Source organism: Manacus candei, unplaced genomic scaffold (genome assembly GCF_025592945.1).
Source record: "Manacus candei isolate 608988 ecotype Guabito, Panama unplaced genomic scaffold, ASM2559294v1 h1tg000061l, whole genome shotgun sequence".
Classification (NCBI taxonomy): Eukaryota; Metazoa; Chordata; class Aves; order Passeriformes; family Pipridae; genus Manacus; species Manacus candei.
The window spans coordinates 228957-294238 of record NW_026138109.1 but is presented as its reverse complement, the minus strand read 5'-3'; the positions used below and the strand labels follow the sequence as shown (position 1 = coordinate 294238).

The 65282-nt window shown below is 40.8% G+C and overlaps 1 protein-coding gene across 1 annotated transcript; it reads right to left on the bottom strand.

The window, feature by feature from the left end:
- Positions 1 to 9152: 9152 nt before the first annotated feature.
- ANKRD55 (ankyrin repeat domain 55) lies at positions 9153 to 62053 on the bottom strand. Its single transcript, XM_051804452.1, is given in 15 exon segments — positions 9153 to 9836; positions 9839 to 9916; positions 14749 to 14800; positions 14802 to 14851; positions 20221 to 20485; positions 20488 to 20781; positions 20784 to 20871; positions 22194 to 22361; positions 24019 to 24203; positions 43549 to 43677; positions 47335 to 47395; positions 50695 to 50804; positions 52893 to 53023; positions 54854 to 54976; positions 62014 to 62053. Coding segments are annotated over 15 exon segments (1947 nt in total). The 3' UTR covers positions 9153 to 9663.
- Between the last annotated feature and the right edge of the window lie 3229 nt (positions 62054 to 65282).

Below are 65282 nucleotides of genomic sequence, written 5' to 3'. Positions count from 1 at the left end.
GGCCCAGAGCCAGATTTGAGGTGCAGCTTCACCAGTACTGAGTACAGAGGGATGATCACAGCTGTGGTCCTTCTGGCCACACTGTTGCTGATCCGAGTCAGGATGCCCCTGACCTTGCCATCTGGGCATGCTGCTGGCTCATGTTCAGATGCTGTTGACTAGCACTCCCAGGTTCTTTTCCACTGGGCAGCTTTCCAGCCACTCTTCCCACAGCCTGTAGCACTCCCTGGGCTTGTTACGATCCAAGAGCAGGACCCAGCACTTGGTCTTGTTGAACCTCATAAAACTGGCCTCAGCCCTTCTATCCAGCCTGTCCTGATCCCTCTGCAGAACCTTCCTGTCCTCCAGCAGATCAACACTCTCACCCAACTTAGTATCATCTGTGAACTCAGTGAGGATGCCCTCGATCCCCTCATCCAGATAATTGATAAAGATATTAAACAGGACTGGCTCAAATACTGAGTCCTCTGGGACACCACTAGTGACCGGCTGCCAACTGCATGTAACTCCTCCATTCTCCATCAATCTCTGGGCCCAGCCATCCTGACAGTTTTTACCCAGTGAAGAGTGCACCTGTCAAAGCCACGTGCTGCCAGCTTCTTCAGGAGAGTGATGTGGTGTCAAAGACTTTACTGAAGTCCAGGTAGACAGCATTCACAACTTCTCCCTGAGGAGATCAGGTGGGTCAAGCAGGACGTGCCTTTCCTAAACCCGTGCTGGCCGGGCCTGATCTCCTTGTTGTCCTGCATGCGCTGAGTGATGGCACTCACACTGTTCCATGACCTTCCCAACACCAAGGTCAGGTTGGCAGGCCTGTAGTTCCCTGCATCCTCCTTTTGGCCTGTCTTATATGGGGACATACCTTATGCCATCCTCCAGTCAAACGGGGCCAGCCCGGTTAGCCAGGACTGCTGGTAAATGATGAAAGTGGCTTGGTGAGCTGTTGCACCAGCTCCCTCAGTACCTTTGGGTGGATCCTACCTGGCCCAATAGACCCGTGTGTGTCTAAGTGGTGTAGCAGGTAATTGACCGTCTCCCCTTGGATTACACAGTCTTCATTCTGCCCATCTCTGACTTCCACATCAGTGGGTTGGGTATCCAGAGAACAACTGGTATTAGTATTAAAGACTGAGGGAAATAAGGCATTAAGTTCCTCATCTGCTTCCTCATCCCTTGTCACAATATTTCCCTCTGCATCCAGTAAAGGATAGAGATTCTCCTTTTGTTGCTGATGTATTTATAGAAACACTTTTTCTTATCTTTTACAGCAGTAGGCATATTAAGTTCCTGTTGAGTTTTGGCCCTTCACTAGGATGTTTTTCTCTGTAAAAATTCTCTTTTGAGCTGAGACATGATTTCTGTTATGAAAATATATTTAAAAATAGCTTGAAAGGCAGTTTCTCAGACTAAGACTGAAATTGTTGGTAGATGTGCTTGAAAGGAAGTAGTTCACACCTGTGGCAACATTTTTTGTAGGACTCTTTATTTAGAGAAAATTTTGACACACATCTGACATCTCTCAACTTCAGGTAGCTGAGGGGATTAAATTTTTTCTTAAAAAATGTTTGGAAAAAAATAAATCAACTTGACTGTCAATGTAATATTTTTACATAGGTAAATAATACAATGTGATTATGTATAGCAACAAACAGAAAAAACCCAAACCCTAAATTGTTATGTGGAATGCAGAATTTATCACACTCTTAGAGACTGGAAACTTGCAGAATTGCATATGAATGTGAGAATTAGCTTGATGTCTGACAGCGTTGAGAAGATGGCCCAGGAGATGAGTAAAGCTTCGACTCATGTTAAAGCATGTAAACCATAAACAAGTGACATTTAGTGCAGAGACAAAAGTCTACAGGTTTTATTAATGTTTTAAATTGGCATATTTTAAGTCATCACTTGAAGCAATTTGTACTTGTTAGTTTGAACTGGCCCAGTTGTTGAACTTAGCCCAACATTTGGGTAACTAAACTTGTATTATGGAGTTTAGAACGTTAAACAAGGGAGTTATGCTAAGGTGGATTTTATTTTAATGGCTGTGTGTATTTGGTTGGCAAAACAAGAAACTTTTCAGACCAGTTTGTTGGCAGAAAAGAGTATGTCATTAAGAACTGAACTCATCCTATAGCTTTCCAGTGTCCTCTGTAGTTTGAGTTGACGATTTTGTTCAGCTCACAGAAGCCAGTTGTGTAAACACTGTAAGCACTGGCCTTTTAAATCTTGACATGCCAAGCCCATTGTGTCCTCATTACTTTGCTATGTTTAACCTGTAAATACAGGTCTGCATTCCCAAGTGCTGTTCACCCAGCATCCTGTTTGGGTGAAAATGATGTGCCGAGGTGCTTACCAAATGGTACTGCCCAAAAAAGGTTGTACTGACTGCATGTACCATGGCTGCTGTCCCTTCATGGGTGGTATTAGAGGGCAACAACATTTTGATTTGGATCAGCTAGAGGATGTGAAACAAAACTGTCCTCTATGATGATGAGTATTATGTGATGAATTCTCAAAAGCTGTCAGGAGAGCAACTGGAACGTGCTCTTTATGTATTAGCTTTTTTGATCTCTTTTCTGTAGTTTGGGATGTCAGAGTGGTACTGTGACTCCAAAATCTCTGCCTATTCTCTTCCATCATCTAAGAGAATTAAGGAGATGAAAGAACAAAGAGGATCAAGGAGACAAAAGTAGAGCTAATCTCAGCTGGCAGCTCTACTTTCCTAACCTGGAGAGTAATCACACAGAGTAACTGCCATGAAGAAGGTTGGCACTTCGTTTTCCTGAAGACAAAGGCTGGTTTGGATGGTTAACACCTGAGCACTGTAGTTAGTCTCTGTCAGCCCCAGTTCTAAGAAACCACTATTGGTAATTTAGTGTCTCATCTTTCTGCCATATGTGCCATCGGGATAATACTATTTACTAGCCTACTGGGAAAGTTTCAGTGATGGAATGATTACTTTTTGTTAAGTGCTAAATTTCATTAGAATGTATAAAAATATCCTCCAGTTTGCTACAAGATCTCTTGGATTTTAGGAAGCAGGTGCTATCCTCACATAAAAGCTGAGAGGAGAATAAAAGCCCTGTGAAAACAGACTATCTTCCTGTTTGCCACCTTACCAGAAAACACCAGAAGCAAGTAAAAACTGGTGCTTGCTTTTTTTCTCCCCCTCGTTTACATAAAGAACTTACCCTAGTTCCTGCCACAGTTTTACAGTATGCTTTTTACACTTGTCTGACATGTGCTGATCTTATATTTATAAAATGTTGAAAACTAGTGTTGATAGATCTGACAGTCAAATGCAATTTTCCTTGTGAAAAATAAGTTGGAAAAGTATTTCTTGCTGTTGTGTGTGACAATTATCAGAATTAAGAAGGTGGTGCTTGAATTATCAAAAACTACTCCAATAAAGGAGTAATATAGCTGAAAGTCCTGACATATTGATTTTTGCATTTCTGAAACTAAGTAGTATGAGCTCTGCATCAGTGTAGGAGAGGCTTGGCTTTTAAAATGCCTATAAATGCAGCATTTGATTCGCTATACAGTAGGTGTGTATATACGAGTGAAAACAATAAAATCCTGATGTGAATTCATCAGGCATAAAAAAACCCCAACATAATAGAAGGAAGTAGAAGGATGGAAGGACACAAATTGCTCCTCATGACCTATGCCACTGAGAAGTCACTACATCTGAGTGGAAGTTTCCGTGTATATTAACTATAATGAACCCTTTTAGTGGACATGATCTTGTTTTCGTGAAGAAACCTAAGCAGTGGCAAATCAGAGGCAGCTTTCATGTCTTGGAATCCACAATAAAAATAAGATGGGAAATATTTTTACAGGAAAATTAATCTTTTCAAACTGTTTAGCTGAGAGAGAAAGACTACAGAGACAATGACAAACTTCAAGTGGCTTCAGTCTGTAGTTTCTAGGACATTATGGAAAAATGACCCCAATCAATGATGGGAGGAAAATCTTTGCAAGGTCAACATACTGAGTTATGGAAAAAACACTAGACACTGTAACAGGAGATGTCAAAGCACAAAAAATATTTTTAATTTCAAGAATGAGAATTTTCAAAAACATTCAACTCCTTTCTGACAAACTCCCTACACAGAATGTCTCTTTGGGTCAACAGCTGGAGGGTGAATGAACCTTTAGGAAGCTCCAGACCTCCAGATCAGAAAAAAAAATCATATCTCTTGTGTGCTAGCAGTCGGACAGAATGGGAGGCAGAGCCTCCCCCTGGGATCACAGAATCATTTAATAATTTGGTTTAGCTGTTCTTACTAATAAATCTCTACTTATTTCCTAGAGTCCAAGAGTCACTTCAAAGCCAGGACAAGTCTGACAAATTTTAGAAACTGAAAATGTAGTCTTTACAACTGTATATTTAGTATAGCCTTTCTGGTTAGACTTTGTATTTCTTCCTTCCTCAGGTGATATTTACCCTCATCCGTTTTATATGAAAGATACAGCCCCATTTCTTTCAATTATTTAAGTGCACTGTGGGAAGGTCTCCCTTCATAGTTTCCAGAATATGTGCAAAGCTACTTTCGGCTAAGTTGGCAAGCTGAAAATATAGCTGAAGGTTTTGGCACTCTGTTTGAGCACGGGATCTGCTTCTCCTGCCCCTTCCCCTCACTTCCCATCTTACCAACCTAATCTTCCTGATGCAATCTTTCTAGAAAAGGCTGTGACTGTGGGGTAGTGATGATTGTGGCTACAGAGACATGTTGGGAGGGCTGGATCAAGCCTTTTCTTAGTGTGTTGATGTGTTCAGGGAGTTTCAGCCTGCTCCTGTGTGATGCATTCATCCACCATATTCTTCTTCCAGAGTACGGAATGCCACACACTGAGCGCAGAAACATGTGCAAAGGTGCAGGAAGGCACATGTGCATGGAGCCAAGTAATCCTCTTGGACAGGTATGGACATGCCCTTGACTCTGTGGGTTCTTCCTCATGTAGGCAGAGCAGCAGAAAGTCACACCATGATGCCAAGTACCATAAAGCACCACCAGGGAGATGGGGAATGGAAAGTTACTGCAGGAGGCTGTACCATGTAAGTGAGCAGGAAGGTTGAACCAGATGACCCAACGTGATCCCTTCCAATCGGACCCCGTCTGTGATTCTGTGCCCTTACTAGGCACAGCAGCACCTGCATCAGGTAAGGCCCTTGTCAGTATTGACTGTGTGGGTCAGAACTGTTAGACTTTAGGATCCCGACGGGAATGGAATTAATTTTTTGGCTCTTTGTCAAGAGCTTCACGTAAAGTACTACTCTCTGCCCTTGGTCAGAGGTGGCTTTGAGGCTGGACACCTGACAACCTCTGGTCTAAAGTGCCTCTGTCATAATGCTGAGCTTTTCCATCAATAGGGCCCGCACAGAAAAATCTCTAGATCTAAGGAACACAGGAAACCCTATGAAAATAATAAGAAAAAATTCCACTTTTAAAATACAAAGGCAAACAATGTATACATTCAGTACTTCTTCTAAATCATTATTATAATGCAGGTGCAGAGGAGGAGTGTTAGTCATGATGACAGTATCATCAGACGAGCTCTTATAGTCCTCTTACAATTGTTTGAAAAGTTGCTATGCTTTTATGTCTCAAAGGGACATATGATGCTTCTAGTGTTTTGCATTGGCAAAACATTTGGATTGTGCAGACATTTCTGTAGTGATGGTAACAGTATGCAGTGTATTAAGGAGTAAAGTGACAGAGATGTCTACTTTTAGCAGTGATAGGGGCATTTAAAATGCTTTATTAGGGCTGAATTTTAGAGGATATAGCTTCCTCTTTGGGTATTTATACAAGAAAATTAACCTGCTGATCAGATACTCTGCTCATCAATAGAAAAGCCTGTGAAGGATCCTAATACTGGATGGTCCTTTGTTTTACATATGAACATTTTTCTCTGTTTTATGGACTAATGCTAATCCCCTGCACAGTTTACTCAATTCAGTATCAATGTATAAGTGAACGGTCCGCTGGAATAAAAACTGCACCATTTTAAAAGCATTTTGAAATGACATTCATAATAATGATATAAGGAATATAGAGTGTATTCCAGTGAGGAAATATAGTTTGTTTTGGTCATAAAATATATCCTGTATGTGTATGTATTTTCTTAGCTCTCTGTGCTATGTGAAACTCCCCGAGTACCGCACAGTCTATGAGTAAACACTCCACTAGTGTCACAGAAGAATGTGCCAGGGATGTTTAATCGCTAGACAGAGGGGAAAAAAGTCTGTGTCATGACCTACTGACCAGGCATTTCTTGGCAATTGGTAATCAGCTGTGTTAGCCTTTTATTGTCTCTCCTGCCATTATCTTCCAGGAAAGGTCTGAGCAAAAGGTCAGAGTAGCATAAGTAGATATTGCTTCATTTGTTATCTTTCATGCAGTATGCTGCAGTCAACAGTGTGCTCTCCTCTGAAGGTGAAAGACTTCAGCTTAACTTACCTTGTTTATTTAGTGTAGAATTTGGCTACCAAACAATAACAATGGTTTCTGGTGATATGAATAGCTTCTCATTTCTGAGAATAGTTTTTAATCCTTTCTATGAGCATTAAATTTTAAAAGATCTATATTTGGTAAAACATGAACTCCTTCTTTATTGACAGCCTGCAGAAGAAACACATCAGAACAGTGACCTGGATCTTAGTTCATATTACCATTCATTTAAGATTCATTCTGTTTGTGTAAGATCTGTATTTTACGCATACCTCTGAACAGGCAATTGGATTTGCATTCCTTTCCCAGAAAAGTCTTTCCTGGTTGCAGGCCCACAGAAGAAAACACTCATTCCTAGAAAAAGATGAGGAAAAAAGGGGCAAATGATAGGAAAAAATCATCTAGCAGCTGTGTCCTCTCAATCAAATGTATTGCATGGAGAGGAGGCACTGGTAATGTGTTTTTCTAGCTTCAGGTGACTGCACCCAAAATTCTGCATTTTTGGAAGGAATTTCATTTGTAAGACAGTGTTATCTTTGGTCAAAAATTGTTCATTACTCATGTTTTTCCTCCCATGCTGCATTAACAAAGCACTGCTAAATAGGAAAAACAGACAGCTGATTACTTCCTTCCTGGGAGTGGAAGTGTGTAGCCTAAGGCATGGGGAAACTTCTCTTCCTTTCTCTCCTGCTGTACTACTGGAAACATTTGAAATTTTTTCAAGCCTCTGTGGGAAGCCAACACAGACTGCTCCAAATTTGTCTCCAGCATGGAACAGCAGCTGGCAAACAAATGGGTGCCACCACAGCTTTTATGATTGCCTAGGCAGCCCAGGACTCTCCTGGTCCCTGGATAGGCAGGGTACCCAAGAGAGAGGAGAGATTCATCTCCTTCCTCAAAGCCAGTAGCTGCAATGAGGATCCCCTTCTATTCAAGAAAAAATGGAGTTGCAACACGTGACTTGCCTGTTTTAATAGGTAAAAGTGTGGTTTCCTTACCCATTGAAAAGGGCTTTTGTGGCAATGGAGTCACAAATGTTTGTCCTCACTGGGATTTACTTAAGCCATTTGGTCTTCCCTTCCTTCCATATGCTGTACTCATTCCCAAGCAGTGTGTTGAACTAAAGATAATTAATCTTTGCCAGAGTGGTTACTTTGGGCTTTCACTCTGTGAAGACAAACCTCATTCTTGAGGCGTCTACAATGACACTTAGAGTTTACACAGAGGTTATTTGCTGCCAGCCAGAGCTGTATGAATTATTTTCCTTCTCCTCTGTTCAGTCTGCACCAAAACCATTGGCTTTGTACTAAGAGGTAGTGACATAAAGTCTGCACTGAAGCTTTAATATTTCTAGGAAATTACTTATGAACCACTTGTCCCTTGTGTGAGGCTACAGGGAGAGATACAAAGTGGCATGGGTCAGAATAGAGATTTTGGGATTTGGAATATATGGAGTTTCAAGCAGAGAAGTTCAGGGGCTCTGGAGAGCTCTGGTAGTGGCCTTGTAGAGCAAATACCAGCCTGCTACACTGTAGGAGAGACTCTGGGCTTTTCAGTGAGGCTGGACTGAGCAGGACTGGTCAGGTGCAAAGAGAGCGTGGCAGAATTGATTTTTCCTGTAACAGAGTATGCTTCTGTCATGCAGTGTTTTTTTCCATCTAGCCTCAGGGATTAGGCTGCCTGTGAGGTCCAAGCACACGAGCTTTTTACTCTCATGTTTTTCATTAAGAAGCTAGATGTTTACATCACTTGTTGAATTTGAGCTTTATACCCTGACATTTAGATTAGATGTTTAAAAATAAAACAATCTTTTATTTATGTGCAAAAGTTCCCTCTTTGGTGTGTTGCATGAGACCAGCTCTTGTTGTGCTCTGCTTTTTTCTTTCTGGGAGTGTCTGTGGCAACCACCAGCCATCCTTCTATTTACAGTCATTACCACAAGGAAATTGGAAACTGCAGCTATTGGGACATGATTATCTCCTTCTTCTTTGCGTCAGGTTTGTCTTTTACTGCGACACAGCAAAAAAACTGTTTGTACAGTTAATAGAACATTTATCTAGAGATAAACAGAAGTGCTGTGTTCTGGTTGAATGAGCTGCTGATATAGATGCTGATATAGAGCTAATTTTGGACAGTCTTACTAGCAGTGGTGATACAGAAGAGTGTCGAAAGGGGACTACCTCCCCCACCCCCCACCCCCAGTAATGCCCACAGCCCTTCTATAATCAGAAGTGGGGAAGCCTCTAAAGTAATGGCAGCAAGACTTAGATAAGAATCCTGAAGCAAGCAGAGGCTGGCATCCTTGTTGGCCTCTAGAAAAGGATAGTCTTGTGAAATGTTTAGTCAAAGGCTTATAGTACTCGCCAAGGTTCTTGATAGAACAGCAGTCAGGTTATATTTCCTTCAGTTCAGTGATCAAAGGGATGAAATAATGCCTAAAAAGTCAGGTCTGTGCAATCCTTATTTTATGAAGATAATACACAATTGCATTTTTGTCACTGCAGTGTATGAAGAATTAAATGAAAGAAACATAAATCTGTCAGTGAAATGAACAGTTTTGAACAGTGTATGCTGCAGCACTCTCTGTCCCACAGGGATTAGTGTTTCATTGTACTTTTTTACCTTGTTGAATTCATAAAACCCACAAACTTAATTTAGAAAATATGTGAAAAACAAAGAGACAAAAGACCTCAATTGCTAAAACTGCCTTTTATTTTCAGCTTATTGTTTTAATTTTAGAAAGATTTTTTTGATGGTACACAGCATCCGAATCAGCACCTTTGTATTTACAAACTACAGAGAAACCCTGTCAATTTATGTTTCCTAGTTCTGACTTTTAAATCATGCAGAAAATCTTACTCTTTGTGCCTGTTTTCTCTGAAAGGCTTAACAGCACATTACTGCAACAAAATCATGTGTTGAGGGTTCCATTCACAAAGTCAGTTTACAGAACATTAAATATTTAGTAATTTCATAATAAATGAAATCTATAATGAAAATGCACATATATACATATACATGTGTGTGTATATCTATATATAGTGCAGCTTTTGTGATGTGCTATGCTTTCTTCGGTTTTAGTCATTTACAGTCAAGTTCATAAGAGTATCATTAGTGCAAATTAATGAGATTTTGCTGTACAGTTATCTTGTAACAAGCACTTAGATTTGCACTTATTTCAACTGATTTAGGCCAGTGTGATGAGTTAATTTTTAGCATCTGGTTTGGTGAGAGATTTCTCAAGCTCTTCTGCAGGATTAGATTTCTTCTGGCTTGGGATAGCAGGTAGGACATGGCCTAGTTTGAGAGGCTCTCCTGATAGACCAGGCAAAAGAGAATAGAGGATATGACTCTGAGAATGTTCCCTTTTCTGGGAAAGGAGATTAGAGCTGGTAGGAGAATAACCGCACCAGTCCTTAGGGACTTAAACTTCTTAGCATCCTGAGGTGATAGCTGAACTAGAGATAAAAAAAAAAAAAAGGAGAAAGAGTCCACAAAGTCAAAAACATAGCATTTTTACAAATGAGTTTACTACTTTCTTTGGACTGTTGTTTCTTATTGTCTGTACTCAAACCTGTATTTGAAAAATGTGATCAAAATATTAATAAAAAATCGCATAAACCTGGCAGGGTTAATCTTCAGCTGAAGAAAACAACTGCAGTGTTAAGTGATTTATTTTGTATTTGGTGAAAAATAAGCCTTGACAAGTTCAAAGGTTTGCTTTTGATAAGCAGAGAATGTATAATTTGTCTGGAGGAAACTTGGTCTTTTGGAGAGATTTCCACAGCACATTTTTTCATCATAAACAACAGGGTGACTGAAACAGAAATGTTTCATGGGAATATATTGTTTTTACCAAAAATGCTTTATTACCTAGGATAAGTGCTGATAAATGCTGATAAAAACCTTAGGAAGATGAAATGGAAGAATGTGTCTGGGTTGATTTAGGCACAGTCATACAGGTCCACACATGCTCTGCTATTCACAGGCCACAAAAGTAGCCCACTACCCTGTGGCACAGTGAAATGCACACTGAAAGACCAAAGGTTGTATCTCTCTGTCGTAGTCTTGTAAGAATCTGTGGATTTAGATCATCTTTAATTTCCACCTCACGCTCAGCAGTGTAACATTGTTTGTGCTTTAATGTTAATATAGTTCTATATCTTCTCTAAAATTTATAGTTCTATGTCTTCTCTCTTACAAACAATAGAACTAAAATATAATTCTATATCTTCTCTCTAAACTGAAATCCTTAAGCTCCTTCATTTTGACAACTCATTAATTTTCTGATTTTTTAAAAGGAGAATTGAAAACCTGAAATTTAAGACCTATTTTTCTCTGCCTTGGAATTTATTGTGAATTGTATTAACTTCTTTTCATTTTATTCTCCATTTTATTCACAAGCTCATTGTATACAATATACAAACAGCTCAGGTTTTTCAGTTTAAGCATAAGAAGAGTTCCCTATTGGAGTTAACACCACCTCTGTTTCAGCTACAGAATCTTCCTTGCAACTTTTCACATTCATTTTGCCTTGACTGCATTCTCATTGCATCTGTGATCTCCTTTCATCTGCCTATTTGTGAGGAATATATGAGAGGCTATTAGCATTTTCCCGAGGTGTTCTAGCTTGAAATTTTGTGTTTTATTTATTTTGCCCTGTTGAAAACAAATGTTACCCCTCTAATGTCTGCAGTAGGCCCTGACTGCATATATATATATATTTTTTTTAATATATATTTTTCCAAGATTTACCGGGTATTGATTTAGGGCAAAGCAGAATCTTTACAGAGAGGATTTAGAAACCTAGTAGATTTTTTTTTATCTTTTTAAGCTAATTTCAGTTACTATTCAAGCTGTTATGACCTGAGCAGACGGTATTTAACAGAGCTGCCAGGCCTTTGGCAGTGTACTGCAATTTGTGAGTCATATTCAAGGTTAATTCGTGTTCAGAAAGTCAGGAAATCACTTAGTTCTCCCTTCCATGAAAAAAACCCAAGCCAAATTGTTAATACTTTGCTTTAGTTGGTATTCAATTTGTGTGAAACAGAGAGGGCTAAATACAATACACAAACCCGTTTGTTTTCTGGCACATGGCAGAGTGCTTTGTATTCACTGAAATTTTGGTGAGTAAACCAGACGCATGTTGTGAGGCTCATTTGTTTCCCTTTTCGGAACATAGTCACATGTTAATGTATTCAAAGTTCTCAACTGTGTGAAAAATATCCAGAACACTTTATGTACTAGATAAGCCCTTAATGAAGGGCTTAAGTAGGGCAAAAGCACTGTAGCTTAACCTCACGCCCATGACCAGGTAGCCGTGATAAACCCAGTGATAAAGCCATGACAAACACCAGTGCTTTCCACCTAGTCGCACATATTGTGCTCAGTTTAGAATATTTGATTTAGGATTCAGGACTGGTACATGGATGACTTTGAAACAATACATATAATGACTAGTATTAGTATGTGTATTGAAACCCATGAGCCTGGACCCTGAATGGGATCTGTGAGAGGCAGAGCCCTTAAGCCCTTAAGGCGGGTTGTCATACATCCAGGAGCTACATACAGCAAAAGCACCAGTAATTATTCACGTGCAAAGGGCACAGTCACTCGCTGAAGACCTAGTGGTACAATATGAGCTACTAATTCAGGGAGCCTTTTCCACTCACTAGTGACATTTGAGAGGCTGCTCTTACAAACTGCAGAGGTAAAAATAAGGCTATCGGAGAGGCATTACCCAAGGAGTATACTGTCCAGCAGAAGGAATGGCTCTCAGGCTCCCTTCCTTTGCAAACAGTGGACAATGGTGGCCTTCTGCAGAGATGTGGGTGCTTTGTGAAATGGTTTGCAGTTAACTTGGAAAAGAAGAAACTTCAAATCATGACCATTAACAGCAAAACTAACCACCAATCCCCCGAAAATATTGTTAAAAGACTTGTAGAAACAGATTTTTTTAATAGTTTTTTTTTGTTTGTTTGTGTTTGTTGTTGTTGTTGGTTTTTTGTTCAACAAGTACTAAAGTCACTTTCTCCAGAAACAATGAGGTGTCAGACCTTCTAAGCCATATGAAGAAGTGAGAGCAGCCAAGAGTTCTCTTTTTTATTGGAAAATTCTGGCATTCTGTGAGGGGTGTGTAATAGTTATAAGCCTGTTTTCTGGGGTTTGTTGGGAGTGTTGCATGATGAAATAGAAAGAGTGTGCTGGGGGTGAAGCACACGTGCTGAGGCTGCTCAAGAAGCCATGTGAGGAACCTCTTTGACCTTGGGAATATCTAGAGCGTGAGAATTTATAAACTGTGGTATAAAGTCATTCAAGTACTCTTTTCCTAGGTTACTATTTCATTTTCCATTTTCTAATGTGTGTTTTTGAATGTTTTTGCTTAGAGATTTAAGTATTTCTTCTTTTTTTTCATTGCCCTTCCTTTTTCTGGGGACATGTTTCTTCTTTCTGTTAATCTCTGAGTAGTTTCAGTTCTCTTTCTAGTTTATTCTTATTTTATTGTTCTAGCTTTTTGGTTTCTTTTCTTTTTTTTTTTATTTTTTTTCCTTGCATGTTTTTAACACATATCTTATGTAATAAAAATATTAGAGAAACACAAATGATGACATTCATCTTTGTTGCTGGAGCACTTTGCCAGGATAAAAGCTGTGTCCAGAATGGCAATATTTTTAGGGCTGGATGGAAGATGACTGAAATCTTGGCTCTGGTACAGCTATTTGGAAAGCTCCAGGAGCAAATGTGTCATTTGTGTTAAGAAACAAAAAATGTAATTTATTTTGCAAATAATTTTGCTTTTCTGTTACTGGCTTGAACTAATATTCAGGCAGTAATGGCACCTGGATGAATGTGCTCTGCTAGTTAATTATTATTAGTTGTGGTAATTTTATCTTATTTGTAAAAGACATTTTTTGGCGTGAGGCTAGAACTAAATTTTTGACTATTTATATGAACTTCTGCAAGAACAGCAATGATTTTGAAATATTCTTTTACAACTATTTTATAACTAGAAGACACAGAGAATGTTAGTCGAAAGCTTAAAAAATTGAACACTTGGAGCTGGGATTTTAAAAGCACTTAGATTATCTTCTTTCCTCAGAGCAGACAGAGAATACTCCCTCAGTAATTCACATATCTATACTTTTCTTTTTTCTCTCTTATTTGCAGAGAAGCAGCAGTGCAGGATTCTGTATATCCCTGCTCAATCTGATGTTCCCTATAAGGCTACCTCTGCTGTTTCATTTTTAGTAGTATTGTTATATCTTCAGAACTGCTTCTGAAACTCAGATTATAAAAGAGTCTTAAATTTAGCTCTGAAATGTGAGTGGTTTAGGGCCTGGCTGATCTTCAGGATGACAAACAATAAACTGCAAATCCCCATCCAGTATACACTGGGAGATTTGTCCTGTGTGGAACAGAAAAATGAGAGGGCAGGACACTGCTGGGGGTAGGGCCAGTGTTTGTATATGAAGAACACCCCAGCTGCTGACTTGATCCAGCCTGGAACAATCACTAAGTCTTGACACTCTGCCAGGGCTGTGGGAGTGAGGTGAAGCTTTCCTGCTCTTTGGGACTGTATTTCAACAAGGTGAGTGTGAGCCAGCAATGTGCTCTTGAGGCTACAAGAGCCAACAGCATCTGGGGCTGCATCAGGAAAAGCGTTACCAGCAAATTGTGGGAGGGGATTCTTCCCCTCTACTCAGCTTGGGTGAGACATCTGGAGAAGTGAGTCCAGTTCTGAGACCCAGTATAAGAGTGACATGGACATACTGAAGCAAGTCCAGTGAAGGGCAATGGAGATGATTAAAGGATTGGAGTGTCCAGCTTCAAAGGGGAGACCGAAAGAGCTGAGACTGTTCAGGCTTGAGAAAAGAAGGCAGCTCAGGGGATCTTATCAATATGTATAGATATTTGATTGGGGAGAGTAATGGAGAAGGAGACAGATTCCTCTCACTGGTGTCTTACACAGGGAAAAGAGTCAATGGCCAGAAAAAGTAAGAAGAAACCTTTTTACTCTGAAGGTGGTCAAACACTGGAACAGTTGGCCCAGAGAAACTGTGTTGTCTGAGTCTCCATTCACAGACATATTTGAAACATAACTGGATTGATCCTGCTGTAGGAGATTTCTCTGTGGACAGAGGGGTTTAGGCAGTCTCCAGAGGTGTCTTCCAACCTCAGCCATTCTATGATGCTTTGAAAAAGGAGCATGAAACTTCTCTCAAGTCTTCAGATGCCAGTGATGAAGGCACACAGTGTGATATTGTAACTGTACTTACTTGTCTGTACTTACTTTTGTGAGCACAGTGGTTGGGTATGGGAGCTAAGCTGTTACATACACGAATAAGATTTTTTTTTTTTGTGTTGGTCTATGGATATCTGTTGTAAATGTTTACCTGTGAAAGAAAAATAATTTAAATAATACACTGTGCACTGTAAATTTTGGGTTTCTAGGAAAAAAAAAAGAAAACTTACTTAGTAATTCTCAGAAGGGTGTAATAACAAGAAACCACTGACTGAGAAGAAAAGCCGTTGCTTAGTTTGCTTTATATTAAACTTATCACTTCTTTCCTCTCATATAATATAGTATTAGGTCTTAAAATAGGCACAGTCCAGTAGCTAGCTCTGCATAAGAATATTTGGACACTAAATTCATAGAATTATTCAACTAGATGGATTTGATTTCAGAATTGAAGCTTTAGTTTGCAAAATACTCTAGTAGGGTCTCATCCTTTCTAAGTAGTAGAACACAAATGGACTTCAACTGCTGGTTGGAAAAGGAGGCTGAAGCAGTAAAGATGAGCTTTGAGAGTGTTTTGCTGCAGATGAAAATGTATGAGAATTGATATAAACTGATACTGATCCTTATTAAACTATGTTTATGGCAATTTCATTTTTACAAAGAAGAATGGATACTGAAAAATGAAAGGTTGATTGGCTAATTGTGGCATGTCACTGGTTAAGATAAAGGTTAACTTTGGTCTAATACTATTAAAATAGACAGTATGTTAGAAGATGTTAGTCATTTATTTCACTAAATAAATGACATGACTAATATTGAAAAAGTAGAAACTCCAGCACCAAATCGGCATTTTTCCCAGATCCTTTTCCTGAGCTGATCTTATTCTGTGATGTTTGAGTCCCTCAAATTATTTTTCTTGTTATCACCAGATTTGCAATGAGCTTTGTTATGAGTTGTCCTACCAAACAGCTGCTCATCCATCAGGACACTGCAACATAGTTCACTGCAGAGTAAGCATGTGCTCTGTCAGCACACAGGGACAAGGGGAGACGCAGGATGAATGTAGCAGGACATCCTAAGCAATAGGAAGAGACAGAATGATATTCATTTCCTCTGAGGCTCTGTAGTTGGTACTTGAAAACACCTATGTATTGCTAAGCTGTGCAAGATAAAGCTACAGAAAAATAGTTGTATAGCTGTTTACTAGAGCTGCACTGAAGTAGTTGTCAAGACTGCTGTAATTACCTTATTATTTTACTACCACACTAAATGGATCCTGTGTGAAAGGAGCTAAAGTGGTGTTTATCAGACAAACCACCACGTTATAGTGCAGCCTTCAGCTCAGCATGCAAGAAGATTCTGGTCCAAAAACCACAGCAGTTATAGACATTGGGTCAGTCTGCTGGATCTTGTGAGTACAGATGATGTGTATTGAGCTAAAGCATGAAGAATCTTGTATAATGGAGCTGTGCCTAATAGAAACAGACTTTGGTTTCCTTTTCCTGTGTTTTACTCTTTATTTAGTCTTTAACACTTCAGTGTCTAGTTGGTAAATTTCTTCTACAGACATTGCATTCACTTTGCACAAAGAACTAAATATATCAATTTCAATATAGCAGAGGATCATCTGTTGCTCTCATTAGTGCAATTTGAGTTATATTGGTTTAAGTGATGCTTATGCTGAGAACTAATGGATTATTGTGTATGTACCATTATGGCTTTCATGATGGGAGGTTGCTGTTGCTATCAAGAGATATGTTTATTTCGTAAATGGGGATATCTGGTAGCAAAACAACAGTACAAAGCATAATCATGTTTGCAAGGCTCTGTGAATGCTTGGAAAAGCATACGTTTTTTAAAAATTCTGGCATCAAGTGGAAGTATTCTGCTCTTCCTTCCTGTTTGTTCCACATAACATGTGAAAAAATAGTTTTTCTTTCTTTGAGACATCATCTTTGCTGTCCCCAAGAGCACACTTTGGCATTTATTTTTCAGTGAGATGGAAAGGAAGCAATTTTATTATTATAAAATGCAGGACTGCATTTGGTTTTGTTTGCTGACATTTTTTTACAGGTTGTTCTTTTTGAACCATGTTGTGCTGTGTTTTAGGTAAAAATTGTTAATATTATGATGAATGTCCCACATTAAATTGGTTCTTCAGTTTGAGAAAGCAACAGCCACACTGATCAGCTCTGCTCTACTCTTTCTTGGCCAAGAAATACTTCCTGTTGGACTACACCATCCTGCTTATACCAATATAAACTTAATAATAACCTGCTTTTCACATTACCTATTGAAGCAAATAGAAGGTACTGGGCTGCTGTAATAAAATCTGTAATAAAGTATCATCTTAGACCTGGAAGTTTAGTAATGTAAAAGATGAGTGGGTGATATGGTCTCAGAGCTGCTTTATATTTGAGACAGGCTTCCTTTTTCACATGTCACTTGGAATTTCTCTAGTTACACCATTTTTCCCTGTGGAATGTAGCTGGCAGTACGTTTTGCAAAAAGAGAGAATTGCAAAGCTCCTAAATACAAAATGCTTTGGATTGCTGATGCCAGCTCAGTACTGCAGCTGGAAAACACTCTTGCAGTATTGACAGTAGTTTTTGGTATAGGCTATCTTTGCTCTTCTCTGTGGAGGGCAAGACAAAGCAGTAATTCTGAGAGAAACCAATAGCATAATAGTAAGGTAATTCTCACTGCTACCCATAGCAACCTCTCCCCTTTGTGTAAGTGCTAATGCTCAGCTAGTAAATTGACTCATCTTTCATTCCCAGGAGCACAGAAAATAGAACAAAAAACCTCTAAAAGGTTTGGTACATGTATGTGCCATCTCCCTTTGTAGCAGTGAGCACAAAAATTAGCTTTGACTTTAATAACAGACATGGTCATGCAAGACAATCAACACTGTGTGTCAACAGAGAAAATAATTTTCAAATTGAGTTCCTCTAGATTATTGATACCCATAATCCTGACCGAAGTATTTAGTGATTAGGAAATTATATGTAGCCCCCACAGTCATGAACTGAGAAATGACGTATTAACACTTCAATGCCTTCAAAACTCAGATGTTGTTTTTTCCACTCAACTAAGTCTTCTGCAGAAAAAAAACCCAAAACAAACCAACTGAAAAACTCCAACAAAAACCAACAAAAGATACTTTTCCTCAGAGAAAGCTGCCTGCACAGCACTGCTGGCTGGACTGGAGCCAGGCTTTCTTTGCTTCTGATCCCTCTAAGTCCTGCAGGCACGGTGCACTGGAGACCTGGAAGCCCTGGAGCTCATACAGTAAATGCAGTTCTAATTCACGGCAAGTCAAGTGGCTTTAATTACAGGGGCAGACAGATTTAAACCACACACATAGGCATGAAGAGGGATAAGCAGATCTTTTTATCATGAAGAAATGTTAGACAATATCTATGTTGTGCAATGTATTCCTGACAGACACTGTCTGCCTCTTTACAGGCTTTTAATTCATATGTTTCAGAGGAAGTCCTTCTTGTCAGCTACAGGAATCTTTTTTATTGTTGGAAAATTTTGCTAAAGGGAGCTGGTACAAAGAGAACTGGGCTTAAAGCAGACTTAGTCTTTTTATTCTCCGAGGGAGATAATAAAATTTCGGAAATAAAATTAATTACTTTTCCTTTAGACGTGCAAAGGTGGCTCCCAGTGCGACAATTAGAAGAATTCAAATAATTGATACAATTTTGCCCTTATTCATACATGTAGACTTCTGGTTCTATACCCAGTTCCTGTGCAGATCATGGAGCACTGAGTGGATGCAGCCTGTCCTGATTCAGCTGATTGCAGCTTTTTATCATAGAATGTTCATAGAAACATCTTTTTTAGGAAAACCACCTGTCCTTCTGTCCAGAGCAAACAAGGATTTAAAAATTTTCTTAAGACTGTAGTATATTACATTTGATAATACATCAAATGTTTTAATAGTCTAGCAGATTCCAAAACATTTCCCAGAAATAGTTGTCCTCCAGTTTGGTTTATCCAGTTTGAGTTCATTCCTCCTACTGCTGTCAACTCCAATATCTCAAATATATTAGCCTCACCATGCCCTGTTATACTGAGGCTGTAAAGAAGCCCTGCAGGTACTCTCGTGTTCCACATGTGAGCTGAACCTTGCAGAATTCCGTGTAGAATGAGTCATGCAGAAGCAATCCTTGGTAGGTGTGTGAGAGTAGGGTTCGTATGGTTGAGTGAATAGGGGAGGAGTGCATTGTAAAAAAGTAGTGACACCTATAGAGCAGTTCTATTAAGCTTTCAGGAATATGGCCTGACGTTTGGGAAGTGGAACTTTTTGAATAGGTCCTTTTTACCCGGAAAAGCTATTTTCAGCCTTTATTTCAGCCTGTCATTCTGAAGTTACTGTCCCTACTCTCGTCAGACATGTGCACAAAGATAGGCTTTTTTATAGTTCACTTAGATGTCAGTACAGTTTGCACTGTCATGCAGCAAATTGGGGGTTCTTCTCAGACAGGGTTTCTGCTCACTCCTCTCTTCACTGGAGGGTAATGGCTCATGTCTCTTGTGGTGAGCATAGATTAACTTATTGTATAATGTTTACTCCTTTTAATGGTGTACTGGTAAGTAAGTTTGGGGTTGCTTGTTTCATTTTCAGTTGGATATTGCAATAGTTGGAAGGCATGCTAGATGTGTTTAATTTTGGCATAGGACTAATCCCAAAGGAGATGAAGTTGGAGACATTAATACCTTGAAATAAACTCCTGCACGCAAGCCAGTCAGCCAGATTCATTTAAACATGGATGTGAGTCAAACAAAATAACAGATCCCAAATCCAGCCAAACCCTGGTTTCAAATTCACCTTAGAATTCTCAGGCTCTGCTTCATTACTGTTGCATTACAATTTCCAGACCACTGCATAAAAGCATTTACTCCACTTCTGTAAATTTAGCAACCTGAATTCAGCTTTGGAGAAACCATAAGAACAGTATGTTAGACCAAAGAGCTGGCATTAAGAGTGAGAGGAGTGAAAAGGGGTGCCACTACAGCCAGGAGTCAGAATACTCATATATAGGGAAAGTGGCATGGTGTAGAGCTGTCCAGCATGGCAGTGGACGTGACTGGATCCAGAAGCAGCTCTCAGCCCAGTTGCAGATTTGAGTGCAGTACTGTTCCCTTGCACATCTACTTCCAGGAGTAGATGAAGACACAAGCAGAAGGTGTGGTAGTAGGTGTTAGCGTGCAATTCACAAAGCATGTATATTATTGAGAGGCACTTATTGCTCAAGTACCTTACGTGCTTCCTAAATACCTGCATTTTTGCTTGCTCAACAGACCTACTCGAGTCTCTTATTTCCCACACCTTCAGCTTTCAACTGATGTCCCATCTATATGCTATCTGTAATGACTACTACATAATGGGAAAAGATACTGAAAAAATATTAAAGAAATAGAAATGTTATGGCTCCCTATTTTTTTCTGATTCAGCTTGCCACATCAGTCTATATAATAAGATTTGTGATAAAGAGAAGATAAAAAGATTACCTGATGGAGAACTAGGAAGTGAGGGAAGGCAGGGAGGGCACAAAAGCACATGGTGAGATCTATCAGAGTTTAAGTAATTTATCAAAGTCCTAGTACAGACTTTGTAGGAGAGTAGCTGGTTAGAGTCTGCATTCCAGGGATCATCCAGCAAAGCCTGGCAGCTGCTTCTGTAGTCCAGCAAGTTGTGTTCACTCCTACTCTTTTGAGACTTGTGTGGAAAATGGTGGGTACTGGTGCTGAAAGAGAAGCCTGACACTGTGTTCTGGGGGAAGCAGTTAGGAAGGAATTACCTGCAGTGATTGGGGGGAGGCTCTGCATGCTGATGGGCAGAAGTCCCTGACGTGCTGGTTGCTTCTTTTCTGGTATGAGATACTTTGTGTCTGTGCTCCTTCTTTTAAAGTCATGGGTGGTCATACAATGATATGGAATCTCTTTGCAACTTGTGTTCATAATGCAATCAAAACAGGTGATGATATCATCTACTTCTGAGGTCTCTTCTTTAGGGTGTTCTCTGCTTCTCTCCTTCTGACTGGCTTTCTGATCTTCTTTCTTCTTTTTTTGCAAGAGAAGATGTGGTTCAGCATACTGAATCGTCCTTTCTTTATACCTCTGTTGTCCAGAGAGGGAAACTGATGAACTGACTCAGATCTACTGGAAGTACAAATCAAAATGTGATGGCAGTATTACCAAACAATTTAAAAATACTAACTGTGTTAGACCATGAAATGTGTGATATACTGTTCAGATACATTTGCAGGGGTGGTTCAAGGGTGCAGAAAATTCAGACTCCAAATTTGTAATTAACAAAGACTGAAAATGTCACTGTGTTATTTCCTCCTTTCTTATCAGTTGATTGCCTTAGAGTCATCTTAACGTAACCCAATGCAGCTATCTGGGAAAAACGAACAAACTTTTCTGGCTTCAGCATGTATCAGCTGCAAAGATCCAATGACAACAGGAAGATGCTGGGTTCAAAACAAGTGGTCTTTGTATTATGATTGATTTGGAAAATGGTATTTACAACAGTACAGTCGTTGCTAACATTGTAACAGAGGCACTAGTTCACCATGACTTCCCTCCTCTTCTCCTTTCCTTTTCCCCCTTTGTCCTTTTCCCTTGCCTTGCCTTGCCTGTGTTTAAGGAGTCCAGCACAGTTTCGGACCGATGAAGATAACTACCTACAGTGGTATTGCTGTAATGGTTTTGAGATGAATGTCCTCTAACAGACAGAGTGCAGGAGAAGGAGGAGAGGTAATAATACCTATGTCTCACAAGTTGTAGCATAGGAAATAATACTAACTACTGACTGGAAAGGAGGGGAAAGCACAAAGAAATGTGATGATAAATATAAGTGCATCCTCATTTAGCAAAGTTGAAGAGTGGAAGTTAATTACATAACAGCTGCTGAAACATGAGAAATACAAAGAGAGAGGAAGATCATAAGCAATAACTCTTTTGTTATACTTTTTAACAAAGAAGAACTCAGAAGAGACAATCAAGGTAGAGAACTAAAGAAGGCTAGGAAAATAACTTCAAACCCTTACCTTGACGATGAAAAATTGAGATTTATTTTATTGTCTATCTGGCAAAGCTGCCTTTGTGTTCAGTCTATCTGTCTGTCTTATTATGCAAACGCACAGCTAGTGCATAGAGATTTCAAAAAAGTGGAAGAATATATCTGAGGGCTGAAACTATTCTGTAAGACAAATTTTCTGCATGAAGATGACTGGGCCAGAGCTACACTCACTACTTCAGAACCCTCTGCTGGTTGATAGGCTAGTACTGTAACCTCAGTAATGAGTAATGAGCAGATGACTAATTCTGATGTTGCTACATTGGTGGAAAGCTTGAACTGAGTATTGAATGGGAATCAAGAAGACATCACACAGGGCTCAAACTCTTCACTAGCATACAAAAAGCAATACATTTGTTTTTTAGTCCGTGGCAACATGTGAGCAAGGTGTGAACTTTACCTGCTCTCCTGAGACAGCAGCTTGATGCATGCTGTGTGCCCACAGTACATTGCATATGTCAGAGGAGTGTTTTCATTGATATCTCGAGGACTGCTGTCTATCCCCAGTTCTAGCAGTGTCTGCACACAGTCAGCTTTCCCTGCTGCTGCAGCCCAGTGCAAAGGAGTCCTACAGAAAAAAGTGGAGTATCATTAAAATAGCTGAACAGATTTACTACTAAAACTCTTAATGACATAATGAGGTGTGCATAGGATATGCTCCTTGTCCAGATTTATGACATATATATTAAGGAATTCTCCAGCAGCTTATCTCACATTGGTGTAGCTGCATTTATTTAGCTTTAGATAAAGTAGGTATGGGGCTATGCTATACATGCTGTGTAATAGCGTCTCCTCCACTGCTGGAATTGCAGAGTAGAAAGAGTGCCTAAAGTTTTCAGAGAAGAATTTGAAAAAAACTTTGTAGTGTCCACTGCATAGGGACAAACTCTTCTCATCTTTAGACCAAACACAATTAGCTTTGGTTGGCACAGGGTTGTCCATCAAGGTAATAAGAGAAGAATCCTCTCCTAGACTAATGAGAAAGACTGAACACATCTTCCAGACTACCACTTTGCCAATTTCTGTGTTCTATGATGGACACAGACCAAAGCACATACAATTTTTTTGAACCTGTGTAGGAGAATTAAACTGATGTTCTGCTTGGCAGAAAATTTGCATCTTGTATTTGGAAACTTTAGTCCAGTTTCCAAATTATAATATTCTGGTCTTGTGAAAAAATGGAAAGCATAAAAAACACAACAAGAAAATAGTTTAAGAATAAAAAATAAAATTGACATTTCTTTGTTTCTTTGTAATCCCAACAATTTCAGATGGGTGCAGTTAGAAACGCAATAGAATGGAAATCTATTATGTGTGTTTGTAGTGAACAGCTTATCTTTTCCCCTCTTCAAGTATAATATGTTTTGTGGAAATATCTGAGAACTTGTAACAGGTGGTCGTGTCTTAATGAACCCTGAAGTGTTATTAATCTCCTCCCTTTGCCCTTCTTTCCATAGAAACACAGCCTTCTCAACTACATTTTACTGGTGTTTAGAAATTTCTCCAGAACCCTGTTTTATTTCTGTTCTGTTTTACTGTACTTTTCCATGAAGAATGATATTATTTTAAGTACTTGAAGGCCTAAGCCAAGAAAACCTTGGCTTTTGCTTCAGTGAGCAAGCTAATCAATGTGAACAGCCAGTTGGTTCTGTTTGCATTAACTAAATTTATGAGCAAAGTTCCAAGGGAGGTAGGTGTGGGTGAAAAAGAGGAAAGATGACTCTTCTGTACTTATGACACAGAGATTTCAACCCAAAAGGAATCAAATGCTTTGTCAGAATGGAAAGTGAAGATCCCCTGGTCCCATTGGAATACTGTGTTATCATTGTAAATGCAACAAAGGAACACTGCCATTTCTTAAATACAAACAGCAGCAGGATCCTGGCTTCAAGTTGTAGGATCCTGTTCTATTGTTTTGAAAAGAATGTTCACTTTCGATTGAAAGAAGTCAAGTGGTGACAAAGTTCTTTCGCGAATAATCTTATCTTTTCCTACCAGAAATACAGAGCTTAATAGCATTCCTACTAGTCAGTTATTATACCAGGTATGATACAGGTAAGCTGGGCTGGTTTGCAGTGTTTCTGAGCAAGCAGTTCTCTGTGGAGTGCAGTTCATTAACTAGGCCATGGCCTGTGAAACAGGAACATGATTATATAATAAACAAAGCTGGTCTCAGGTTAATAGAATGGAAGAAGCAATTTCAATTTCAGAATTTCCATGGTTACCTGTCATCCACATCCAGGGCCTGCAGGTTGTGCTTTGGGACTTTGGCCAGCTCACTGATAATATCACTGCAGCCTGCAGCAGCAGCAATGTGCATACACGTTTTGCCATTCTCATTGTCATAGTTTATTATTGAGGGTCCCTGGCAGTGGTCCAGAATGATGGAACACAGAATCCTGTTGCCACTCTGGAAGAAAGTTCAGAGAAGAAAAGCATTTTACAATGGAGTTCACACCAAGCTGTATTTTCTCTTCTAGAGAATGCTAAATACAACAGTGGTTTTTTTTTTGTTTATACCAGACTCCCCGGGTATGAAGTCAAAAGCTTCCAATCTCCTGCTGGGAACTGTGTTTGCTTTATGAATTTCCTAGAACACTCTGAACACTGGAAAAATAATAAATAATGTACCACTGCAAATATCTCCAAAAGTTGCAGAGTGTAAGTTACTCAACAGAAATTACTTGGGATTTTGCTGTTTTGCTAAGCCAGACTCCAGAAAGACACAAGCTTGTATTTTCTTGTAGAAATTTAGGGCTAGAAAGAAATTTAGGGCTGAAGAGACCAACCCACAACTGTAAGTCTGTTCCAGTACACCTAGAAAAGCCATGTCAAATATTTGCTCAAGTGGTTCTTGAAAACTTTCTTGGCTAATTTGCTTCAGCGTCTTAATAGAAAGTTGACATTGTTCTCTAACTTGCAAATGAAATTGAATACTTTTTATCACAACTTGGTGGAAATAGAGAAAAAAATTAATGACTTTTTTATAACAACAGAAACATAGGGTTGGAAAGGTCTTTCTCTAACATCAAATTCAATCCCTGCAGTCACTTGTAGCTATGTTACATCATCCCTTTCATAAAATTCCTGGGTCCATTAAAGGCAATTAGGTTTTTTTTCCCCCTTTACTCCCAAAGGAATGTAGTTCAAGAACTTCTTTGTTCTACTGATTAATACCTCTAATTTCTATTCATACTCATGGCTGATTATATCCCTTTTTTTCTGTTCCAGAATTATTATTTAGATTAAATACTTCTTTCCTTTAACTGGTATTTGTTCTTCAGATGTATTTATAAGCAATCATCATATCTTTTCTGAGTTCTTCTTTTGCTGCTCTAATCAATCAAGGTCTTTTAAGTTTGCTTTGAAAAATGTGCTTTCTATTTCTCTCATCAACCTATTAACCCTTCTCCTTTTGTTTTAGTTGTGTTTCCTTGAAGAGGGGTGACTAAAATTGTACCTAGTCATACACAGACATTTTTTCCAGATCTTTGTACAGTGACACTAGCTGTTCCCTATTTGTGTTGGAGGTATTTGTGTTAGAAATAGCTCTTTTGGTATGTCATAGAACACCACTTGCCTCATTCACAGATGTGTCCCATTAGAAGCTCCTAGTCATTTTGGAATAACCCTTTTCACCTCAGTACTTGTTTTCCATAGTTGTTTCTTACCCTAAAGTTTCTAGTTTTGGAGAAGACCTTCTGTTACTAGCACCCAAATGCATGACTTAAACAGTTTATCCTGTTAAATTTTGTCCTGTTTGTATTATTCAAGACTTAAAGCTTCCCCTGTATGATATCCCCATTCTATTAATGTCTTCCAGTTTTTTATTATTTGTAGATTTCATCAGAAAGGCCCTGTATTTTGTGCCAAGTTATTATGAAAATATTAAGCAAGAATGATTTCAAGTTTTATCTCTGAAAGTAATTTCCTTCCAGTCTCTATTCAACATTTAATCAAACTCTTGACTTATTGATTTTAAGATAAAACACGTGTCACTCCTCTGTACTTTTTTATCTTATTTTGTAAGATAGCTGTTTATTCTAAACATATCTTTTAAAGATGGATAGACATCCATTATCTCAAGCCTCTTCTATACACTTTTCTTCTCCACTCTCGGTATGCATCTTCCTGCCAAAATTTGCACCATTGAGGGGATACATTCCAGGTCCCTGGAACATTCTGATCTCACAGCTACACAGTCCAGCTGAGAATTTCCTTTAATTTACCAAAACGTGTCCCTCTAAAAACAGGATTTTTGTTATGTACTTTGTTTACTCAGATGTTTAATTAAGAATCTACTCTTGATCATGTCAAGCTTATTTTCTACAACCGGGCATTTTATAATGTCCTCATTAACCATGTTAAAATTGTTGTTAATTTATAGCTGCCTGATCTTCGTGTTCAGGAACAGTGACATCCTATGAATAACAGTTGTTTTTATTCTCCAGTCCCTATGCCAAATACCAATATCCTCCATGCTAGTGTAATTCCCAGTTATAGTTTTTGGTCATTAGCTTCTTAGAAATCTCTAATCGCAGTCAGGCTAACTGAGTTTAGAAGTGCATTACATACTTCTAGCACTGCTAGAATCATCATCATGGCTAGGCTTCACGAGTGAAGATGTGAGAAGGATTCTATCCACGCTTGCTACAAGCGCGCTGGTGACTAAAAAGGCCAATGCAAAAGGCACAGCGGAAAGTCTCCTTAGGCGGTATTGGCAAGACATGGTTCTTCCTCAGTTGTCTTTTCTCCTCAAGAATGATTCTGCATGTGTTCTCAAAAGAAGCAGCAGTGTTATATACAGTGTGTCTCCAGGTCTCCCGATTGGAGGTCAGAGCAGACCAGTTATGTTGATCAATATGGCCAAGGCTGAGATGTTGTTTCAGGGAGTCCTTGTATCTCCTCTTCGGGGCTCCTCTCTTGCGGCAGCCGGTGGCAAGTTCACCATAAAGCAAGATCTTAGGGAGGCGGTGGTCCTACATCCTGGAGACGTGCCCTGCCCAACGCAGCTGTGTTCTCAGCAACATGGCCTCAATACTTGTGGCTGCTGCTTGTTCTAGAACAGATGCATTGGTCACATAATCTGACCAGTGGATGTTTAGGATTGTGCGGAGACAGCGTTGATGGAAGCGTTCTAAGAGTCACAGGTGGTGGTGGTAGATGGCCCATGATTCAGATCCATATAAGAGAGTAGACAGCACTATGGCTCTGTAAACACTGATCTTGGTACATTTTTCATGTGTTTATTTTGCCAAACTCTTTTATGGAGTTTTCCAAAAGCACTATATGCCTTTGCTAACCTGTTGTCTATCTCTCCATCAGTCTTACCATCCGAGGACATGATGCTTCCCAGATAATTAAACTGTTGGACTGACTTGAGTTCTGATTTGCCAATGGTGATATGGGGATGATGGAAGACTTCCTGAGGTGCAGGTTGGTAGAAAACTTCTGCCTTCTTCAGGCTGACTTCCAACCCAAAAAGCTCAGCAGCGTCTGCAAAGCAGGATGTTAAACGCTGCAGAGCTGCTTCTGTGTGGGCAACGAGGGCGGCATCGTCAGCATAAAGCAGCTCCCGGACAAGATGATTTAAAGTCTTAGGATGGACCTTCAGTCGCCTTAGGTTGAAAAGGCTTCCATCGATACAGCATCTGATGTAGATACCGTTTTCTTCATCAAGGTCTGCCGTGGCCCTTTGGAGCATCATGCTGAAGAAGATTGTGAATAGGGTTGGTGCAAGAACACAGCCTTGTTTCACACTATTGGTTATTAGAAAGGGCTCAGAAAGTGCATCACCATATCTGACTTGGCCATGCTGATCCTTGTGGAGTGAGATGATCATTTTGAGGAACTTGGAGGGACATCCCAATCGTTCCAAAATCTGCCACAGACCTCTTCTGCTCACAGTATCAAAAGCTTTGGCGAAATCAAAAAAGTTACACAGCGACCTTTGTTCTGTTCCCTACACTTCTCTTGCAGTTGTCTGAGAACAAATACCAGGTCTGTGGTGCTCCTATTGGCTCTGAAGCCACATTGGCTTTCAGGTAGAATTCCTTCTGCTATAGTGGGTATTAGTCTGTTCAAGAGTATTCTTGCCAGGATTTTGCCAGCAATGGAGAGCAGAGTAATACCACGGTAGTTTGAGCTGTCTGATTTAATTCCTTTCTTCTTATACAAAGTGATGATGACTGTATCACGAAGGTCTGATGGTAGTTTACCTAGTTCCCAACAGCGCACCACAAACTCGTGAAATTTAGCATGGAGTGCTTGGCCCCCGTGCTTCCAGATTTCAGGTGGAATTCCATCAACCCCAGCTGCCTTGCCAATTTTCACCTGCTGTATGGCCTTAAGAGTTTCTCCCATAGTAGGGGCAATATCCAATTCATTCTTCGCCGGTTGTTGTGTGATGGACTGCATTACTGAGCCTTGAACTACACGGTTGGTACTGAAAAGAGTCTGAAAATGTTCAGACCATCAATTCAGAATGGAAATTTTATCTGTCAGAAGTGTTTGACCATCTGCACTGAGTAAAAGGGCTTTGAACCTGGTATGTAGGTCCGTACACTGCTTTCAAAGCCTCATAGAATCCTCTGTAATCACCCAAATCTGCGCATAATTGAATCTTTTCTGCTAGATTGATCTACCACTTGTTCTGGATGTCTCGAAGTTTTTGTGGAGCTTGCTGCATGCAAGACAAAAGGCTGCTTTTCTTACATGACAAGATAGCTGAGCAAGGTGTGCTTAGTGGGCCGTTCTCTTCTTTACCAACAATTCCTGGATCTCTTGATTGTTTTCATCAAACCAGTCCTTGTTTTTCTTGAAGGAGAACCCTAAGGATTCTTCAGAGGACTGTAGGATGCTATTTTTAATATATTGCCAAAGCACTTCGGGAGAGGGAACTATGGAATGATCTTAGAGCCTAGTTTGAAGATTTGCCTGGAATTTGTCTCTCACTGTAGCTGTTTGAAGATTGTTAACTTGGAGTCTCCTCCTTGGAATACCTCCCCTATTAGGTTTGAACTTAAGGTGAAAGTTTAGTTTACTACACACAAGGCATTACCAGTATAAATATCTATCTATTATCATCCATCTCTAAGTCAGTTTTGATACAAAAAACGGTTAACATTAGCATCTTACTGTATCTGTATTCATATTATTGTGACACTGCTATTCCAAAGGTTTTATACTGTCTTGATAAGTCCAAATTTCACATCCTACACCTACAGTTTCAGTCCCTCAGTGTTCTTGCACAACTCTTAGCATTCACATAAGACAATTCTCACTGTTCCTACTGCAATTTAAACATTTACACACTGTTCTGCCTCCCACCAATCTTCCATTTTCTAGACTAAACAAACCATTTCAACCTCTCTGGGCAGGTCAATATTTCCAACCCACTTATCATACTTGGTCCATACTTTAGGCCTGTTTCCAGTTTGTCTACAGCTTTTTTCAATCATGGCACTCCAAACAATGTAATTTTCCAGCTGAGGCTCCTCTCCTGACACTGAAAACGACATCACTACTTCCTGTAGCCCACATGTACCATACTTCTGTTAATATGTTCCAGAACTATGTTAGATTTATATCAACACTATAACTAAACTCCTACTCACTTTTGTAATCTACTAATCTATTACTCTTAATTTTGTACAAACAGCTTTAATTTTTCACAGTTCTGTATACAGTGTTATTTTATTAATTTCAGGTAATTCCTAAAATTTATCAAAATAATTTTGAGTTTCATCCTGATCCATGAAGTGCTTGGTGTCCCAGTAATTTGCTTCTAACTGTGGGTTATATATGTGTTCTGTATTCCATCACCTTGTTATGGAACAAATAAAAACATTCATATGATAAATCCCTTGTTGGACTCTTTATGAGATACTCATCTCCAAAGATTATTTGAACTGCCCTGAATGTGGCTGATAGAGAGTATATGATGTGTGACAGAAGTCCCTGGTTGATTTTGATTGCATTATTCCTTATTCTTCCCTTCTGGCACACCTATCTTTGGACTGAATTCTGGTTCCATTATAGCAGGCTGTGCTTATAAAAATTGTGCTATTGATGTCATTCATTGGGATTAAACTTGCATGTACTGTTCAAACTGGAAAGGGACAAACAATTAGACTTTCAATGATCACTCTACTTGCCACATGCTAAACAAGGTTTCTCTACCATGGGATGAACTTTATCTTGCTGGTACATTTTCAGTATTTTTGTGTTGTACTGCATGGGATTAAACTGAGAAACTGACTTTCAAACATGTTATATCTAATAGCATCTTATCTGAGGAAGCAATAATTGTTTTGAATATGGCTATGAAATTTCTGACCCATTTTAACAATTCAATCAAACTGTTAATTCCATTTTCTAAGTAAACAAAGGATATCTGCTAATTTTTTAATCTTCTGCTGAACAAAATCTCTGGCCAACAGCTCTGTAGCTTTCCAGTTCTCTCTTCTTAGGAATGCCTTCTTATCTTTACATTCATCTTGGCTCTTTTAAATTGCACACAAAATTCTCCTAAAATGCTTACACTGCCCTTATTCTTAGATTGATAGCTTTGAGTTGTGGTCACCAAAAATGTGGTGTTCCAGTGGTAAATTTACCACAGTACTATTGTTAGACCAGGATGTTCAGTGGTAAATTTACCATAGGAAAATTACATGTTTTTGTAACCTTACAAAACCTTTCAAATTGTTTTCAACAATGTACTCAGAGATAATCAGTCCTTTTTGCTACCTATTTCTATACAGTTCTGCAGGGGCACCCCCCTCAGGTTTTGTTAAACTTCTGTCCCATTTCATACCTTTATCTGCTTCCACCCATTATTCATTCTGGTTGGTGAACTTTTCTTCCTTAGATCACTTACCTCAATTAAACTTACTTTATGAAGAAGAAATATCCTAAAGCTTTGATCTACAAGCCTTTGTAAGAAAAACTCTCTTTGTACCTTATGCAACCTTTTGTCTGAGATTTGTGTCATTTCCAGACAGGGACAAACAGCAAATTCACTAACAGGGTATTTAGTATTTAGTACTTGGTTATAACTCCATTTTCTATAGGTTGGTTAATAAAAAGTCAAACTTTGGACAGTCACATCTCTCACTGCTTTCTAAATAAGAAAATAATACCTCAGGAAGTATCTACTGCCTCAAGTACCATGAGGAGGACGCTTTTCTGGTTTTGGCACTTCTTTCACCTATGCCTGCTCAATTTATTTATCATCATTGTTACTACAGCTGTGGTTCTTATACTTCAGCCTTTTCTATGTCCAACTGATATACAGAAGAAAAATTTTAGTTGGAAAGTTTATTGTCACTTGTGTAATATTCTACCATAACATTGCATTTCATTCTATCAAGTCTTTGGTCGTAAGTATTACAATGTTTTCCTTGCTCATTGCACTGTATGGAGGGTGAATTTTTTCCCATTTTCAGAATACTCTAGTAAACTAGGTAATTTGATACCAAAGAGGAGAGTCACGTGAAAGGAGTCTGCTAAGCCGGCTACCAGTAATGTAGAGGTGGGAAGGGAAGAGGGACAAGCTGTGGACCACTTAACTGCTTTCAGGAAACCTGGCCAAAATGTTTTTCTTCCAAGAAAATGCCTCTGGAGATTATGTGGTTAGGTTGTATTAGTTCTCCCATATTTCCTGTCGCCTTGTATTAGTGTGCAGTTTAAAGCCTTCCTGTATCTGTAGCCAGCTTTGCTGGATAGAAATTCCCCACTAGCAGCTCTTCATGTTGTTTCTTATCATTAGCATTGCACTTCAGGCCTGCCTGTTTTTCCTGTTCTACATTCTTTCCTCTTTCAATTGCACACCCGCAAATTTGAAGCTTGACTTTCTCTTTGAGGTCCTCTGCTCTGACCCTGAATGGCTTGAGATTTTAACCATTATTTCACTCCTTTCTGCAGCAACAAACAAGTACCATTCCCATTGTATTACTCTGGGAGGTAACTCACTTTTATAAAAAAGTAAAATAAATTACTACAGGTAATTTATTGCTAACATTTGCATAAGTACTTCTGACTTCCTCCTGGAAACCATCTATGTGCATCATTGGGTGCTGTTTGAGTTTTATTATAGAATCCAAGCCCTTTTATCTTTCCTCTTATCCTTCACAGTCAGACACACATAGAGTATTTTAATATGAAATTGACTGTAATGCCAGTAGAGCCATTGGAAAATAAATCAGCCATACAAAATGAAGATATTTTTCTCCTTGGCTGAAATAAAGTAACAATTTCAAATATTGTTTGAGCAGCGCATAGCAAAATTTGAACAAATAACTTGTCTGTGGACTTTTTACTTTATAACTCCAGTTAAGGCTATGACACTGGTAAATACATATTTCCTTTCAAAGTAATTTTTTTTCCTTTTTTTTTTTTTTTTTTTTTTTTGTTTCTGAAATTCAGTATTCACCTAAAGCAAAAGCCATTCCACATTTTTATTATGTGGATCTGTTGGCTGGGTCTTGAAAAGTCTAGGTCTTTGACTAAAGGGTCTGCTGGCAGAAACCGTGTGTTTAGTTACAGCTACAGTGGCAAAACTGAACTATTCCTCCAAAATAATTGTTTTCTCTTATGTGATTAATTTCACTGAAGTGTCATTTTCCTCATGTTCATGTTTCAGAACACCAAAGCAGTGTATCATGTAATTACCTTATCTGTATCAGTTATTACCTTAATTGTAACATGAATTTAGAATTTTGTCTTAGAATCAGAGCAAGTCAAACAACGCATCAGCCATGAGGATATGTCAGGTTGGGATCAGATATTTTGGCTGTATCAGAACAACATGCCCCTATCTTGCTGTAGATGCAGTCCACTGTTTTAAACATGGAGAATGCCAAACTTAAAAGCAGAGGTATAATGTTGCTCTTAGTCTGCAGCTAACAGTGCAGTGAGAAATGTCCTTAAACTGGCAGCTGGGGTTGCTGAAGAGTTTTGAACGCGTGGGAGCTTTCTCCCATGTGTCAAGGACTTACAGCATCTCTCCCTCTGTACTCCAGACTAGAGAAAGCTAAGGAATGGAAACACACTTACTCTCCCTTGACTGCTGTCATTCCCTGGCTGCTGGATGGCTGCATTAGCAGTGGAGAAGTGTGCAAATGTTCAGAGCACCCTATGGTTTCTCTACCCCGAGAGAACAGAGACAACTGCGCCCTGTGCTGAGGAAAGAAACAATTCATGATACCATCTTCATCTTTCCTCCTGCCATGGAAACTGTGCCAAAGGTTCCCTGGATGCAGCCCAGGTACTTCCCAGGGTGTCTTTCTGATGGCAAACCAACATAAATTAACAACCCTATTGACGCCGCTGTAGTTATATTGGTGAGACTCAGTCAGCTCACAGAAGCTCATTTGTCTTCTCCTCCCCCTAATGCTCCAGTCTTACACACCCACTGAGACAGGTTCTGTTGCAGACTTAGAGTGTCACAGCTTGGCTTGACTCTGTGGTACTCTTGGAAAGAGAATCTATTATTTTTGTTGTACAGGATACTTTGTCCTGCGGTCCTCAGAGCACTGCTGCCTCTGGTACAGATAGAGGACAGTGGGTTTTTTTAAATATTTATCCTCTTAGCAGCTTTAGTGGGTGTTGGAAAAAGCTACCAAATGACAAAGGCAGTCATGGAGGCATGACTCTACCTACTGCTATCATATGTCCCTGTCTTTCTTACCTTCTGTTTGCTCAGAAAAATCACTGCCTGAAATACTAGCCAAGCCTCTCAGAATTTATTTCACTCGGACTCTTCTATTGTCATCATCATGGCTGGGCTTCGCAAACGAAGATTTGGGAAAGGCTCTACCCACGTTTGTTGCAAGCACATTGGTGGCTAAAAAGGCCAATATGAGACAGGCATGTCCGGTTGCAAAAGGCACAACAGAAAGACTCCTTAGATGGTATATTCTGCAAGACACGATTCTTTCTGCGTTGCCTTTTCTCCTCAAGGGTGATCCTGTGTGCATTCTCAAAGGCATCAGCAGCGTTATAGATGGTGTGTCTCCAGGCCTCCTGATTGGAGGCCAGAGTAGACCAGTTATGATGATCAATATGGCCAAGGCTGAGATGTTGTTTCAGGGAGTCCTTGTATCTTCTCTTCGGGGCTCCTCTCTTGCAGCAGCCAGTGGCAAGTTCACCATAGAGCATGAGCTTAGGGAGGCGGTGGTCCTTCATCCTGGAGACGTGCCCTGCCCAATGCAGCTGTGTTCTCAACAACATGGCCTCAATACTTGTGGCTGCTGCTTGTTCTAGAACAGATGTATTGGTCACATAATCTGACCAGTGGATGTTTAGGATTGTACGGAGACAGCGTTGATGGAAGCGTTCTAGGAGACGCAGGTGGTGGTGGTAGATGACCCATGATTCGGATCCATATAAGAGAGTAGACAGTGCTATGGCTCTGTAAACACTGATCTTGGTACTTTTCTTCAGGTGTTTGTTTCACCAAACTCTTATGAAGCTTTCCGAAGGCGCTATATGCCTTTGCTAACCTGTTGTCTATCTCTCCATCAATCTTACCATCCAAGGAGATGAGACTACCTAGGTAATTAAACTGCTGGACTGATTTGAGCTCTGATTGGCCAATGATGATATGGGGATGATGGAAGACTTCCTGAGGTGCAGGTTGATGGAGAACCTCTGTCTTCTTTAAGCTGACTTCCAGCCCAAAGAGCTCAGCAGCATCTGCAAAGCAGGATGTTAAACGCTGCAGAGCTGCTTCTGTGTGGGCAACAAGGGCAGCGTCATCAGCATAAAGCAGCTCCCAGACAAGATGGTTTAAGGTCTTGGTGTGGGCCTTCAGTCGCCTGAGGTTGAACAGGCTTCCATCAGTATGGTATCAAATGTAGATACCGTCCTGATCCTCGAGGTCTGCCGTGGCCCTTTGGAGCATCATGCTGAAAAAGACTGTGAATAGGGTAGAAGCGAGAACACAGCCTTATTTCACACCATTCTTTATTAGAAAGGGTTCAGAAAGTGTGTTGCCATATCTGACTTGGCCGTGCTGATCCTCGTGGAGTGAGATGATCATTTTGAGGAACTTGGGGGGACAACCTAAATGTTCCAAAATCTGCCACAGACCTCTTCTGCTTACAGTTTTGAAAGCCTTGGTGAGGTCAACAAAGGTTACATAAAGATATTTGTTCTGTTCCCTACACTTCTCTTGCAGTTGTCTGAGAACAAATACCATGTCTGTGGTACTTCTGTTGGCTCTGAAACCACACTGACTTTCAGTGAGAATTCCTTCTGCTATAGCAGGTATTAGTCTGTTCAAGAGTATTCTTGCCAGGATTTTGCCAGCAATGGGGAGCAGAGTAATACCATGGTAATTTGAACAGTCTGATTTAACTCCTTTCTTCTTATACAAAGTGATGATGACTGCATCACGAAGGTCTGATGGTAGTTCGCCGAGTTCCCAACAGCGCACCACAAACTCATGAAATTTGGTATGGAGTGCTTGGCCCCCATGCTTCCAAATTTCAGGTGGAATTCCATCAATCCCAGCTGCCTTGCCGACTTTCACCTGCTGTATGGCCTTGAGGGTTTCTCCTAAAGTTGTGGCAGTATCCAGTTCATACTCTACTGGTTGTTGTGTGATGGACTGAATTGTTGAGTCTTGGACTACACGGTTGGTACTGAAAAGAGTCTGAAAGTGTTCAGACCATTGATTCAGAATGGAGGTTTTATCTGTTAGAAGGGTTTGCCCATCAGCACTGAGTAGAGGGCTTGGACCTGGTATGTAGGCCCGTATGCTGTTTTCAGGGCCTCATAGAATCCTTTGTGCTCACCCGTATCTGCACATAATTGAGTTTTTACAACTAGATCGATCCACCACTTGTTCTGGATGTCACGGAGTTTCTGTTGGAGCTTGCTGCATGCAAGACAAAAGGCTGTTTTTCTTGCATGACAGGATGGCAGTGCAAGGTGTTCTTGATGGGCGGTTCTCTTCTTCCTCAACAATGATTGTTTTCATCAAACCAGTCCTTGTTCTTCTCGAGGGAGAACCCTAAGGATTCTTCAGAGGATTGCAGGATGCTGTTTTCAATATGGTGCCAAGTTGATTCAGGGGAGGAATCTGCAGAATCTGTGGAATGGTTTTCGAGCCTGGTTTGAAGATTAGACTGGAATTTCTCTCTTATTGTGGCTGATTGGAGATTGTTAACTTGGAGTCTTCTCCTTGGGATACTGCCCCTTTTAGGTTTGAATTTGAGATTGAAGTTGAGTTTACAGCGCACAAGCCGATGGTCTGTTTGGCATTCTGCGCTGGGCATCACGCGGGTATGGTGGACCTCGTGGACATCTCTCCGTCACACCAAGACATAATCAATGAGTTGCCAATGCTTAGATCTGTGGTACATCCAGGTTGTCTTCAGACTATTTTTCTGCTGAAAGATAGTATTAGTGACGGTGAGCTGTTGCTCTGCACAGAATTCTAGCAGAAGTCGACCATTATTGTTACAGTTTCCAACACCATGCTTGCCTGATATTCCTTTCCAGGCTTCAAAATTCTTACCTACTCTGGCATTGAAATCACCAAGGATAATGATCTTATCATCTGCAGGCACCTTTTGGGTAAGGCGGTGCAGGTCAGTGTAAAATTTGTCTTTTTCGGCAGGGTCAGCTTGGAGAGTTGGGGTATATATACTAAAGAGGACAACGTATTGCTTGTTGTTTAGTGGAAGGCATAGGGAGATAATGCGGTCAGAGTGACCTGTCGGCAGATTTTCGAGCTTGGGAAGAATAGAGTTTTTGATCATGAAGCCGACACCTGAGAGATGTTTTTCGGTTCTGGGCTTACCTGACCAAAAGAGGGTGTAACCGGCACCATGTTCTCTGAGGCTGCCTTCCTCGTGAAGGCGAACTTCACTGAGAGCTGCAATGTCAATGTTGAGACGAGCCAGTTCATGGGCAATTAGGGCAGAACGTTGCTCAGGACGTCTGCTATCCGCAGAATCGAGCATGGTTCTGATGTTCCAACATGCTAGAGTTAATTTAGGCACACCTTTGGAGGCAGGTGCTTGCCTTTGTCTTTTGATCTTTGTGTGACCGCATTGGAAGAAGATGCCCGTTGGCCTGCGGTTAACCAACCGGGTGAAATGTGGAGATGAGCTTTGTTTAGGTCACCTTTTCTAGGCCCCTCTCCGAGTGGAGCAAGCAGTACTGTCCTTGAAAAGGCTGCTTGGTCCTTCAGGGTGCTGCCCCAAGAGACTGTCATCTCCAGTCAGTCTCAAATGACCAAGATCCTGAACCACCTGCATGCAGGGTTGGGTCTGCGGCTTCCAGTGCACCTTTCACCTGCTGTTTCGACCCTCGCCCATCGCTACAGGACTTTTTCCATGTGGGTAAAGCCTTCAAGCCTGCACAGTGGATTTTTAGGTGAGATGCAGTATGCACGGAACTGAACCCACCCTTTAATCCTGAGGTTCATCTGCCAGGGCCGAGCGAGCTTGGATGGTGGCAGCGAAGTCCTCAGGACGTAGGTTTGATTAGAGTGTCCTTCTCTTAGATGGATGGCCTTACAGGGCTAAGCGAGCTCCATCTGCCCAGGTTGGGATTAGAGTTGTATTTCTCCTAGGATGACTGCCAGAAGGCTAACGAGTTCATCCTGCCCACAGATGTATTGTGTCTGACCCTGCTGTTTTGACCTGTCTGGCATGGGCGACTATACCAAAGGCATGTACCATTACCAGTGTAGCTCGCAACCACATAGGGGCACACAGGCTATGTTCCTGTTAGAACGGTTTGGGCAAGTCTTACATTTTCTACTTTACTATCACCTATCTATATACAATCTCAAGGAGATACCCAGGAACAACCCTTTGTCCTGCCCACCCTTTCAGGACATAACAGAGCAAAGCAAATATATCCAGAACATGCCGAACCTGGGCAGTAGCCGCAGGTGAGCCAAAAACAAACAGACAAACAAACCGTCCAACCGTTCTGATCCCCGTACATATCCAAGGCTGGGGTGCCTTTCAAGGCCCCAGCTTGGCTGGGACCCCCATCACTCTAAAGGAACCCCACTATCCACCCTGACCATATCCTTCCTCCACTGAGTTACCACGTATCTTCAGGCACACTGCTCACCTGTGACACTTCATACAGGAGTGCCCTGCTCTCCCTCCTGCCAATCAGAGGACCCCCATGGCCCACACGATACCCCTCCCCTCTCTTCCCTCACCCCCACTCCCCTGTACCCCCCTCCCATCCCCTGTGCCCCCCCTCCCCCTTCCCCCCCGAAACCTGGAACGGCAAACCTCTGTGTGCTCAGAAGCTGCTCTCTCCTCCTCCACGGGTGTGCAGCAGCTGCCGGCAAGGCTCCCCCACTCTCTCTCTCCACTCTCCTGTCGTGGCCATGCCTGGGGCCTGAACCGCCGGGGGGGACTCCTGGGGAGTCCAGCCAGCCCAGGACCCCACCAAACACACAGCCAGCCCAGGACCCACCACTCACCCGCGGCACCAGGGGGGGCTCCGGGGGACTCTTTCTATTGTAAGTGTGTAATGATTTACTATGTAAATGATGTGGTGGGTCTGGCTGAGCTGGAATTTATTTCCCCATAGTAGCTCTCACAGTGCTGTGCTCTGCACTGGTAGCTAGGGGAGTGTTGATAACACATCCATGTTTTGGCTACTGCTGAGCCCAGCACTGTAACATTCAATGGCAGGCGAGCTCCCGGGAGGGGACACAAGTAGGCCAGCTGACCCACACTGACCAAGGGGATGTTCCATACCATATGACATCAACCCAGATATAAAAGCTGAGGCAAGGAGCAGGACCGGAGGCACTCATTGTCTCTGATGGCTGCCTGCTGACAACCCTTACACGTGCTGGAGCCCTGCGTCTCAGAGAAATGGCCAACCATCGCTGCTTATGGGACGCAGAGATTAACTGCTGGCTCCTGCTTTGTGTGCACGCAGCTGCTTTTGCTTTCTTCTTCTTGCATCAATATAAACTGCCTTATCACAACCCACAATTTGTGTTGTTTCCTTTTCCCACCTTACTCTGTCCCCTGTCCGGCTGGGAAGGGGAGGGATAGAGCGGCTGGGTGGGTACCTGGTGTTCAGCCAAGGTGAACTCACCACAACAGACTATGACTAAAATTACTTGGCAACTTTCCCCTGCCATTACATTGTTGTGAGGACTGATTTCTCTGGATGAGATGTTTACAGGCTTTGAAAAAGACGTAATTTTAAAATTCTGCAGTAGAATAAGGATTAATTTTATCAGAGAAATGGAAGCATTTGTCTTCCAATGCCTTTTGTCAGGCACAGGAGATCAGACAAACAGTGTAGATATGCAAAAAGTGTAGTGCATGTGCATTACTCACATTCTGGCATTCACTTGTGGAGTTACACATGTACTGTGTGCTGGGAAGAGGTCTTGCAATTATACTGTACTTACATACAGGCTTTGCCTGAGACAAACTCCTGCTAAGCTCAGTGGGAGTTCTTCAGTTGATTACCTCAAAAATCTGATTGGTATGTATAATTACATCATCAATGGCACATTCATACTTGAAGAGTTTACTGTTTATCAGTCAATTATTTCAGTAAAGGCAGTTTTTCCATGATCTGGTTGTACTGGTGAGCTTTTATATCAATACTGCTGTACCATGCAGAAATCACAAAAGGACCTTTGCTTACAAACTGTCATAAAGTGAAGAAATAGGTTGCAGCTATATAAAAAGCTAAGTAGCACTAGGGAGCATCCCTCAGCATTGGAACTCAGTTGTCTGTACCATAAAATTCTTAAAATTCTCACTGGCATTGTTTTGTCTTGGGTCAATTAACACTTTCCCTACCAGTTCCTGGAGCTAGCATGGGCCACAGACCGTTTCCAGTAGGTGGTCTGCATATGACCATCCTGTTTTAGAGAAAAAAGAGTTTAGGAGTAGGGGCACAGGTCCCATGATGGTTGGCCTCAGTGCCAGAGCCAACACTCAGGCACATTTAATTCACTATTGCAGACACTGACACAAATATTTAGGGCACTTTATGGAAAAAGCTTCTGACGGTATTGAAACAAGTTTATTTCTTACTCAAAACTATTTCCAAACTCTCTTTCTTGTTTTACACTTGACAGCTCACTTTGTAGAGCCCTGCTGCTATGCAATGTTCCAGCCTCCATCAGCAACAGCTGTACCATTGCTGGAATGACAATATTTACACAAGAAAGAGGTTTCTTAAGGGTATGGTTAAAAAATGCAAATTGAATCTTTTTTTGACTTGTTTGTTAATATTCAAAATTGTTTTTAAAGCTTAGTGAACAAGGAAATCACTACTCTCCCTTTCAAGAAATCTCTAGAAAACTGCATGAAACAAGGAGAAAGCAAACATGATTTTGCAGTCAAAGAAATGCTTAGCAAACGCACCTTTTCTGGCCAATCTAAGTTTCAAGAGGTCTTTAGAAGTCTCTCTGAATTCTTCCACTGTATGCAGCCCACATTAAAGAATGGGGTGTTGGGCAGAGAGAAGGAGAGCAGTGATCCCTTGGGAGAGATCCTGAGCCACTGCTGCCTTCCCTGGCCCCTTCCTCTGCTCTGGATGTGTGGCCAGCTGTGTCTTCGAGATGCCCACCAGCAACAGAGAGATTTATTCCTAGAGACCCTGACACTTAAGTGTGCTCTCACTTTCCAAGTAATTACAGAGAAGCTGCAATGCTTGCTCAGCCAAACACAAATGAATAATTACCTATGCTTTTCTTTCACAGTGTGTTTAACGTCTACAGGTATTTCACTCTGTTCTCAGGTGGAGAACGAGATAATTGCATTGTTGCTATGGAGCAGATATGTAGGTTCCTAATTTTTTTAAACTTTGTACTACAAAGCAGCCAATTAAAAAATCAGAAGCACAGATCCACATGGTAGAATATTATTTTTAATGGCTTCTTTTTACTTGCTTTCTTTTTATCCCTAGAGGTTTGGATTTTTCACTTTAGAAGAAATCTTTGTTTATTCTTTATCTGAAAGCTGATATTTTTACATAATCATATGACTTTGGGAGCCAGAGTCTTCGAGAAAGAGACAAAGAAAATTCTGGTAAAAATAATGACAACTGTCAAGGCAATGTAGGAAGCTTCCAGATCTTCTAAGGCTTTCCAAGGTACTAATAATACTGTTATAGTAAAATAGCAAGTAGTATGACAGTATATGCGGTAGAGTATACACTATATTTTACTAGGATTTTAACTATATCGTTATCTAGAATGGTAAGAATGGCTTTAGACTTTGTTCCAGTATCAGTTAACAGTTTTTTGTTACAAAGGTGTGTTTCCTTTTCATTACAGTAATTAATGCTAGCTGCAGTGAAAGGAGAGAAATACCTCCAGAGACACTTCTAATAGCCATGTCAGCACCAGCTCTTAACATTACTGCATGTGTAAAAAATGTGGCACGAGATATTCTCACTTCAAACAGTCGTGATCAGTGGTTTTGACACTGATGTGACACATTTGCTCTGAAGATGTGAATCCGAGTGGCAGGAGGCTTGAGCTTTTCAAAAGAGCAGACCTTGCTGTAGACAAGGTCTGTCTGGTTGCACGGCTGGGACTGATCAGCCCATGATGTCTGACGGAAGACAAAGCCACAAACACATGGTCTTTGAAACAGCCAGCAAGGAACAATGACTTCATACGAAACATGCCCCATGCGCAAGAATTTGGTTTTGAATGGTGGGTAACGGTTTTTATGTGGCCCTGCTCTGTTTCGACCCAGTTTGCATAAACTGACTCTTTCCTGCAACATATGAAATAAGTTTCACTGCAGTGCCTGGTCTTCCCCTTACTGCATTTTTTAAAAAATGAAATTAAACACTGGGCCCTATTCAGCTGAAAATAACCACCACAGCTGGTACTGCCTGAGCTCTGTGAGTCTCTTGTTCTCTAAAGATACTCATACAACTCTTAAAGGAAAAATATCCCATTTCCAGCTGCCATAGAGGAGGCTATTAGACATAATGATGATCCCATCCAGCAGAGCTGTTGTTCTGTTCTCCATCACAGCAGAAAAAGTCGTACCTGTCCACAGTATTTAAGTCTCTAGAGTCTAACAGGGTAGCAGAGCGTGCTGGCTGAAAGTGTTTTTATTTCTTGGCCAAGCTTGAGTAAGAGAAATAGTAACAGATCTATTTCATGCTCTGGCATTTCAATTGCCCCTTCTGGACCTAGAATGTGGAGAAGTATGTGGATAGACGAGGCAATTTATAAGGTTTCATGGCAAGAATCTCTCAAGAAAAAAAAGTGGGGGGTCATCCTGCACATTTCCTCTTGATTTCTGTGAGCAGTTTAAAGGGAGAAAGAAGAGAGATTTGTGATTTGCCTCTACCTGAGGCCAAGTGGATTTTGTGCAGTTTCCATTTTCCTGTTTCTCAAGAGTTATTCTGTACATACTGTGAGAGAAAGACAGGGATGGGAGTTAATGGTGGAACTAAATAATAAAATGTACAAAATACAGAATCAGAGAAAGCTTAAGGAAGGAGGAGAACTCTAAGGGGATTGCCTTTTGTCTTTCTGTTAGAGGGACAGCTCGTACCCAGGACTGTGATACAGACCACTGTCTAGCATGAAGGAGCTCACATGAGTTTCAGAGATTTCCCACTGGAAGCAGCCGGAACTGGAATAAGCCTGGTAAAAATGCACAACGGATAGAGTAGATATCTTTAGTCTCCTAAGGCAAATAGCAATTCCAATTGATTGGATTAAAGAAGATTAGGATTGATTAGGATTAAAGAAGAATTGAAACAATACCTGTTGCAGAGGCCAAAATATACCTCTATTTCAGAAAAGCAGAAGTTGAGCCTATTGCATGTTAACCATCCGTGGGAGGCTGTGGTTGAAGGAAACAGATGGTTTGTTCTAAATGTCCTTATCCCTTTACAAATACAGCATGTGGCAGTTCAGAGCCTTTAAATTTCTTTGTTGACACTTTTTTTAAGAAGAGCAAACTTAGACCAAAAGGTGAGGATACACATATTTATTCACTGTATGAAAATGTTACTGAATTTCTGTGCAAGTTCTATTTCTGCTTATCTGTTGTGCAGGTATTTTGGACACTGATACCAGAACTTGCTACGTCAGGTCAGCAAGTAAAAACATACGATTTCATCTGGAAAGTTTTCTGCAGTAAACTAGGCAAAACTTAGCAAATTACGCTGTATTTTAGATCACTTACTACCAACTACATAGTACAGTGTTTCATATCAGATTAAACCTACAGTTTGTTTCTCTAATGATGGCCTGAGTATTTGACAATTTTTTTTGCACAGGAGATAGAAACATACAGCTCAGTAGGAAATGCATTTAACTCCTTGTCTTCCCCACTCCCCAGAGAAGTAGGGTCTCAGCCCTTCAGCTAATTATTCCACAGCTGTAGTTGTTCAAATGTGTTTTAACTTGTGTTTACATTATTTTATTCCCAACAGCCTTTGCCAAGACTATTTAAGCTGCTGATTTCTGCAAACCTGATTTAGTTTAAAAAAATTAGGCATGCGTTCAACATGAAGCATACACATAGTCCCAGTGAGATACATAATAACTTTGTTTAGGGCAACAGTGCTAAGCCTACATTAAGTATACCTTGCTCTCCAAAGAAGATGCTAGGTCCTTGATTTGTAACCGCTTGCAAAATACTGGGGCTTAGTGGGCATTCCTAGCATCCATTTTGCTCATCTCAGAGCCAAAATTTTCTCGGGAGTATTTGGGACACTGCAGTAGCCAACTCAGCTCAGTAAACATCCCAGTGGCTCACCTGTACTACCCAGTGCAGAGCCGTTTTGAAGTCCTTGTCCACCAGAGCTGGGTCTGCTCCCTTGTGCAGCAGAGTCTGGGTGTGCTGGGGTCTGTTGTGGAAAGCAGCCCAGTGGAGTGAAGTCATTCCCTGCAAGCCACAAGCCCAGAGGTGAAATTACTGTTGCTCACAGGAGCACCCTTCAAGTCTCTATAGATAAGCTAGGCAGTTGTGAAACCATCCAGGATGGTTCCCTCTCCATCTTGATTTGAAATAATTAGCAGCAGCTTCTGAATTAGGGGAGTGGTTAAGGGGGAACCAAGCAACGAGCTTTTTGAAGTTATTACAGAAAATAGATACAAATACAAATGCTTCCTCTGTATGTGACTATATCATGTTATAAACAGTGCTTGGTCAGGACCACGATGGCTGGCAGACAGTTCCTCACCGCTCAGCCTGGATCTTGTGTGAAAAGCCTGCTTTAGACTGGTGCTTTGACATTATACAGTGTGATGTTTATGTTTGGTCTTATCTTTGATCCAAAATAAACATCGTAAGCTAGTACTGTAGCTGGCACTAGTCTGCAAGATAAAGAACTGACACAGTGATGTCAACAAAAAAGTCACAATATAAATGTCTTACATTTACTGTTTTGAGAGAAAACAAAGTGAATGATAAGCTATTCACCTGCATCTTCATTCCATCTTAGCTGCATCCAGTCAGTCTTGGTAGATCAGAGAATTCATGGCCTGTATTTGCACCATGAGCATTGTTACATAAACCTATATTTTACTCTATATCCATAATAACTAAGATTTTCTAGATAAATTTAATCATTTATTGTGTTTATTAAAAATTGCTAGTGTTTTTCAGGTGTGGTTACATTTTGTTTTGGGCAGGTGTTGTTTACTCCCTCTTAGTGGGCAAAATGTATTCCAAGGCTCTTGTTTGGTTTCCAAAATGATAAAAGTGGAAAAGAAATTAAAACTTGAAATAGAACCCTGTAAAGCCAATTGATAACAACTCAGGTAAATTATGAGCTATAACAAATCAATATAGACAGCTTATCAGTGCACTAATAGTGGGGGTTGTTTGCAGTGATTTTCTGACTAAAAGCTTGAATGCCTCAACATTAATTTCTCTCATTCATCGGGTATATTCTAAGCCCCCAGGTGGCTTAAGTCTGTGTGATGATGAAACAGAGTGGTTGAACAAGAGCAGTTTTGGTTTTAGTTATGGTTTGCAAAGCTTAATTATGGGGGTTAATTTGATTTTGTAAAACCAAACTTGAGGGTAAGCTCCTGCTCTAACTGAAATTAATGGGAGGTCTGCCAGTGATGTCAGTAGTCTAAGATTTTGACACAAGGGACTTAGTACTGTTGACAGACACTCAGTATTTTAGTGATATGAATGAGTGATATGAGGCTTCACTTAAATGATTCCCAGGTGGGAAACTGGTGCTCATTGCTGGTCCTTGAGAGCAGGAAAAATCACTGAAAAAGGAGAAGCTACATTCTACTAGGCCAGCTTTTTGTCATCCTCTCTCTCTCTCTCTCTTGATATGGACAAAGAAGATCCTTGAAAAATCAACTTTCTTTCTGTTTCTACTGTGGTAACCACCAGAATCAGCTGTAACATAAGAGTGTAAAACTGTGGGTACAGTGCAAAGATCTCCCTAGTACAGGGACACAGCTCAAACAGGTCAGTAGCAGATGCAAAAATATAAGAAATAAGGCTTGACAGTATACTGCTACCTAATATTTGGTAATCAGGCTAAAGATTTCCTACGACATTTAGACCTCCACAGACCTCCACAGGGTCATGCATTTTCTGAAAAAGTGTTTAGTTTTCTTTGAAACTACTACCTGGTAATTTCTGTAGGTGTTCCTGTAATTCTATATGAAAAAAGCCTTCCATTTAGTAATGAATTTCTTTTCATCTTCTCTATGCAGTTTATGTTACCATGGGTTTATATTGTCCCTTTGACACAGTTGCCAGGTTGAAAGTCCTATTGTAGTTTGTTTGTTCTAGTTGTTAGCCTGCTCATGAAAGGAAGCTGCTCTATAACTATTATCATCTTTGTAGTCCTTTTTTTGTTCCTTTTGTTGTATATCCTTTTTCAAACTGCTCTTGCATCTGACACTTGCCATGTGGCAGTACCAAGGATTCAGACAGAGCTTCCTGTTTCGTTCTCTACATCCTTTCTAGCACTCTGTCCTTTTGGAGCACCCAACTGAGCAAAGTGCATTGAGCTGTTTGTAGCAGGAGCTCACATATGTGGGCCTTCTACAGCAGGCAACAGCTGTCTGGCTGTCTAGCCCACACTGTTTGATTTGTGCATAGTGTTACCACCCTTAAGTGGCATGTGTAGGTAGACCACCGTGAGAGGAAGCATGAAAGTGATGTCAAAACTGTCAAAGTTGAAGGTCCAGCATAATATAATCTTAACGGTGAGACAGCCAAACATAAGGATGAAATGAGGATGCAAAAAATAAGGAGCAATGGGGGACATAAAAGGACAAAAGCCAAGAAACGGCAGTGAGAAATACAGATTTGCCCAGATTCAAGGCTTTTTCAAGGAATGTTTCTTCACACTGTCATCTCACAGGCTTCGTAAGTAAACCCATAGAAAGCCACAGTTGTGGAAACTATGAAACTTCCAGATGTATTTCTTACTGTTTATGTGTTCATGCATTCATCAGGGTGTCTTTTCCAAGTGTCAGATGGGAAAACGTAAGTGTTTTATTTATGCCAAGAGAAAAGCTCTATTAGCTGCAATCCTTTGTGAGGACCCACATTTTTCAGAAAGCATGAGTATTCAGGGCTTAGTACTGACTCTTGAACAAATACATTGTCAGTGCCAAATGACAGTGAGATGGACTAAAAGTTCCAAATTGCATGTAGCAATGCATTACAGTAAAGCATTACAGCTTGAAATTATGATCCATTGTTTCATGCAATTCATTAGCAACATAATTCTACACCAAGACAAAGCATATGTCTGGTTTAGGATGCTGAGAGGAGGGTGTGCAAATGTTCCAATAGATAAGGAAGAGGAAATACCAACAGCCCTCTGGCCATTCTGGCACTGTGGAGAAGAGACATGTCCTTGAGCAATTGTTAGAATGAAGTGAAACATGAAAAGACACTCAGAATCTCTCTTGTGTCTTGGCTTCTCTCTTTGGAGAAAAATATACATGGGAGGTTAATAGTCTCCTATGTACCCTACAGATATACACACAGGACATAATTCTGTATGGATCACAGAACAGCATAAATTTTGTAGTTCCGTGGCTGTTCTGTGTAATACCAGGTCTTTGATACTTTTCCTGAGATCAGTAGTTGAATGATGGGATCAAGGAATCATAGAATCACAGAATGGTTTGGAGAGTATCTTGTTCCAACCTCCCTGCCACGAGCAGAGACATCTTCCACTAGACCAGGTTACTCAGAGCTCCATCCAACCTGGCCTTGAACACTTAGGATTGGTAAAGCTGGAGATTCAGTCCAGTGTCTAACTGCAGAAGAATCAAAGGCAATTACTGTCTTGATAAGTGATTTAAGAGACTCATTCAAGGTACTTCTTAGTTGCCTGTATATGGAGATGGTTTATTAGTCTATAGGTGCATGATGTGTAGTAGGAAAAATGAGATAATACTTTGCAGAGTTCAGCAAAAGCATTATAGACATTTTTGATTAGTGCATAATCTCATCATAAAAGTGATTGTACAGTGGACTCTTTCTGGACAGAATGACTTCTAAGCCCCCAGAGCCTGGGACTGTGACTTGTAGAACAAACTCACTCACCTCATTGGCCTGATGATTAATTTCTCTAAGATTTGACTGCTGCAGAAGCACACTCAGAAGCCTGTGGAAGCAACGACACAGTCAGTGTGCTGTACTCCTGACTAAACTTGAAAAACTGACAGATTTTTAAAAAACAAAATGTGCAATTTTGTGAAAAATCAGTATCAGTGATGGGCACAGGTCAGAATCTTTGGTCTAAGCTTTGTCATGTGAGAAAAACAAACAGGACTATGTAGCTTACTGTAACAATGAAAGTTTAGTGCTGGGAATTAAAAGCAGATCCACTAGGAATAATTCTTGTGCTGATTGCCAGGCCAGAATCAGGGTGTGTAATACTATACACATGTGCAGTTTTTGGTAGCTTAGCAATTTGCTGTCAACCTATTTTATAATGTCTTAAACTAACAGAAATGCCAGCTTCTGCAAGGATTTTTTCACTCTATTTAACTCTTGAAGTAATGTGATGTAGTGTACACATTTGCGTGTATGTGCGTGTGTAAACAATGCTTACGGGATATTTACACACACAAACCCTAGTATTTTACAAGGCCTCACAGTGTGTCTCTGCAATAGGGCCATTATTATGCTATAAAACAGAGCAATGCAGGGGCTCACATTTTACTGAATATCGAACTACAAACACTCCCCTCTGGTGGAGGGAACAGTAACAATAAAGTACTTACATGAAATATTATTCAAGTGCAATAATATTTTTAACACTTCATGGATTTTACTATTCTCTTCCTTTTGGTATCCTGTGAAGATGTTCTGAAACCACTTTGCCAAAGTTTGGCAAAGATGGTTGTGTTTTATAGTAGGAGGCTAAGTGTTTGGATCATGTACAAAGTTGGACCATGGAAATGGAAAACACCATACTGTTACAGGCTGTAACAAAGCCAAATAGCACACATCCTAACATGAGTGTACAGTTCTTATGATTCTAGCAAGAGGAAGGATATATCCTAGGGGATCATTGTGCAGTTCTGTGGCTCATCTGGAGGTTGTGAATTTGCTAGAAATCTTCAAAACATGGACATTAAAAAGGCATGCTCTTTTGCAAGGAAATTAAGATGATGAGGTGTAAAGGAAAGAAGTCTGACAAATGTACAGAGAACACACAGACTAATGTATACAACCCTTCATTTATCCCCATGCATAGGAGATGCAATGAAAAACTTTGCTGCTTTTGCTTCAACAACTTTCAGTATATTTTCTGGATTGAACTGTGCTCAGGTGTGTGGATCAGATCAAGTTGAGAATGTTGCACATCAAATTTGTTCTCCCCTACCAGTAAGAAAGAACTAGATATGTAAATTATTCAAAAGAATAAGCTGCCATTCTGCAGTTGAAAAGATTCTTCATTGTTAACACCTTCTTTGGGTGCCAAAGGTCCAAAGTCAAGCTTTTTTAATGCAGAAAATACCTAAAGAGTGATCGTTGGGTAGATCCCGGTGTAGGGATTTTGCTTTGACTTCAAATACTTCTGCATATGGATACAAATACTTGTAGAAAAGAGATGTTACACCTCCTTTTCTGAATGGAGTCATACTATAGGAACTCTGAAAAGGACAACGCTTTAGGATTGCTGTGATTAGTTTGGTAAATGTTTGTAAAAGGGAAGAGAGATTTTGTGGTTGTTTAGCACAATCACTCAAAATCTCAGAAATTCAGTGCCTGAAAACAGGCCCTGGTAAAAATGGACTACTGAGCAGAAAGAAAGTGAGATAACCATAATATGCTTGTAAAACCCATTTATCACATAGTTTTAGAATCTGATACAGGGCTCAATGGTCCAACCCCAGATATGATCAATGAAACCACTGTATGTGAAGGAAATCTAATTCTTTGAATGCAGAACCTTCATCAATAACAAACTTTGGCTCATTTACGTTGTAAAACCATTATGGCAACATAAGTGCTGCTATTTAAATATACAGACACCCAACCATGCTGCTGAGATTTCTCTGATATCTGCTCTTAAAGGCATAGATCAGGAACAGATTCTCTTTCCACCTTGCCTGTTAGGCTCTGTGGGATGCACTGAAGCACATAAATCAATTATCAAATCAACACATAAGTTGTCTCTATCCTTCCATGTAGTTCACATGCTGCCTCCAGCACATAAGGTTGTAGTAGTGGACTGCCAGCTTTCAGACTTGGCTGAAAAAGCATTTCATAGCTGACCACTGCATGTTCCCTTTTGGCAATGATGTAGGATTCAAGAGAGTGACAGTGACCACAATGGAAAAGCCCTACCCTTTGGTGCTCCATGTATGTGTTCTGGGCACGGGGCAAACCAGTGAGAATAAAGAGGAAAAGGAATTTATAAACTGGTAAACTGCTGTGTAGAGCAAAGAAAGGTCTTCCTGTACCCATGGAGAATGTGAAAAACATTCAAGGAATCCAATGTGCTACTGGGAAAGCAGATTACTGTTCCCTTTCAAGTAGCAGCATGGCCATGTTGTACAAACATTGCCTTCTTTCTGTGTTGGCTTTGTTTAATGATAGTGATCTGTACTTTTGCAGAAATCTCAAACTATTCTCTCCAAGTGATGCATGAAAAGGAATGATAATGTGGAAAATTAATAAAGCTAGTAAAAAAGGCTGGAGAGCAGATCAGCAGAAATGCGCAGGGTCTGGGCTGGTATGATATGGTGACAGCAGCAAAACTGTAGACTCAGTGATTAAGTCACATGAACGTTTTGCATCTACTGAATATTTTACCTGTCTCTAATGTCTTCCCATCCCTCTTTACTTATGAGAGTTTTTTGAGTGAATTTATTCAGATGTACAACTCAAAATTTGTTAAACTTTCCTATTGTCACAGGCTGGAATGAGACAAAGAGAATCTTTAAGAGTTCTTGTGAAGGCACTTCATAGTTTTTACTCCACTTTCAGTAAAAGTAGTTAAAAATGAGCCAGACCACTAATCCTCAACTTCCCCTTTATAAGAAGGGGCTCTCAAAGAAGTTGTGGTGTGGCAAATTTTTCTCATGTTTGCCATTCTTCTCAGAGGAGAAGACCAGAGAATCACCTTCTATTTCATATGAGGAGGTAGCAGAAAGGTAGTTGGGTGGGGAAACTCAGGGTTTCAACCTCTGTTATAATATTTTTACCCCCCTCCAGCTCTTGTGATCTTAAACCAGGCTCCTCACTTTACTTGGCCATCAATCTCTGGTACACAAGTGTGGTACAATGTTTTTCTTCCTCTCTACCCTCTTCATGATAACCACTGAATAAAGCAGCAAGTCACACACAGGTTTAGCTGTCACAGCTATTCCTCCTGACATGGGCTCTCCTTAGGTTGCTGACTACCTGTTGAGATTCAGCCAGCAAAAGCTGTGGGACCCTGGGACATACCTCATGTCAGGCTCTGCAGTTGCAGCGTGTAGTGGCAATCTCCCATTTCTGTCAGGTATGTTCTGCTTAGCACTGTTCCTGAGCAAGCTGACACAGCCTTCCAGCCAGCCCTAAAAAGCAAGAGCATGTAAACAGGAAAGGGAAATGCATCAGGCCAAATCTTTTCTTGTTGGTGTTGGCATTTGTGTGTGACTGCAGCCATTTCTGACAGCAGAGGAACTGGCCTTTTTTTCGTCCAGTTGAGGTTTCTCAGCACTGAGAATGGTTCCCTTCAGAGCCCAGGTCTCAAACTAGCTTGGTCATTCATTTCTCTGATAAGGTGAGGTGTTTCATTTACACTGTACTTTGTTTTTTTCTGCAGCTGTGGCAAGTACTGACTGCCTAAACAGTGATTAAAACACTGCTAATTCCTGTATCACTAGTAAATGCTACACATATTCTTGCATGGGAATACAATTATGCTAGATTAAACCAGGAACATGCACATTTAATCTCATTTCTTTTGTGAGATCTTAGCAGGGATGGCAAATGACTAGTAAAAACCTCAGAGTGTGGTCTTATGAACGTTGTTGCAAAAGTTTGTATTTGTGACAATGTTAGACTGAAAGCAGCACCAAAACAGATGGGATGAATCAGTTCTTGGACTAAAACCCTCTATTGATCACCCTAGCATAAAAGCAAGTAAACAGTCTGGTTGTAAGTTGTAACTGCGTAAATCTTTCAGTCCCAGGGAAATCAAGCATTGGTTTGAGTGTTTTGCTAAAATCTCCACAGGCAGTTGGTAAAGACCATTCCCTCCTATATGAGCTATATTGGATTAGCATTACTAGCATTTTTATGGAAAAGGTGTGGAATGGTGCAATCAGTACATGCCTGTTGAAGCTCTTAGTGGAAATACAAGACCACCAAATCCTGCATGTGATTGTGACTGTGCAGCTCTGCTGAATTCAGTTCTGGACTGACATGTCAGTCTGGACAGACATCACAGCCAAATGCTCCCTAGATCTCTGGTTATATCCATCACAGAAACAGAAATGGAAACTTCTAAGCCTGGGTGGTTTAAATCTATTCCAGTAATTTCTTTTTTTTTCCAAAGAATATTTTTTCTCCTCCAGGAAAGGAGGAAGGAAAAAAGGAGCATGACACTAATTACGGAATTCTTTAGAAATATCTTGCAGAGGAAATGTTTTTTCTCAAGTAAGTGTGGCATGTTCCTTGCACTGGATAAGACTGCCTGTTTTTGCTATTTTCTATGCTTATTTTCAGGCTAAGCATTGCAAAGCTAAGCAGAAGCATTGTTTTTATCCTGAATTTTCAGGGAGAAACTAGATGCAAGGGATGTCATTTAATTAGGCTGCCACAGGACCTGTTTAAATGGGTTGGCAGTCATCCAACCATAACTCATACTATGCAGTATGGGTGAAAATTCCTTCTTTCTGTCCAAATAATAATGGAAGCTCACTCTGCTTAGCTAACTTGGTCCCCATTCTCTCTCTGAAACCTGAATTACCTTCTGCAAGGAGTAAAAGGCCAAGGAGAAGAGGACCATCCTTGTTGCTTCAGAAAGGTGTGCCACATCTCCCTTCCCAAACGTCTCAGTGAGGTGTCTGCCCCTACTGTCATTTGCATGTAGGTTGATCAGGGGATTGGATTGCTTATGATCTGAATATCTGGAACTTGCAGCACCCTGAACTTCAGTTCTCAGCCTGGCCACGCAAAGTCCAGCCCTACAGTGAAAAGAAGCAATGCCTTGGCTTATGTGGTGTGCAGGAACACCAGCCTGCTGACCACCAGAATTTGAGACAGGAATGCCCTCACTGGAGCATAAATATCTGCTGCTGACTGTGGGAGGGAAAGAAGTTAATCTGCATATTAAGAACAAGAGGGGACTTTCCAGTGCACAGAAAATAAATGATTTTCTTGAAACGACACAGAGGACCCTGGATCCTACTGAGATCCTCATACCACGCACTGATTTTACAGCCTGAAAGAGAAAGAACACTCTGACAGGAGTCCTGATCCTCTTCTAATAATCATTGCTCCAGCTTTGCATCATAGTAAAGTTTCAAAACCAATTCCACTGTTGTCTAGAACCAAATGTTTTGCACTTTTTTTCCTTCTGTAGTATAAACAGAAATCTCTTTTTGGTCTGCATATTTACTCTCTTCACTCCATCCTTCTCCCCCAAGTCTTGGTACCAGATAAGTTGCCAGAGATAAACTGATACGTCCATAGGCATCTTGAGTATTAATATTTGCTCCCATCTTCAACAGAAGCTTCACTGTATCAACCTGGCATCCTGACACAGCATGCATCAAAGGGGTGCAACCTGGGGAAGAAAGCCAAATTTTTTTACAATTTTAATTTTGTCAAAGCCATAAGATACAGTTTCTTATTTGCTAATGTTAACACTGGCAAATTAACAAATTCTTCCTCTGGCAACTGTCCAACAGTTGTACTCAGCTTTTTATAAGCAGGAAGTAACTGCTATGCCACTTGCTGACCACCAAATTTAAAAAGAGTGTGACTTCATTAGCAAAAGCTTTGCCTCATTAACTCTTCCTCTGGAGGAAAAAGCGCTTTTCTGTTGACAAGTTCCCAAAATGAGCTTTTGGTTTTGTACACCATTTTGGATGCTGATAGTCTTCAGAATGACTAGTAGCCAGATATGGTGCTTGGCTAATCTTCTCAAATGCCAGCTTTGTTCTTTCCCTGTGTATTCAAAACAATTATGAAATCAAGCCCTGTCCCTTGCAAAGGTATATGTGTGCCAGTTGGTGCTTTATGTAGACAACAACTTAATTTGAACACTGGATTTGTTCTAGGATATTTTCTTTTCTGTTTTCTTAAGAACTTTTTTATTATTCTGCAAACAATTTCTATGCTGTAAAAAACCTGAAATCCACATTCAAACCTAATACTTGACTCTTATCACAAAGTATTATGATGTCATTTAATTGCTTCCTCTTCCTTCCAGTCTGTTAACCGCTGAAAAACAGCAAGAAATTTTCCTGCAGAATCTAACAAACCAATTTAAAATTACTAAGCTGGGAATATAGAAGTTAACATGAAAATTAGAAATTATAAGACTATTAGAAACTTCAGACACAACTGAAGAATAATTATTCTTACTGGATTCAGTGAGACTGCTGAGGAAATGTGCTACTCAATCTGAGGTCACACAGACTCTGACAGACGTGCAGGATATGACCTATGTGTTTTGTATTGCACAACTCGTCTTTAGTTACATTTGTATGTACAGTGTAGCAAACAAGTTAATTCTAGAGATGAAATACTTCTATTTGCTGATCAGCCCATCTCCACCCACTACTCCACCCACCCTTTGGATCTAGTCCCTCTCCCCTTAAAGGTCCAGACTGAGACTATTTTATCTTGATTAAGCTTTTCCCTACTGACTAGTAAATGTTTTAATGATAACAGTTAGAATGTTTGCTTTAAAGTGTAAAAAACCCCAGTAGCTTAGTAAAAACTGTTTGAGATTAGAAGAGACAATGTTCATATAGAAGAGACTGCAATTAAAAAAATACTTTTGATAAACAAAGTCTTTCTTGAGAACAGCTTCCAGGGATCTGTGGCTCTAATTCACTTGGGAAATAGATGCATATAAACCTCAGCCAATGTACAAGAACTAAGCATTAAATAGTAACCTGAACACAAAATGACCATAATCTCACAGATAAAACAGATTATGTAGATGACTGCACACTGTACAACCAACCCTTTGGCAAAAAATTACTTGACAAAATCATTCAAGCTGTGACTGTACACATACTTTTAAAGTACAAAGACTGTAATCTCCTACTTCAGAAATGTGTAGAATGTATGGCTTTTGGCTTTGATAAAAATATTTTTTTCCTTCCCTGAAATGACAACAATTTCTCAGCACCTCCCTAAATAAGATAAACTAATGGTACTGTCTATTTATAGTAAAACAGCTTATTTGAATCCGTATAAAAATTGCAATTACAATTACATGCAGAAAGAAATCTCCAAACTGTGCATTTCCAGTGGAATAACTCAAATTTATTCTACTACTAAATATAATCTTCTGCACACAAAAATCAGGATGAAAAATTGGAAAATTCAATTGCAAGCTGAAGCAACAAGTCTCCTGAGAACAAACCCAGCCTTCATTTACCCTCTCTGTCACAACACTCAAGGATAAAAGGATCTTCCCGAATCACTGCAATCAGTGTGGTCACATCACCATTGGCTGCTGCTTGGTAAACCACAGTCAAGTCAATCTCTTCTGCTGCATCAGCTGCAGAAAAGGAGCATGTCCATGAGTAAGCAGAGAGCAAGTACAAAAATGATAAAATAATGACACATCTCACTGAGTTTTAATGACTATGTGACTTGGGGTGGAACAAAGTGTATCTAAACATCACTGTGGACTTTATTAGTCATCTGGAACTTGTCACCACAATGTCTTCCAAAAACTTTCAGACATGGACACTGAAAGGACTTAAGAAAACTTCTGGAAAGTTTCCACCTCTTATAAGAAATTATACTAACATTAGTGTAACAGGACGTGAGAAACAACGAAGTAATAACTGAACTAGCTTATAATGTTGCTGGCTACACTCTTATGATGGAGGAAGAAATCAGGACCCAGATGTTTTCAGTTTCAATGTTATTCTTGCACCAGTCAGAAGACCAAGGCTTTTCACTTCCCTGTGCTGTCCAAGGGAATTCTCTTCTTAGAGGAGTGAACTTCTGGCAACAGTAGTTTGTGTTGATTATTTCTGCAGAAATGAAAAATGGAATATTGCTTGGAACCCACGATAAGTTTATTTTGTTTGGCAACTACAGTGTGAGTTAATATTTAAACCAATGCCTTGCAGGACCTGTTCCCAAACGCTCCTCAGATTTTTCTTTCTAGAGAAATTAATGTAATAATTCCTTCTTTGCTTGCAGACTGGTCATCCTATGTTCCACATGCCTACATCTCCTTTGGCTTCAAGTGGACTATTAAGCTGTTAACTCTAGGAGTCAAAAGAGTTAATTTTTTGGCGCTGGATCAAATCAGACATACTGGTAAAATGCTCTAGATATGTATATCTAGGTCAGACACAATCTCATGTTTCTGATCTCTGTTAATTCAAAAAGAAGTACAGCTGCAGCGAGCTCAGCTGTTCACAGTGGCTGAGGGTCTGTTGTGGTTTAACCTCAGACAGGAACTCTGTCTGGAGCCCTTGTTCGCTCAGTCCTTGCCCTGACCCCGCTAGGGTGGGAAGAAGAATCAGAAAAAGGTAAATCGGTGGGTTGAGACAAGAACAGTTTAATAATTGAAATAAAGTAACATATACTAACAACAACAACAACAATAATATTAAGTAATTGTAATGAAAAGGAGGGAGAGAGAGAGAGAGAGAGAATGAGAGAGAGAGAGAAATAGAGAGGAATAAAAACAAAGAAAGGCAAGTGATGCACAATACAACTGCTCACCACTTGCTGACTGATGCCCAGCCATCCCCCCACTTTATATACTGGGCATGTTGGCCTGCGGTATGGAAAATCCCTTTGGCCAGTTTGGGTCCGATCTCCTGGCCATGATCCCCCCACCTCTTGTACTCCTGCTTGCTGACACTGAAAAGTCCTTGATTTAGGATGAGCAGTACCAAGCAACAACTAAAGTTGCTGTGTCACCAACATTACTCTTTTACTAAAAAACAAAATATAGCACTGTACCAGCTTTTAAGAAGAAAATTAATTCTATCCCAGGTGAAACCAGGCCAGGGTCAGAGCTACAGAGCATATAATTTGTCCAGTCGCTGCACTACCTTGTTAACAGGAGAAAGTAAAACTGACACCTAAATCACACTAGAGAGTTGATCAAAGGAAAGACAGATAAAGTGACTGGTGACTTATCTGTACTGTTCTATCTTCTGGAGATAGCATGACTATGTAAGCTGTGCAGAAAAAATGGAGACAGTTTAAACAGAATTTGAAAAGTTTGTATAAAGTCTTTATCATAATCAAATAATACATTATTCTTAATGCACTGATATAATATTTTAAACGTTGTCATACATATTTTTGAGTGATCTTTAAATATTATTGTAAAGCATTAGCCACACTATTCGCATTGTGATCAGACATTGCCTCAGATGAACCTGCATGAGATCTGTGTTGGGAGTTACAGCTTAATTCCCACATGTGACCTTCTCTCCCTGTGGTGCAATCAGCACTCTGGACTTCAAAATTTGGCTGCCATGGAAACACAATCTGCTCTTACTCTGGAATAGGTTAGTCTGTCAAAGCTGGAGCTCTGGTTGTGGGCTTTGGAAAATTAGAAAGCTAATGTTAATTCTGCCTTTGCCACAGATTCCCTTTCCATTGCTTCTCAACTAAAGAGAACCTGATTATTTTCTTTCTTCTAACTGGTATTTTAAATTACAGATTTCATAAAATTTGTGAATAAAAATGTTAACTTGATTTTTTATTCTACTGAGGAGTCTATTGCTGAAGGAAGCATTCATTTGGCTCAGAAGATTTGTCCTTTGTGCCTGGGAGATCAGGAGAGACTAAGAGTCACTGCCTCTGGAGAGTCATCATCAGTGACCAGTATATATGAAAAAAAGAAGTAACTTTACCACAGGACCAGTTAATACTTCCTTATCACATCAGACCTGCAGACACCTTTCACAAATGGCAAACTCAGCAAAAACACGTTAGTAACAAGCTCAGGTCTGAACTAGTCCCTTACTCGAAGAGAGGTGTAATTTGGGCTGGGTGGGAGGCAAGGAAACAGGACAGACATTGACTGCTTGTGTTGTTCCTCTTGACTAGTCTCTGGAGGTACATGGGGGGTGCCAGCCATAAGCACCAACACAGGCCCTCCCACAGCTGCATGTCGTGTACAGCTGTGCATGGTTACTGGCTGGGTATGGTACAGAAAGATGCTGCTGGCATTGGGAAAGAAACCATCAGATGTACTGAGACAGTGAATCAAAGGGGCACTCACCTCCTTTGATACATTACACATTTTGTACTTTTTTTGCCTTGTAAGTACTGTTATATCTTCCTGTTGTGTGTCAGGAGCAGAGAAATCCAACCACAAAATGAAAATCTCTATCTCCTGAGCACAGCAGTTGCTTACCTGGAGGGTGGTATGGCAGGAAGATGAGGACATGGATGCACACCTTCATGTGTGTCTCTGACTGCCTCTGCCCCTTATCATCTAGGTAAAACCAAAAACACCTCCCCTGTGCCTTTGCTTATGTTAGGCTGAATCTGTTTTCCCCAGAGCAATTATCCTTCTACATGAGGAGAGGAAGCAAAACGCTAAACGAATGGATGGATGGATGAATGAATGAGTACAGTTTTCCCCATGTCTGATCTTGCAGAACACAGGCTCCATTCCTGTTAAGGGATGGGGTCATGAAGCCTCAAGGATTCACATTTCCCCCCCAAGTCCTAGCTGTCACAGCAAGGAGAGTCAGGTGGACTAGGCTGACACCCTGCTGGCAAGGGAGCCTGGGCCAGGAGGAATTGGTGAGTGCCCATATTATGCATCTGATAGAAAGTAGACTGATTCCTAATTTCACTAATTCCACAATTTCCAGTGGGTGTCTTTAACATGATCCATATGGCTTTGCATGGTGGGTGAGGAGGAAGACATATATAGTCTTCTGATGCTTCACATGATAGGGAGCAGAAAATGCCAGGAGGGCTTGAACGTCATTTATGCTGGATGCACTTGGTTCCAGGTGACACAACATCTACCATTTCATCTTCCTCCAGCTTACCTTGTCAAGGAAGGAAAGAACATAGGCACAAAGCTCACAGGCCATTTCTTTTCGAAGACACCTCCCTGGACAGAAGAGGAGTGGTTTGGAAAGTGGGCATTTTGCAGAAGGCAACAGTTAGGTACTGAGTGCTTGTGTCCCTCGCCCCCTCTGTGAGCTTACCCTGCCAGGGGGCTTGGCTGTGGCTGGGGCACCAGCAACATGTGGCATAAAGGGACTGTGAACGCCAAATGCCTGATCCTCCATCTTCAAATATGCTAGAGTTACTCCATTACTGTCTTGCAATTCTATAAATGCCAGTCCCATTTCAGATACATTTTACATTGTATTTTGGAAAATTGCTGTGCTACTGGTGAAAGGAAGCTGTCAGTCAGCTTCAGGAAAGCAGAATGTCCAACTAAGAGCCTGCATATAGAGAAAGGGAGAAACTGCAGGCTGACACAACAGCAGTGTAGAAAGGTCTGGAAGGAAAGACCAAATGACATAGTTGTGGCATCTTTTGTAGCTAAAATCCTGGGAAAGAATCGAAGTTAAAAGCCAATCTATCTGAAATAAGCTGCAGTGTTTTAAAAGTGTGTCATTTCTTCAAGACAAAGTAGCTGTCTTTTGATCAGAAAAGGGGGTATACAAAGAGAGACACAATGATCACAGGATTCAGAACAATGAAATTATGCTGTTTGTGACATTAATTCTTCTCTGACTGTCCTATGAAGAAGGCATGGGTTACACAATTTCTGATGTCAGCTGATGTGTTGTTTTACAAAGTGCATGTTAGATGTATATAAGTGCATGCTTTCTGGCGCATTGGATTTTTAAGGTCTAAATAAACTTGCCAGAGCTTGACAATGGCTGATTTAGAACTTTCTAAAACACAAAGTACAGAAAACCAAAGACAGGATAATAGGATATTTTACGTTCCTTGTGAAGAAGAAATATTTATGCATGTAATTTACTCCCCTCTCTCTCATAAACCCTTGTCTCCACCACTAGCCTTATGTGATTTCCTACACTTTGTTGCCAGGACACAATACTGGGCAGTTTGTTTGGTTTCAGCCCATCAGTGCCAAGGGTCAGTGGGGGGTGGATGAGTGCAGTTTTTGGAAACTGTAATTCATTCTTTAATGTTATGGATTTATGGAATTTTTAACAAAGTAATAATCCCTGTCTCTACCTGGCCGTGCATGTACCAGTGCAGGCCTTTGTCTAGTTTCTCTGTTTAACTGGTAAACACTTGAAGCCAGGAACAGCACACATTTACTTAAATGCACTGAGCAGTATTAAGAGGGAAGGGGTTTCTGGTTTGGGTACTGCTTGCCTACTGTAAGTCCGATGTTGCTGTTACTATTGTTAAGTATTATAAGATATTAATGAGCAGTACTATAGGATGTGTTGCAAAGAGACAATATGATTTTCAAGCCTGGAATGCTGGGTTTTTTTTAATCTGTAGCAAGGAGATTTTTCTGATGTGTGTTGTGGAGAAAAAAAGGTTTGTGGGGAGGGTTGAATTATTTTTTTGGACCAACAGATATCAATCTAGTCTGTTTGAAAGCTAGTTTCTATTATTCCATTGTTATAAATTGCTCCAATGAAAGACATTCCCCTTCCCCTTGCTAAAAAAATTATGTCTCTTAAATCAGTATTGTGCCACAAAATTAAGATGGTATTTAGATAAAATCCACCATACACTGTTAATTTTGAACAGAACACTATTTGCATGATAACCACTGAGTTCAATGTCCCACTGCTGTGTGTTTTATGCTCCTGCTCCCCATCCACCTCCCATGCAGCTAGCTGGGAAGGCAAGCAGTAAGCCACCAATCACCTAATGAGCCAGCATTCCTGCAGTGGTGGTGAAGGGGATATGGTGAATTTATCTGGAGGATTTGCTATGAGTAGAGTGTGACATGGACTGGAGATGATGCTGGACAGGAATTAGAATGGGTCAGTGTGGAGAGTGTCCTGGCAGGAGGAGGGGCTGAGGATTAGGACCAAAGGCAACAGGCAGATGTTGCCTTCCAGCTCTCTCACTTCTATCTGGATAAGCTGGTTAGGGTCAGTAGTCTCCTGCATTGCTCTCTGCCCCCTAACTATCTGGAAACTTGACTTCTCCTTCCCAGGCCTGATGATATTCCAGCCTTATTCCTCGCATGACTTCCATAGCTCCCTGGCAGCCATCTCCATGGCACTGAGCATGCAGGGTTTCCTCTCTGCCTCCCCAGCCTGAGCCCTGCTGAGTCAGCATGTGGCACAGGGAATACTCCTAGTGCTGCACAAGTAGAGGTTGAGAATGGCTGTTTGGAGCTGCAGAAGCTCAGACAGCTCCACACCTATGTCCTGCTGGGGAAAATGCTCCTTATGTCATTCACAAGCTTAGGAGCACCTGTCTCTATTCCTGCAGTACCCCTTCCACCATTGCACTTCCCTGTCTCCTTTATACTTGCTGATAGTACGTTTTTATCTCTTGTCACTCAGTTTTGCTTCCCACCCTCCCCCCCACTACATGGGGGTGGGTCCCAGCTGGATTGGTGTAAACCAGTACTCCCAAGATTCGCTCAGGCTTTAAGTGCTGCTGTGGCTGAAAGGTAGCCACAAAACCACCACTTTCCAAGGGCTATACTTACTTTGGGTTCACCAAAGAAGTGTAGGCAAGCACAAAAGTACAACCTGTGGGACCTGGCTGCCCAGAGGGCACCACAGTGTCTGTCTTCCTCCTGCCCTGCATCTTTGTTCCACAGCCAGCACCCTCACTGTGGGGCCAGCGTGGCCGTGTCAGCTTGGACATTTTGCGGGTGTGCACTGGAAACTGTGCCCACTACACACACAGTATTTGGCAAGTTGACTTAAAAGAGAATTTGGGGCAACATGGATGATCAAACAGTGACAGTCTCATGCTTTCAGAACATAAAAAGGATGCCACTGCACTTGTAATATACATCAAGCCGTAAAACATAAAAGCTTATACTGGCAAATAAAGATACAACACTTAACTTCAAAACAGACAACAAAGATACATCTGTATTTCCACAGCAACCTTACCATGTAGAAAATCTTCACGTTAGGGGGCTTAATGATATACAAAATGCACAATTGTGCTAATACTCACCTATACAGCTTAGATTTGCCAAAACGAAGTCGATCACTTGTCAGCACCTAATCCTTTTAATGTAGACTTACGAATATCAGCTATCGTTAAATTTTTACTCCATTTTAAACTGCTGTTTGCAAGTACTGCAATAACTTTTAATATATATCCATAAGAGGATTAATATACAATATAAAAATATATACATCCATCTCTCAATGCTAAGCATAAGAGTAATTAGATGTTGTTGCTATTCTGCTGAAAATTTTATTTTTAAAAATCACTGTAGATAATAGACTTAAATATCTGTCTGAAACCGATGGAAGAATTCCTTTATGTGCAAACAAAATAAAACTGTTCTTCTCCAAAAATTTATGTTATTCATTCTGTCAAGTAATCTTAGTACATTTGCATGGGACACATGGGAGGACCAAAGGATTTTGAAATTAGCAGCAGGTGACTTACCTTTGTGCTGATCAAACACTGATGATGAACTGAAATCCATTGTGATCTATCTCATTATTTACAACCAGACCAGACAAATGCCATCTCCAGGGTTTTGTGGGAAGAATCTCATGTATTACAGTACACAGTGCACTGACAGCTGTTGCCAGTCTTCTTGTCAGAGAATTAAACTCGCTTTTACGGCTGCAGGTTGTAGACAAGGCAAGAGTCTGATGGAAACACTGTATGCTGTCACAGACCTTCCTAAAAGGACGTACCTGGAAGCTTAAGTGAGATTCTGAAAAATGTCAGGTCTTCAGCGAGTGGCAGTGCCTACGAGCAGCCGAGGGATGCTGCGGCTCCCCAGGCTCCAGCAGCCGAGGGCTGGGTGAGTGGGACCGGGCTGGCAGAGCGAGCATGTGCAGAGCTCCAGCGCAGGTCGGGGGCAGACATCGGTCCTGGTTCCATGTGCTCCAGGGATGGACAGCCCTGCGGGCGGCCTGCCTGTGCTCTCACTCTCAGCACGTGGCTGAGGATGGTTTGTGAAATGATCCTTTCAGACATCACCCCATTTAGCACCTTCACACAGAACACAAATTAGCAGATTTAGAGTTAGTTATAGTACAATGAAGGGATAATAACCAACAGCACATTACTGTGGCTAGAGTGGACAGTCTTAGCTATAACTGCACAGGACAACATATACAACAGTGCACAACTGTGCTAGTTTTAGGTGGAGTAGAATTAATTTTCTTCAAAGCAGCTGGTACGTGTATGGCTGTGTTTTGGGTTTGCTGGAAACAGTGTTGATAACACAGACATGTTTTAGCTATCACTGAGTAGTGCTCACACAGGGCAGGGCCTTTTCTGCTCCTCACCTCACCCCACCAGGGAGGAGTCTTGAGAGCACAAGTAACTGGGAGGGGACACTGCCAACACATCTGATCCTAGCTAGCCACAGGGATATCCCATCCCATATGGTGACATTCTCAGCATGTAAAGCTGGGGGAAGAAGGAGGAAGGTGGGTATGTTCAGAGTGATTGTGTTTGTCTTCCTAAGTCACCATTACATGTGATGGAGTCCTACTGTCCAGAGGAATGGCTGAACACCTGCCTGCTCGGGGAAGGTGGTGAAAGAATCCCTTTTTTTACTTTCCTTGTGCACACAGTTTTTGCTTTCCCTATTAAACCATTTCTATCTCAACCCATGAGTTCACTCACTCTTACTCCTCCAATCCTCTCTCCTGTCCCACTGTGGGGGAGTGAGTGAGTGGCTGCTTGGTGCTGAGTTGTCAGCTGGGGTTAAACAACAGGGAATGCTTCAAACCCAGTGTCTGCCAAAGTGACAGTAGATCCATGTCTTTATGCTTTTTTTTGACTGGGCTTCTGCCTTCCCAAGTTGAGAACTCAGACTCTGTACTGTAAAGGGGATGGCACCCTGGTGAGCTTTGCTTTTTCATAGGTTATTTCTGTGGAAGTAAAATAAATGGGCTAACTTGGAATTTACCTGGGGGAGTAGATGACCAGCAGTGCCTAGTGACTGGTGGATGGGAGGAATATAACAAGTTCACTTAGCACTGGTGCACTGAAAGAGACACATCATTACTGCTAAATAAGGCAAAGTAATATATGAAAATTAGGAAAGGCAATATACTTCTGGCCCAAAAGTGCAGGCAGGACCTACACTAAAGCAATGCCTATGTTTGGTCAGCCTAGGAAGCCCCTACCCTTTATTGATTGTATTTATTCTGTTCTGGTGTTTTGACTAATTCCTGTGACTACTGCAGATGCTAGTGACAACATAGATGTGGACACTGTAGGAGTTGTATCTGGAACTCATTCACAACCAAGCACCTGTTCCTAAACATAAATCCAAACTACATGTTTGAGAAAAGATAGTATGGTCCAGGAAGCAACACAGCCTCAACAGCTTGAAATGAACACCACAGCTGAAATTTTCTCAAATGTGACAGTGTGATCTACTCAAAGGTCTTTAACTGTGGAGAAGCATGTGGCAGGACTGTGGAGTCAGAGACTGGCTGTTCTTTTCCCTACTGCTGACTGGTTTGTGGTTTGCCTTGGCTCAGGCAAACTTTTTTACATTGAGGAGGCACCCACCGTGTGGCAAGTGCTGTCTGTGCCATCTGGGAGCAGAGTCCTGGTTATGCAGATTGTCAGCTCCTAACTGGCATCTACTTGCCGGGAGGGTGGCTCCAGCTGTGGTGCTGGCAGATGAAGTCCAGTCCATCCAGTCTAAAACCCTGACTCTGTTCAAAGAGCTGCCATGGCTGCTGACTTCATGGAGGAGACACTGGAGACAACAGTGTCTTCTGACCAGTATCTCTGGTCAGAAATTTTGAACTGCAATTCATCACCCCTGGTACTCTTTGAAAGACCACAAAAGTGGCTTTTGTTTTCTGCATGTGACAAGAGGCCCTGTGTACACAGGATTTCTGACCCTGGGCACTGCTACAGTGCAGGTTACACAGGTGTTCCACTGTCCTATACTTAAGCCAGTCAAATAAATGCTCACAGTTTTACCTGCCCATTTGCCCTTACTGGATCCTTGTCTTTTTATTCTGCTCCTGAAATGAAGGCAATGGACCCTGGGGAATACTATTCACTCTTGCAGTGCATTAGCCTGGGGATGAGGTGCATTGCAGGTATGCAGCCAGGGAAACTGGGGGAGGAACACCTGGCAGCTGATGGCTTGTGCATCCCACATGTGGACAACATTGGCTACAGCACTGTTTACATTTGCCAGGGGCTCAGATGGCCTTTAGCTACAGGAAAGTGAGGCACCTCCTCTGAGACAGGTGTCCACAGCCCACAGATACAGACTTATGTTTAAGAGTTGGCAACTTCTTTCCCCAACATCCATCAGAAGAGAAGTAAGGCCAATGCTTTAGCAAAACACCTTCTTCCATGTAGATGCAAACACCAGGTGAATACAATTCTGTGCCTCGGCTGTGGTAGACATTCCACAACTCAGAGGCTGCCAGAAAAGCTGAGATTTAGGAGCTGGGCTTAAGTCACTGACTTCTCTATATTGCCTCTTTAGAAGAAGGAAATACCTCCAAATTCCTCAGGATATCCGAGGCTCAGTGGCTATGAAAGCAACCCTGGCTAAGGTCAACAACGCAACAGAAGTATTAGAAGTTAGTATAGGCAGTAAATAAAGATGGTAGCTTTAATATTGTTAATTTACATTATTCTTCAATTTAAGCAAATTGTTCTTGACTTTTTATGCTGTCAGCAGTAGTTGTTTTTTGGGGGATTTTTTGGGGGGA